Source organism: Thermobia domestica, chromosome 18 (assembly GCF_964235325.1).
Source record: "Thermobia domestica chromosome 18, izTheDome1.hap1.1, whole genome shotgun sequence".
Lineage (NCBI taxonomy): Eukaryota > Metazoa > Arthropoda > Insecta > Zygentoma > Lepismatidae > Thermobia > Thermobia domestica.
The window spans coordinates 156,813,291-156,885,379 of NC_137471.1; the positions used below are offsets into that span (position 1 = coordinate 156,813,291).

The following is a 72,089-nucleotide window of genomic DNA, read 5'->3' on the forward strand; positions in this document are numbered from 1 at the left end:
TTATATGTTTGTCTCCAATCGTTTTGACAATGAGATCTCGAAAACCACAAGTGCTAGAATCGTGCCATTTTTGCTGGTCGATTCCAAATTTTGTGTGGATTGGCCCAGTTCCAATTGAATATTTAAAAAACGTGGCCAATATTTATTTAATACATTTTTCAGGGTACAATGGAAGTGTTGACATTTTAAAAAATAACACATTCTATAAGTTATACATTCCAACACAATATGTTTGTGTACAGTGGTTGTATATTTCTCAGGCGTTTGTTTCATGATCAATTGATAATGAACCTAAACCGGTTTTTTGAAGAAAACCGAAACCGGGTTCTGAAGAAAACCGATACCGTTTTTTGAAAAATCCAAACCGGTTTCGGTGAAAACAGGTTTTTGAAAATTTTGAAAAACCGTTTTAGGTTTTTTGGAAACCGGAAACCAAGAAACCGGTTTCTGCGCCTACCACTAGTATATACTCTATGTGTGTGTCGTCTTTCTAAGCGTATGAGTAATTGTATGTTTATCTGTTTATTTATATATTTATTTATTTATGTGTATTTATATATATTTATAATATTATTTAATTATTTATGCCAATTATTTGTTAGTTTAGATTAGTTGTGCCAAGATCGTCCTTTTGATGTGTTTGTGTAATTTACAACAGATAGGAAGCCTCGGTATAGGGAACTACGAATTAGAATACTTGAAGTGGATTGGCTGCTGCCAGGAGCCAATCAGAAGCAAGATATCTCAGCTGTTGTGTGTATGTAAGACTGCACGTTTCTTATGTATCTCATAGTGTCTGATGAAGCCAAAATGTTAGTTGGCGAAACTGTAACACGTATGTAATATTTTTATGTGAATATATTGTTTTGCTCAGCAAATATTTTGTTTGTGTTTTAGTATATATAAAGCAAAGCTTCTACTTCTGGAAAATATTACATGTGTAAGGTTGTATTGTAACGCCGCTAGTGGCGCATCGAGCCGGAAGCTTCATATCGTGTGGAATGAGTTTATAGCCGGTATATTTGCAATTAAGTTTGGGAGTGAGATGCGTTTTACTGATAAGTAATGTGTCAAATTGTTCCTCGTGTAATAGTTGTTAAAATATGAGTTTATGAGGTATGTACAAGAGAATGTTCAGAAATAGAAATAAAAGTCATAGTCAAATAACTAGATACATGACCACTATGAAGTTAAATAGTTGTTTCGGGTGGAGATACATGAAAGTGCACGTACGAAACACTGTAAGTGTCATCAAAATCGAGGTGAAGAATGTTGCGAGCTGCGTGCTGAACGTGTTTTAATATTAATGGTTGTGCAAAAGACGGGCGTTTTGAAGAGTGTGGGTGACTAATGCTAATAGTTTATGCATATAAGGAAATTTATTAGTCTTTCGAAGTCTCACCTTTTCGATTTTGAACATAATGAGTCAATAGTGGTACTACAAGTTTCGGCCTGAATTCTTCTGGAGCAAGCCGAGACTTGCACTTGTAGCTATATGTCGGAGGCGGGAATTGATACTAAGTGTTGCAGATTGGAACTTGTTGCAGATTCGGACAGTTTCCATAGGAAAAGGAAAAGTGTGCACCTCTTTGTAGGATAACAGGTTCAAAGGTTGCAGCTGTTAGTAGGATGTACTTTGTTTTCTTGACAGCGTTTACCTGGGAGAGGAATTGGTCGTAATGAGCAGGATTGTTCAAATCGGCGTCTCTTCTTGAAAATGAAGATTTGTTTATACAAAAGGTCGTTGATAGTATCCTGTGATGTTCTGAGAATTCGAACTATGTACGTTGGTCCCTGATTGTTCCGAATACGGATGCATTTTTAAAGGTGTATCCCACTTCAGGAAGTTCAGCCTATATATCAAGTGTTATAGATAGACGGACCCCTCGTACTACTATTGACATGGTATGTGGCTGAGGTTGCTAGTGTCGGATGTTGTTGGGAGAAGTTAAAGTCAGTTTTCCTGAACATTTCGAAACTGGATTGTCACGAATTATTTTGCGAAGTTAGCCGACTGTGATTTAATGATGAATCCATTTTTTGTTTCTACCATTTTCGAAATATCTTTGCGTTGCCGATACTGGAAAAGTTAGATAAGTAAAACCTTCGAACTAAAGTACTTTGGATTGTAGTTTTGCTGTAGCAAGCTGTAGACAGGCTGCAGAGGAGGATAAGCTGGTTGGAGTCAGAGTCGGAGCTCCAGATGCTATGTGCATTTGTATGCTTCTTAATTGTGGTGAACTCGTTGATGATGCTTGGTGGTTGCCAATGGTCGGAGAACGAGAACCCTGGGAACTTGGTTCAGTGTATGCTGAGCATGAATGAAATTGTGGAATGAAGAAAGTGGGAGGAAACTGGAAAACTCCGAGGAAACCCAAGCACATGGTGTTTGTCCACCACAAAGTTAACTTCGCGGGAGCAGGGTTTGGACCCGAGACCCCATGCATCAGAGGTAAACGTTTTACAACTGAGCCACCCCGGCAATTTTATCTTCAAAGGATGTATGAAAGACTTTCCATCGTCAATTATCATATGCGGTAAAATAACCGAACTGAAACAGTATTCAAAACTATGTGATGAGAACAGGATAAGAGTGAAAATGATCATAATGATGATTAAAAATTATACTACTTGTGTACTCCAGCCAAATTACGCTCGTGAAAACTCTCAATTTCTTGCAACCTGTCTCTTGTTAATGAATTAGCATCACTGTGCGCCCACATGAGTGCAATAAATAGAGTCTAGACTTTGCAGCTACGCTTCACTACATGTGCGCCAGCTGAGAAAGTATGTGAATGCACTACGTTTTACCGGCAAATCATAGTGGCTAGCAACCTATGAGAAGGTTACGCCCTCTGTAACGTGAGTGATAGAAAAGAATTTATTTACAAAGTGTAAGTGGAGATCAGTGCTCTATCGAAATTTTACAATTATACGGTATAAAAACTAACAAAAAATCAAAAAGAAAAAGAGAAATGGGCGTATGGAACTTTGATCCTTAGCATTATAATGTAAGTAAACATATATAACACACAACTTAATATAGACAGATTGATTCAATATCAATGCAATACAATTAGAGAAAATAAAAAAATGTGTAAAGGGATAACGAGGACGGTGTTAACGCGGAAGTTAACACATGTGTATTGTTAATCAGACAAATGAATGTGTCTTTTGCGTAGGGTCATCTCTATGTGATGATGGGAACCGGAGAAGCCAAACTGAGCAGAAAGTGATTACTGGGCAGGATATGATGGATGAAAATGGAAGATACTAATAAATAACATAATCAGATATAACCTTCTGCCCCAATTCGTGACCTTTTTTTTTTTTTTTTTTGAGTTATTTGTAAAGAACTGCAACAACAGTTTTCTTAATTGGTATGTTAGCAACTTTGGGTGAGACACTTGTCGGTTTCCGGGGAACATGTGGATTTCGTATTTATATGCCTAAAAGACCTCCAAAATGTGGAATTAAAATTTTTATTCTTGTTGGTGAAACATTATACTACAGAACAAATATAGAAGTGTATGTGATGACACAACCAGAAGGCCCGTTCCAGATAAATAACAAACCTGATGAAGTAGTGAAGAGATTGAGTCAACAGATTCATGGTTCATCTTGCAAAGAGACCTTTTTACAATAATCGGTTTACAAGCTGCAATTTGGTTAAATAAATGGAATGAGACAGTAAGTTAACTATTATAGGGACAATTCGTAAAAACAAGAGAGTTGCCCCCGCGTTTGTGAATGCCAAACGGAGGAAAGAATACAATAGTGTATTTGGTTTTCATTAGAACTGCACCATTGGTTCGTATGCATCTAAGAAAAATCTGTATTTAGTGCTGATCTCAAGTATGCCCAATGACGTCAAATTAGATGAGAGTTCCAGAGATAACAGGATGCCAGGGATCGTCACATTTTACAACGATACTAAAGGTCGGGTGGACATAGTAGACCAGATACCTACTGAATATGACGAAGAAAGATATACTACACGATGACAAATAACGTGATTTTATCACTTCTAAAATGCAGAACCGACTAATAGTAATGTTATATATTTAGCGAACACAGCAAGCTTTTTCGGATTGACTCTAGAAGATGCTTCTGTACCTAATCATGTAGGAAAGCGAGGACGATGTTACATGTATAAATACATGTGGCCAGATATTTTGCCAAAAGTGCTGTAAGTGGATTTGCCTAAGTCACGCAAAAATGATGTGTGGAGACTGCTGCAGAATTGAAAAGGGGATATACCGCTATTAGGAGAAATCCTGGTTCTTTCTAGTTAGTAAATATTTTATTTTCAGTACCGGTATTTAAGCAATAAAATACTCACATAATTATCAAACTTAATTTTAACAAGAAAGGTATTGCCTCAATAAAAATGTATAGTTTCGCTTAAAGCGTATCCACTGTCTGGTGTTTGTATTTAATATTGTAAATATAATACAAATTTAAATCCTAGTTCACATCTTATCAGTCAAAAATGTTCCTGGGTCCAGGAGGAAAAATGTTACCATTCATAAGATTTTTTTTCACCTTAAAACTATAAGGTTAAGAATAATGAATCTCACGAGGGTAAAGTGTACTGGCAGAGCGTAAACATTAGGGACAAGGAGTATGCTGATAGCGATTTGGTGTGGGGTCTAAAGTGAGGTAGTATATATTGCATGAAAAAAGGTGCTGAGTTTGGAAGCGTTTGTTGATATAGGTGAGATTTACTTTTCGATATATTACTGTAATATGGACAAGTTATGCATTGGTATAGCTCCAAAGTAGGACTAGGTAATCGGACAATTAAAGGTATGTGGAAAACTTTAAGTTAGAAGGTCAACAGTTGTTTTTATATATTTTGAATAATGAAGCTATCCACACTGTAAATCTGTATGTTAAGTTTGGCAGTAACAAATCTTTGTATGTACTTAGGATCGTCTATGCATAAAATACAAAAAGACGGCATCTAACCGCAGAAAAGTGTAAGTTCGAGCTACTGCTTCGGGAAAAATATTTGTGCTATCTCTATGCTTTATCATTTCCATTGTGAAGCCAGTAGTAAGGCAACGGCTAGAGTCTGCGTTTGACAGTTGGAGATGCAGTGAAATATCGTTACGATTTATTGGTAGAGAACACTCAATTAAAATAATTTACAATGTTAAACTCAGATGGCAAGAAAAGAGTGAGAGTAACTTGGACAACGTGATCCCACGCTAGAGAAGTGTGCCAAATCAGATGTTTTATATTCTGCGTTTAATGTGGTGATGTACAGTAGAATGCTGCTCAAGAGTGCAGTGAACAGAAAACCTCCTTTAAACTATACTACAAAAATGTACAAAGTGTTACAAACAATTTTACAGACTGTGCCGTAAATATGGCTGTTTAGTGGTGAGCGAAACATGTCTGAAAATATCGATAAGGAAGAGTGGAATGTCGTTTCTCAACCAATTCTCTACATAGAAATAAGACCGCAAGACCATAAAGGCGGATTGTTTGTAGTATTAAAATTAATGGGGCAGCAGAGCACAGAATGATCTCGTACGTGAGTGCGAAACTATTTGAGCAGAGGTAAGTCTGTTCAAAAACAGTCTTCGTCGGGTGTTTCTGCAGACCATATAGGAACAGTGCTCAAAGTTTACTTGAAAGATGCCACGAATCATTTCCAGATGTTGTCAGAAGGTGACAAAGTTGCTCATTTTGGTGACTATAACTTGGCTTAGATATGGATCTACAATAAACATGGGATAACGTCAGACACAAATGAAATTCCTTTGTCGACTATTCTACTCGAGCACTCAATTTGGGATAGTACAGTTTTCATAGCACGCGTAAAAAAAACAGCGTAAATTTTATTATATCTATTCCTACAACAGAATGCAACATCTCATATAAACTCTCCGCATGTGTGAGATTTTTGTCCTTTGTGGATTATCATTTAGTTTGCAATATGTGAACCTTGAATAAATGCATTGCTAAGCTCTTTGCATCTCTTTAGTGTTGCCTTGTGCTCAACTGCGTTTCAAGGTTTTAGCGTTGACTCCATCGCCTTCCACACTTTTCACGTGTAAGGTTTTGATCCTGTGTGGCTCAGCACGTATGAACGTTGAATAAATTTTATTCCAGGATTTTTGCAAGGTGAGATTTTGCTACTGTTTGAATTCAAATGTGTGTAGCCAATTTCGAACGTAGATCAAATGCTTTAGCACTCTTGACATGTGTGATGTTTCACTTCTGTGTGGATTAACATGTCTCTAGCCAAATTTCATCGTTTATCAAATGACATACCACACTCAGGGCATATTAATGCATATTAACATGCGTAGCCAGAGTTGAACTTCGATTAAACTTCTAACCACACTCTTAGCATACGTGACCTCTTTTTCCTGTATGGATTAACATGTGTGTAAACAAACTTAAACGATGTTTAAATTCGCCATCATTCTCGTAGCATGTGTGATATTATGTTCCTCTGAGGATTGACATGTGTGCAGCCTAACTGGAACCTCGATTAAATGCCTTGCCACACTCTTGGCATGTTTAATCTTTTTCTCCTGTGTGAAATAAATAAATGTAGCCACACTTGAACATAGTCTAAATCCTACACCACACGCTTGGTACGTGTAAGTTTCTTCTGTGTGGACTAACATATGTGCACCTAAACTTGAACCTTGACTAAATGGATTATCTCACTCTTGGAAACAGTGAGGTTTTCCTCCTGTGTGGATTAACATATGTCTGGTCAAAGTTGAACGTTCAGTAAATGCCTTATCACACTCGTGGCATATGTGAGGCTTTTCTCCTGTGTGGATTAACATGTGTGTAGCCAAATCTGAACGTTGAGTATATGCCTTACTACACTCATAGCACAAGTGAGATTTTTCTCCTCTGTGGAATAACATGTGTGTAGCCAAATTTGAACGTTGAGTAAATGCCTTACCACACTCATGGCACAAGTGAGGTTTTTCTCGTTTGTGGATTAACATGTGTGTAGCCAAATTTGAACGTTGAGTAAATGCCTTACCACACTTTTGGCACGTGTGAGGTTTTTCTCCTGTGTGCATTAACGTATGTCTGGCCAAACTTGAATGACGAGTAAATGCCTTACCACACTCTCGGCACGTGTGAGGTTTTTCTCCTGTGTGGATCAACATGTGTCTACTCAAAATTGAACGACGAGTAAATGCCTTACCACACTTTTGGCAAGTGTGAGGTCTTTCTCCTGTGTGGATTAACATGTGTCTAGCCAAATCTGTACGTTTGGTAAATGCCTTACCGCAATCTTGGCACGTGTGAGGTTTTTCTCCTCTGTGGATTAACATGTGTATAGCAAAAGTCGAACGATGAGTAAATGCTTTACCACACTCTTGGCACGTGTGAGGTCTTTCCCCTGTGTGCATTAACATGTGTGTAGCCAAATGTGAACGATGAGAAAATGCTTTACCACACTCTTGGCACGTGTGAGGTTTTTCTCCTGTGTGGATTAACATGTGTCTAGGCAAATGTGAACGATGAGTAAATGCTTTACCACACTCTTGGCACGTGTGAGATTTTTCCCCTGTGTGGATTAAGATGTGTTTAGCCAAATTTGAACGATGATTAAATGCCTTACCACACTCTTGGCACGTGTGAGGTTTTTCTCCTCTGTGGATTAACATGTGTGTAGCAAAAGTCGAACGATGAGTAAATGCCTTACCACACTCTTGGCACGTGTGAGGTTTATCCCCTGTGTGAATTAACATGTGTGTAGCCAAATGTGAACGATGAGTAAATGCCTTACCACACTCTTGGCACGTGTGAGGTTTTTGTCCTGTGTGGATTAACATGTGTTTAGCCAAATTTGAACGATGATTAAATGCCTTACCACACTCTTGGCACGTGTGAGGTTTTTCTCCTGTGTGGATTAACATGTGTGTAGCCAAATGTGAACGTTGAGTAAATGCCTTACCGCACTCCTGACACGTGTGAGGCTTTTCTCCTGTGTGGATTAACATGTGTTTAGCCAAAGTCGAACGTTGAGTAAATGCCTTAACACACTCTTGGCATGTGTAGGATTTTCCTCCTGTGTGGATTAACATGTGTGTAGCCAAAGGTGAACGTTTATTAAATTCCTTACCACACTCTTGGCATGTGTAAGATTTTCCTCCTGTGTGGATTAACATGTGTGTAGCCAAAGGTGAACGTTTATTAAATTCCTTACCACACTCTTGGCACGTGTGTAGTTTTCCTCCTGTATGAATTACCATGTGCGTAGCCAAGCTTGAACATCCTCTAAATTCCTTTCCACATACTTCACAAATGTGACATTTTTCACCTGAATGCACAAACTCACCACTTGACATAGTTGAACTTTGATTAGAGCGTTTATCACTATTTTGGTACGTATGACGCTTTTCACTTTCCTGTGTCACCATATTCTTTGTCAAACGTGATCGATGATATCGTTTGGCAAACTGCGTCGAAGTATCAGATTCCTCATAAGAATGAGAAATGGCTTTATTTAATGTAGTAAACGTACTCCCTTCTCCGTGGATAGCAAAGATTTTATCGCGCCTGTAACAAATTTAACAAACAATGAAATGTAAATGGAGATAATGATTAAGTAGCAGGAAAGCATGTAATCATTCGCTATATTACATGATAAACTTACGCTATATTACATGTTTTATTAAATATGAAATGGAGTACCATTTCACTATTGTCTCAAAATAAGTTGCTGTAGTTTGTTTCACTATATCAAATTAAACTATCATTTATATCGTGGCGGACATAAGTCTATGACCGGGTATTGTCGGCTGTCTTGACACAAATGAGAATTAAATCTGTCTTATCTGTAGTTTCGTGTGGAGAAAAAACCAACTTGCGATCCAAACGTTTAAGAACAACTCAACGTATTAATAGAAACTTTACCGAAGATAATTCACTTATATCATCATAAGAGGAACACGAAAGGCATTTTGAAACGAATTTATTCAATATATTTCGGTTTTGTGTAATGTTGCCCATGAAAAGACGAATTTCTCATCTCGATTCTAAAACAAACCAAACAAAATCGGGATGAAACATTTTAATTCGAGACGGGACAAGGTTAACTCACACTATAGTCATGCTTTGGAGATGAGAATCGAGACGAGACCAAAACTATCGTAAACATTTCTCATCTTATCTCGATTCTAGAAATAGTGTATGCCACTCTTTAAGCAACAATTGCTCTGTAGACTGAATCTTATACATCATTTTGATAAGATTCCAGAGCTCACTGAATTATGGTCTGTGTATATAATTTTGTAGCAAAGGTTTTTTAATTACATCTGCAAACTTCACAAGTTAGTTTATTACAAGCTTCAGTTTTCAATTATATTCAGTTCTTTTTTCTTACAGTTTTCTTTCCTGAAAACGTACAGTAGAATATATTCTACACGAAATATTAGCGGAAATCTTTCGTTTAAATTTGAATAGCTGTAGAGGTGTCTCATGATGGTACGGAACCCCTTTCCCGAAACCCCTTCGACATCTTCTGTAGCTTAGACAGCACAACCATTACTTAAAAACAACTGTAATTACGGCTGTTGTGAGTTCAGAATCCCTACTTTCTACACCAAAATTACCTCGAAACTTTCCGTTATAACATTTAACTTTCCTTTATAACATTTAGCTAGTTGTAGGGAAACTTTCCGTTATAACATGTAGCTAGTTGTAGGAACGTATCGAGAGGGTATGCGCTGTTGGTCCTGACACTTCTCTCCAATCCCGACTATTTTGTATTTTGTGGCTTACGCTACGGGTTATTTTACAGGCTTTAATACAATGTGTCCTCATACGAAATTTGTTACCTATACTATTTATATTATTCTTGTTATTACTGAATATTTGAGACCTCAATATTACGTCACACTGCCGTAGCAAAGGTGGGATAAATGCAATAAACAAGTGACAAATCTTGGGAAAAATCCGAAAATCAATGTGAAGGTTACGATTATATTTACAAGAATCTAACTACTACCAAAAAACACGATTTCAACCACATGGCGACCGTTCTCCGGATTAAATTATAGCATTTTTCTACAACTGCTTTTACAATACATTAGTTATACTGATAACGTGTTGAATTTGGATCTGCTTAGCCTAGTGTCGAAAGTCAATTTCAATCAGAACCTCGGCGAACACAATTAATTAAAAATAAAGCAGAGTGATAGATAAAAACAAGAACTGAGTAATGTAGATTTTTCATGTAAGTTAAGTAAATATGTTTTGACCTTGAGAGCAACAGAGGTTAATGTAGTTCATAAAAAATTTTATTGTTGGTTTTTAATTCCATGTAGATGTGAGTGGATAGCAAACAGCTGATTGAGTATACACACATACATACATGTTTTACACTATGCACCTTCATGTGCTTTTATGAATAAGAGTAAATGTTTTAATACTAATACACAATAACACACTGAGCAAGGCTATGTGATAATATGTAAAAAGAAAACAGTATCACGTGACAGTTTCAACACAATAACTGTGCAAACAAACAGAGAACAAATAGAGAATGTTTCGGAAAGCAGGAATTTGGACGTACAGGAAAAGAGGAAGCAGAATAATTGAACTAGTCAGAAGAACAAAGAGAAAAGCAATATCGAACAAAGAACAAGGGGGAGTAATATATAGAGTAGGATGCGAGAAGTGTAACAAAATTTACATAAGAGAAACAAAAAAATGCAAAAAAAGGATTAAGCAGCACCAGGATGATGTAAGATTGAAAATGGACAACAATGCGATATACAAGCATCAGAAAGAAACAAACCACAGGATAGGGTGGGAAGGAGCAGAGGTCATAGAGGTAGGGAACAGGACTTTGGTGAGAAAATGGAAGGAAGCCAGAGAGATTATGAAAGCAGGACGTAAGGTGATGAACTGGAATGCAAGATTCTCGATAAATAAGGAGTGAGAGAAGATTCTGCTTAAAGAAGAAGGAATAAAAAGGAAGAAGAAAGAAAGAGAAACAAAATAACAAAGAAAATAGGGATAATTAGAGGACAGGACGCATCCAGCGGAAAAAGTAAACCTTTAATTGGACACGTGTGCAGGTACAAAGTGAAAGTGAAAGCCAGACAAGTGTTACTTTTTAAAGAAGGGGCGGAACCTAATTAAAATTGATCTCCGGACAGTATATATAAGTGATGACCAACTCCCAGCAACCAGAAGGAGTGGAAGTCTGATGAAGACACAGTTATTGTGTAGAAACTGTCACGTGATACTGTTTTTCAAATATTATCACATGGCCTTCCTGAGTGTGTTATTGTGTATTAGTACAAAATGGAATAAAAGCCTATTAGAAAAGTTATAGAAAATATTTTATATATGGTACTAGTTTATATCTGTGTTAATTTTATATTGAAGCACTTCGCAAAGTGAAACCTGAGTTCTAAAAACAAGAATTGGTTGTTAATGGTCGTAATATCAAAATTCTTAGTGTTTCATATTTTAAGTGCATGTTTCTTATTTTCGTATTAAACTCAGACATTTATATTTTTGTACTTTGAATTAGTTGCTCGTAACTCATATCAATATGAAGGCTATTGTTTTAGAACAATTTCAAGCAATGTTGACAGAGGAATTAGAGAAAAAATTAGAAACCATTGCTCAAAAATAGTAATGAATATTGGATGCCTAGGACAAAAAATACTTGAATCAGTAGGTGAACTTCAAAAGCCTGTAACAGAAAGGAATTGGGAGCGTAGGAAACAGCGAATTGAATGCCAAAGGAGACAGCTTACGTAATAATATCAAAGTAGCCAATAACTCCTTTACTGAAGTACTCTCTGAACTAGATAACGCGGCCAATCATGTTGATTCAGTAACTGCTGAGTTTAAAAATAGTGTAGCGGAATGAAAGAAAGGTCTCACTGTGTTCTATGAATACATGCGAACGGCACAGTTCGAGTGTAGGCAAACCAACAAAATAAAAAATTGCAAGGCGGAAAAAAAACTGTCTTGAATTCAAGCCGGCCCAAGATGTGAAAGATATGTGCCAAATAAACCAGAAAGTCGATTGCAGTCAGGAAAAGGAAATATGCAGTGTAGAGATAGCGAAAAAGAAGAATCGTTACGCGTACCTGTAAAAAAATGTTTCTAATGTAATTGTTTTGCCGGCAAGGGATACCGATGTTTCACACATGATAAGCGGTAGCGTTCAGGTTGCGCGTATCCGCCCTCTCGAAAAAGCCAGGGAAGGCTTGAGAGTTCAATTGATGATTTTGTGTGATAACGAACTTACAGTGTTGTCGGTTTTGTGTCACAGGCAAATGGTTTTGCGCGAATGAACAAATTCAAATTTGTCTTTGTAACAGTGTGTGTCTAACGTAAGTAGCATTTTAGTGCTGCAAATCCATTCCGACTTTATCAGCTTTGAGTATTGTAGAAGGAAACGACTTAAAATTCACAGTAGACCCGCCAAGCGAATTCTGTTTTACGTAGAGAAGGTCTCGTACATAATATATCGGTCGGAAATGTTTACCGTAAACAAGCGTAACACTTCAAATAAAGCACACGCAGTCGAAAGTATATTTCCGTTAAGGAACCGAAATGAAACACCAAAGTTAAGAAGAAAAAAAAAGGCCAATGATACCCAGTTGAGTTTTCGTAATACATTATTAACGTAAACTCGATTTCGAGGAGCATAATCAGTAGAATTAAAATGAGCAGACGTGATCATATCAGTACATCAGATGCAACATTTATTAATTTTCAGTTCCCGAAATGTTTGAATTTTCAAGCTATTCCCTATTGCGAAATTGTAAAAAGCGAAAGTTTAAGTGTAGTGCTACACAAAATGTAGACATGTTGATTGCTCATGATGAAAACAATGTGCGTCGACCTCCACGTACAACGCATTCTCAGCACGCACAACCACACATTAGACGTGCAGAAGGAAATAAGGTGAGAATAAAAAGAAAGTGCCTTGGTAAGCGTAATTCGGAACGCACTAAACTCGGTCAAAGACGAACTACATGCAAATTAAAGTCGAGCTGTAGGCGAGGTTATTTCGAGTCAAACATGCGGAAGAGGTATACATCGACTCCGAAGAGCAACTAAAAAGCTTAAGCGAAAACACGTACGAACATTGTATAGTAAACTACATGGCAAAATAAGGTAATAGTAAGCGCAAAGCTAAAAAGAAATTTATGGCAGGTATCGCAATGCAGCGTAAATCTAAACGTCGCAAAGGAAGGCGTGTCATTACGTGGAAGTTTAGTAAATACGCTGTAAAAAGGAGAAAAGTTCCGAAATTAAACAAACTAACTGGAAAAGTACACGTAACCGTGCTAAATTATAGCTTACAAGCGTAACCGGCAGAGATGGAAAATCAAAATCTTAGCACAAAAAAAGCGTGAACTTCACCCCAACTCGGGTTAAACCCCAGAAGAGATGAGAAATCAGAAATACCGAATTTCAACTTTTAAACTTTTAGATTATGAAAAAAGGATTATTGTTTATTTGTTTGATTATTTCCCCGAATTTCGAAGGTTACTTTTCAGAATCAAAGTGTGTGCCCACCGCCACTGACGCACCAGTCCAACAAACCATCAATATCGCTCTACAATCAGGTACGTTTACTTAGATGTCATGTTTTATGGTTTCCTTACAGTATTTGGAGATGAAAGATGAATGTGGAAAAGAGAGGAAAGACAGCATTGGAAATTTTAAACAGGTAATTGATTTAGAACGCGATTACCGACTTTGAAATTGTAATAATAAAGCACCACTTGTGAAAAGTATGGCTATCCCGTTTTGGATGCGGACTTTCAGTATCGAATTCTTATTAGGATGTTTAAGTTTTGTATTTTTTTTTCAGGTCTTTCCTGTATTGGGAACCATACTTCACAATAAAATGTTATTATCAAATTTTGCTTGAGTTTTCAATCATTCTTCTTTATGTTTATATTAACATTAACTGTCCCCATACAATCAAGCATTTAGAGACATGTTAGGCAATTAGATATAATTACGAACATAATAAGAGAAGTACTAGTAATAGCTAAAATTAATCATACAGTTAAAATTTTGGGTTATTAAGAAAATGTGCTCCTAAGATAGTGAACTTTTTCATCTGATGTTGTGATTGTATAATGAGAAATTATGCGAAATTTGTAATGTAAGATCAAGCCGCCGTCAAAATACTGTAAGTTAAACACAATTTAGTATAATATTTAAAGTACTTGACAATAACCTTGAATTTGATAAAATTGCTTGTTGATTTGTCCGTCGTTCGATATATATATGCAGTCTACTATGAAAAGTCAATTTGCATTCAATGTGACTAATGATAACTGAAGTTAATTAACTTCAGAGAAAGGGATATTATAAGTTAAGAAGAGTTGAAGGTTAAAATATAGTTAATTCTCTAGGGACATCCCTACTTTCGTTATAAAATTAAAGTGATGAAACCAGTCCGACGCCTGGTTGGGTCCCAGCTAATTCGGCAATTGACTAAAATTTCAAAAATTTGTTCTAATTTTTAATGTTTGGCATAATTAGAGAAAAGTATAATAGTAATAAAATTGATGTTCGGATTTTAGATTTTGATATAATATTTAGTTTTGATTTGGATTTATAGAAAATAATTAGAGTTTTGATTTGCATTTAGAGAAAGTAAATTATATGTTATTCTTTTTGATATTTGAAAATAAATCTTGTATTCTTGTGCCGGGAATCATAAACCGATCTCGAGAAAAAAAAAGGGAAGCCCGTTTACGATTTCACTCTTTACTACGATAAACACCGGATATTATGATGTATCGATAGTACGGAGTGCCAACGTCAGTTAGGCAGTATATGGTAAAATTAAGGTTTATGTTATGAGAATATATTAAGATTGTTACGTACGAGTAGGCCCTGAACAACAATAATGTTTAATGAACAAGTTAATATTACTCTTATCTTGTGTTTCACTATTGTGACAAATGCTCTCGGATGTGACTTTATTCTCGATAAAGATAAGTGCAATTGCTAGTAAGCCACACATAAGTATTAGCTAGCGCTCTTTAAAAAGTTACATTTGTAAACCTACCAATTTTGTAGGTACGAGCGGGCCTGAAGTAATACTAATGATTAAAAAATTGATGAATTGAAATGTGATGTTGTAGCATTTAATCTCCCCCCAGGGTGTATTTCTTGTCGTCCTTTTCATTATATTTATTTTCTTATAATGCCTCCTCAAGGCCTGAATGTTGACATCCCAATTGGGGTTCGGAAATTAACCCTGATTTGTCATGACTTGAATGCCGAAGGCATGCAACTAGGGTGTTATGTAAGGTCTTATGGTAGAAGCGATTCATTCGAATCGTCAGGGACCCTGCAAGCTTCAACTGTAAGAGATTGTCAGCACCGTTGGTTTTAGCATCCAATTCATTAATCTGTATCTTTTATGAATGAATTATAACCTGTGTTGTCAAATAATTACGCACAGAATGGCGCTCCGTAGGGCTTAACCGCCGTTTAACTAATTTATTTGTATTAAAATGTTCAAACGGTTATTAGTTACATTGTATAATATAACGAAACTGACTTAACATTGACGGAAATTCTTTTAAAATTTAACGGTCCTTACAGTGACTGTTTTCCACGCCACTACAACAACAAACCCTCCCTGTAATTAGAACTGATGCTGACCCCAACATTAGCACCAAAATAAAGTTACATGTTCTATCGTAGAAGGTAGTTGAAATTTCTTGTATACAGTTCATGGTTTTACCGACGGAGGACTGTGAAACTCTCTTCATATTTTGTGCAAAGTAATGCCCGATGTGCCACTGTAAGCGAAATGAAGTATCAAAATTTATTGTGGGAAATCATAACACGGAACTATGAAAATGTTTGGGAATGAAGGGATCCATATAATTAAGAAGTTACGTCTCTAATGTATTGTGTTACTTTGGAACACAAATATACAAGCAAAGACAGCATTTCAGCATGTTACCTATAAAATACTTAGGAACGTACAAGAACACATTCAACACGTAAGACATTTAAGTCATCCTAAATACAGAATTTTGCGCTATCCTAGTTTACCCACATTCTGCGTAATGCCCTAATCTACATAGCAATCTCATTTTTACCGGCCATCTAGCACATGCTGATTAGCGTGATTTTTACAATAATTCATATATTATGTACGTACACCAAGCTCCTAAAGTGATCCCATATTGAGAAATGCAGGTCCATACCCTAAAAAAGATTCCTGGGATTGCAAAAAGTCGACTTCCTTAAAAAAATGAGTGCAGCTATGAAATGGACTGTTGTATGGATTTCTACAAATAATGAACATCCATTGTTGGTTAAAATATTCTTTGTCTTGTATTTTACTTATGTTTTTCGGAGCCCGCCGGAAAAATCAAGCTAAATCAAAATAAAATCACAAACGTCCATAGTTTATGTTCAAATATAATACATTACAGGTTTACATTTGTAAAATTTTAGGATAATTACCATTCTCATTATTTATTTTACATAAGTCTCTATATAAATAAAACAATATCGTCGAGCACCCATATTTGAAATATGTGCAACAATTAGTGAGAAATGTGTAACCAATAATGAAGAAATAATTATTTTATCAAGATACGAACTACATAAGAAATGTATGGATCGTATCAATCTTGTTATTATTTTTTTGGTATACAGCTTGTCTATGTGTGCCATGTCATTTCCAAATTGTAGGCTACTAACTTACGTTCATGATATCTCCCATACCTAAATATTTCTCGTAAAGTATTGCTTTTAACCAACAAAATTTCCGAAACCATGTAACCGTATTATCAATCTGAGCCAATTAGTTAATGAAGAATTGAACATTACCTTTCTGGCCGAACTGAATTTAAACTTTTTGTTGTTAATTGTTGGGAATCATTAGAATACGACGCGCAAGTCTCCTGAACCACAATTTTTTTTAGCGTTTCTATATTACTTTCAAATTCAGGATCTTCTTCTAGTGCTAATTCTGGTTTCACCCTATCAACGTTTAGTTTCACATCCAAAGAGCACCTAGCTGTATCCTTGCCAATTGTTTCCTCTCCTTCCGTTGTAGATAATATTAACTCTTTGTTGTCATTCATTAGTTCGTATGTCCACCCTCTCCCTTCGAGCGGATCATCACTAGATAAGTCATAAGCAATTTCTTCTTTGCACATCAATTCCAACTTAACAGACGCCTTACCAGACATTGTGAATTGAAATATAATAAGAATTTAACACTATTCTTATACTCCCCTTATATTTTTTTGGTTAATGAAATGATTTACACGTTGCCAGTGTTAATAAAATGATTTACAAGTACGTTCACAAAAGCAAGTTTATATTTCCAATCTTCTTCTTCTTCCTCTTATTCTTCTTCATCAACCACAATTGCTCTCTCTGCAATTGATTGTTGGTTTGTAGTAAGCATTACAAAAGTTTTGCATAATATCATTATCACTGTATTGAACAAGAATATCGGCAATTTTGAAAGGTAATTAAACGTGTAAAATGTAAAGATTAGAACAGTTGAAAAATGATAAAAAAGTAACAAGATGTGTACAAAGTCATAAAACAGATAGAAAGTAGTAAGTATGATAAAGCGAAAATATGTGAAAAAAGAAGTGTCGCAATCGGGAAAAAGTCAAATTTCAGGCTCACGTTCAGGTTCAAGGTATTTTCCTTCCTTCTCTTCGGAAGTTCTTTGTTTTCTTTTTATTTCTTTCTCACTTAGTTCCCTTTCATTTACATTAAAGCGTAGCCTCCAAGTTAATTTAACCAAATGTCCTTCCTTTTTCATTTCATCGACCCATTTCCATTTTTCCCTGATTTTTAGGGTTTCTTCACATTTTAACAATAAGTTTCATCTTCTTTAAAACATAATTGACATTTTTCTTTCACTTCTTTAATTTTTTTCAATCTTACCCCTGTTTCAAAGCTCCCTGACCTGGCTTTGAAAATAAAAATGCTTCGCAAATCATTGTTCATATAATTTATTTTCTCATAACGCCTTTTATATGTGTATATTTCTTTCAAACTTCTCTTCTTGACTACTTCTTCATACCACTTTTCCTGCGCTTTCTCTTTAATTGTTTCTTCTGTGATTTTTTGGAAAGAATCAGAATGGTACAATAGGAAAAGATCAGAATAAGGAGAGAATTTCGAACAGATAAAGGGGGCTGAAGACCAAGTTCAACAGAACAAGAGGTAGAGAAAATGGAGGAGTGTAAAATGACTGGGAAAAAGTGTAAAAAAGAAGGGAATGTATGAACGTGTAAAGGAAAGAAAAAGTGTGTAAGTTTAGTAAATATGTATAGAAAACCCCACACAACTCTCACACACTCGTCATCAAAGGACACACAAAGCACGATGCACTCGCCATAACGGCCACTCTACTCGATATTTCATGGATACTCTCCCGGCAATTATAGACGGTAGTTGCAATCAAATATACGATCAGGTTTTAATATGATACAGAATACTTGCTTATTGAAAGAATTAGTTCTTCTTCTTCTTCTTCTTCACAAAGAAAAAGCCCGACCTGACAAAGACCATTGGAAATTTATAATGTGTTTTAAGCCACTGTTGTATACATTTTGAAGGCATGAGCTACCGCTGACTTTATATATTATTATTATTATTATTTATTATTATTACTATAATAATAATAATAATAATAATAATGATATGCATTACAATGAACGAAAAGTGGTTGGTGTGTTTTCTTTGTATTTTTGTTTTGATATCATTTTTGTTTTCCACCGTAAATTAAATTGCACTAGTAATTTTTTTCGTTTATTCTATTTGTAAAATGTTAACTTTTACCAATGTCAACTCATTCAAGAGTAGTGATAGGCAGAGGGAATATTTAGGGTGGAAAGGAAAATAAAAAACGGGAATATTCCCGGGTTGTTCTCTTGCATATCAATTTCCGAGAAGGAATTTATTTCCATTTCTTTATTTTATTTTCCAAATTATAAGAAGAGTATGAGAAATTACTTTATTTTCATTTATTATGATATACTTCTAGGTTTTAAACAATTTGCAGGTTACAAAAATTAAAATTCGTTGACTGTATTTTATATAACTAGTCATATGATTTTTTCTAACAAGGGAGATGTTTCGGTTAGAACGCGATAATCGGTATAAAACTTGGTATACATATATAGGACTAAGTACTGAACACTGTATGAGAAGTCATTCCCGTGTAAAACTCGTTTTCCGCCGACAACGCCATCTATCCTTCGAAACACTAGCAGTTAAATTCCTCGTTATAGGTGCTGAGTGATGATCAGTCTGGCGGGCCAGTGTGTCGTAGTAAGCTCGAGTTATTTTTAGGTCAGTGTGGGAAAAATGGGGCGGGCTGCTTGCATCAACCTCCTTCATGTAAGTGAATTTTTAAAAGACAAACTAAGGCGCAGATTTAAGAATCAAATATCAGTTGGAGCAGAAGATGAGTGATTTGCAACTAGCAGTTAAATTCCTCGTTATAGGTGCTGAGTGATGATCAGTCTGGCGGGCCAGTGTGTCGTAGTAAGCTCGAGTTATTGTTAGGTCAGTGTGGGAAAAATGGGGCGGGCTGCTGGCATTAACCTCCTTCATGTAAGTGAATTGTTAAAAGACAAGCTAAGGCGCAGATTTAAGAATCAAATATCATTTGGAGCAGAAAATGAGTGATTTGCAACACTTTGATGCAATTTAGTTATCAATGAGTACGAAAATGAATTAGAAATGATCATACTCGTCAGAGATGATAAAGAAAACTGGGCCATATGCAGAGTTCTTCTGGCTTGTGATTAGTACCATACTAAAGCGTTCGACTTACATATGCTTCCTCCAAATGTCCACGGTTGTTATGCATTTCTTCAATTACCAGATTTACTAAAGATGGTGGGATGCAAATTCTCCAACTATTAGGGAAATGGAAGTTCTTATACAACAATATACCGTTTTCTAGTTTGTAGAATTTCTCTACATTTCTATTTTGCATCTTACTGTAGGGATCGTTTGGTTTCTCTAAAATTTTAATAATTTTACTGTACTGAGGATGCTCTTTTTTTTCGGTTAACTCTACTGATGTGAGGTTTCTGAAAAATGATGGGAGAACTTCTAAGTTGTTTGTGTTCAAAATTTCACTAGGATGGGCTAAAACTATCCTGGACAATGCATCACTGGCAACATTTTCACTCCCTGAAATGTGCTTTATTTCTAAATTAAACCCATGTAGTTCGAGACTCCACCGAGCCAAACGAGAGTTCCAATGGCGAATTTTATTCAAAAACACTAGTGAGTTATGATCTGTGTAAACTTTCACGTGATGGCCGTATAATAATGTCCCAATTTACGTATGGCTGTAACGATTGCATACGCCTCTAACTCCGTGATAGTAAAATTTCGCTGTGCACTATTCAGAGTTTTACTGTAAAAACCAATTATGTGTTTTTCACCATTAACTTCTTGGAATAATATACTTCCCACTGCTACCAAGGAACTATCTGTCACTAAAAAAAAATCGTGATCTAACAGCGGATGATTTAACAGCACCTCTTCTGATAATGATTCTTTCCACTTAACAAAACTTTGCTCACATTCGTCAGTCCAAATCCACCTTTTATTCTTTTACAGAGGTTCAAACAATGGATTGGCTTGATGAGCGAAATGATATACGAATTTAGAACACCACTCGAACAAACCTAGCACTCGCTTAAGTTCCTTTACATTTTTGGGACGAGGCAATGTTCGAATTGTTTCTACATACGACGGATCCTTTTTCACGCCTTCAGGTGTGACTACGAAACCAAGAAATTGAAAGCTCGTATTGCAAAATGAGGATTTCTTTAAATTTACAGTCATATTAGCTTCTTCTAATTTCGTAAACAATAAATTCAAAATTTCTAACTGTTCATCAAAAGAAAAAGTTGGTACAGAAATGTCATCAATATACGTAACTAATTTATCAAACAATGCATGACCTAACACAACCAAAAGACAAGCCATTAATCCTACGCCTCCGTTTGCGTATCCAAAAGGGATAGATGTAAATCTATACATTTTACCATTCCACGAGAATGCTGTGTAATCTCTAATATTTTCAGAAATTGGAACTTGTGTATAACTTCCTACTAAATCAATATTTGATACGTACTTTGCACCCTGAAACTTTAACCACAAATCATCAATTTTGTTTACCTTTAATTGTTTTATTTTTACGTGTTTGTTCAAAACTGTCAGATCCACTACTACTCGCATTTTACTAGTATTTTTCTTCGGCACGCAGAAGATTGGGTGTGAATGGATTGATACACAAGATTCTATTACACCACATTGTAACCACTAATCAATTTGCGAATCAATATGTTCTTTGAATTTATATGGTAATGTATACTGCTTTTTAACTAAAGGTTGGTCAGTGTCTACCTCAATTTCATACTCAAATTTGGTACAACGTCCGGGAATATTTTTAAAGATTTTCCTATGTTTCAACAACAATTTGAACAATTTCTCTTTCTCAAAATCAGACAATTGAGCTTCCCTAACCTTTTCCCGTATTTCTGCAATCGAAACAAATTCACTTTCTATTTTACTATCAAATGTATTACAGACTGCAGCTCTATTTAACGATTTGTAATGCGATTTTTCGATCTCACAATCAATTTCTGACATTTGTTGTGAATAGTAATCAAACAAAAATTTATCTTCATTAGCAACTTCTAAATTTAACACTTTCATTTCCTTTTCATTACTACAAGAATTACGAATTTTATTATAAGCTTGATCGGAAAGAACAACATGATTAACCCGTTCTTTTTTTCTAATTTTTGCTTTTCACTTACCAAATTATTTACTATGGGACATTCTACATTCACTTTTCCAATCTCAAATAAAATTTCCGATTCATCATCACTGTCGCTAGTAACATTCATTTTAGTTTCAATACCAAACTGAGACACAAAATTTACCTTTTTCTGTACATCATCTTTAGTCAGAATTTTCGTAACCTTAGTATTGTCAACTTGACAACGTAGCATAGGTACGTTAACGATTTCTCCTTCCTTTTCAACCGTAATAGAGTTATCACCAAAATCTATCTTTGCCTTGGATTGAGTAAGGAAATTTCTACCCAACAAGCACTCAGTATTTAAGTCAGAGACAACTAACACACGTACGTCAAAACTAACTTTCCCTATTTCAATATACATTATTGTTTCACCTTGCACCTGTTTCTTTTTCTTACCTGAAAAATCCACCAACAAAATATGTGGAGCTGGTCGCAAGTGAGGATGGGAAATAATAGACGCTACTCGTTTCCATGTCTCTAAAGACAAAAGGCTAACTGATGCTCCAGAGTCACACAAGGTTACTATTGGTTGATTTAAAATCTGTACCTGTATCTCAGCTGACCTAGATTGACTATTAAATTTTTGTTCTTCATCACTGCTTTCAGATGAATCGGTGTCCCAGCTTACAACATTAACTACGTTCTTTCCAATTACAACAAGCTCGCATTGCGAATCATTTTTGAGTGCATTTTGACTTTCAGTACCAAAATTACCATTTACATTACCAACTCTGCCAACCGCACTCGCGTTGGAGAGCACTTTTAGTTTAAATTTTGATCTTTATTTTGTGGAAACATAACCCTTGGACTATAATACGGAAATTGTGGTGCAGATTGAGTATATGTGGGCATTGGCTGTATTCGGTTCATACGTTCATCATGGTTACTATTTACAAAGTTCACTCTTTCGTTTTGATTTGAATTTTCATACTCGTGATCATCTTCGAAATTAGTACGATTATTACCTTGGCCCTCGCTGCGATCATTATTTCTAGCATACCTATTCTTACCTTTGTTCCAATGGAACTTTCTCTTATTCGGACTTCCCTTCCTTTTGGGTCCGTCAAACTTACCTTTACCTGAATTTTTGCGGTTTTCATTGCCATAATTTCACCTTTTATTAAAATTTTCATAATTCCCAGGCACTTCATCTACCTGATTGACACGTACAGTTCTACCATGAAAGTTGTTCCTATCATTAATATTTCGGTTATCATAATACAGTGCTTCAAGATTTTGTATAGCGGTTAAAAATGAACTGAAATCTAAATTTGGAAACAATGCTAATTGTCCTCGGTAAGAGATAGGGATCAACTTTTTAATCGTGTTCACAATGAAAGTATCCGGTATATCAGGTGACAAACCACGTATCTTATTGAATCTTTTGTGAACAAAGTCGGTGACAGTACCATCAGTTTTTGGGTTAAACGCTTGCGATTGCAACACCCTACGTTTACTTGCAATGACTTGCTCAGAAGCAAATTGAGCTTTAAATTCTTTAGTGAAATCTTTAAATGAACGAAATGTACCTAATTTTGAGTTGTACCACTCGCGAGTGTTACCGGTAAAAACAAACCCTAATATATCTAAATATTGGGATTCAGGTACATCTACAGCGTGCGCTGCAATCTTAAACTGCTCTAAAAAAGAAGTTGGTGACTCATCATCTTCTAAACCTGAAAACTTTGGGAACATTTCGATGTCACCATGACGCAAAATTCGTCGTTTAGCCCTTTTTACGACATCCCTGTCTGATTTTCTTACTTTAATTCGCTTCTTTAATTTTGTTGTCTTACTTGCTGTCGAAGAACTACAATCCGTTTGGTTGGCATTACTAAATTCTTCCTTACTACTGTATTTTAACTTATGGCTACTCCTATCGTCACCGGATATACTTGATCTACGCAAACTACGTTCACTCCCCTCTCTGCTAGCATGTTCAGTTAATGAGGTTAACTTCGTTTGGGTTTCATCTACCTTTATTTCTAAACCTGACAACCTATCGCTTATTAAAGCAATGTTCTGATTCATATTGATTACATCAATACCGGGAGGGATAGTGTTCTGTGACAGAGTATCAACCCTACTGTGCAATATTGCAACATTTCTTTCTAACTTATGAGTTGTAACATTTAATCCCACTATCATTTTTTCTTTGTTTTCTAAATTACCTTCAATTTTATTTACCGATTCCTCAATTGCTTCAATTTTCTCGAATGCTCGGTCCACCTTTTCTTCACATTTACCCAAATCAACCGTAATGTTCTCGACTCCTTGATAATTCTGTACTGTTTTCCCCCATATTTTCTCACATTTATCATTTACCTTTTCACATTTCTCGTCAATTTCTTTGGATATTTGTTCATATCTACCTACACATGTTTTTCTGATTATTTCTAATTGCACCTCAAGTTTATCGTCGATCTGCTTTTTGTTACCTCTGATATTTCTAACATCTTATTTTCTAAAGACTCACGCACTTTATTGGTTTGGTCGCTGACTTCAGCTATCTTATTTTCTAAAGATTCACTTCAAGTATTTTATTTTCTAGAGACTCATTACTTTTTTCTATTTTGTTTTCTAAAGATGCAGTACTTTTTGCTATTTTATTTTCTAAAGATTCGCGTAAATTTTGCATTTCTTTATTAGAAGCAGCACTTTTAGTTTCTATTGACTCATGCAACATTTGCATTTCAGCTTTAATTGCATCTAACAATGACTTAACGTTACTTGCATCCAGTAGCGTAGCGTTTACTTTCGCAACGGGTAGACAGCACAGGCACACCCACGGAGGGGGGGGGGGAGAGTCAACCAGGTTCCGACATCCCCAAAACTTCTTGAGTCAATATAATTTATTCACTTTCTTAATAAAACTATACTTGTTTAGTAGAGAAATGATTGATGTAGCATGAAAATTTGATCTTACATATCATCTGTACTATTTCTCTTATAAAAACATTGTAGTTCCATATTTTTTTCTGAAAATATAGATGAAAGTACTTTACAATCACTTGTCTTGTAGAGTGCAAAATAGTATCCGTTCAATGCTACATAAACATAGTGGCTTGGATTCCCCCAAACCAGTTAGGAATTGTCTGCTGGGGTAGACCTTTTGGTCAATCTCGAACCTGTAGAACGCTTTCTTGACAAATGTGGAGTTAGGCTATAGGTGGCATTTTATTTTTTGTAAAAAAAAAAAAAAAAAAAAAGGCTCCCATGCTCCCATAGCTTTGCCCATGCTCTCCGCCTTCCCAACAAAAAAATTGGGTGCCTGCCTGGTAGATATTATTTCTTCTTGAGTTCGGAACCAACATTAAGTTGTAAGGCCATGTCTCATACAACTTCGGTGTTGAAAAGGAATATAAAACTCCTGACCAAATTTTGCTACAAACTGATTTTTGAGAGGTTGCACTACTGTATATAACATATGGAGACTTAATTTTCATCAACAAAACCCCTAACAATTAAATCAAACAAGCATACCGATATTATTTCATTCTGAAGAATCTCAGTGTATATATATTGCATACGTTAAATTGGATTAATAATTTACTTCCTATGTATATAATCTTACTTGCTTAGAATTTGTAAAGTGTGATCTCTGATTCAAAAAGTAAGCTCAGAAATTGGCTATTATTTAAACTTAATACTAATTTTCATACGACAGCTTAACATGCCATTTAATAACAACTGGTGCACTGGTGCAATAAATCTATATCTAATCATTTAGTTTGCACATAATACATAATTAACACACATATCCAAATTCACATAAAGTTAGCTAACGATTTTAAAAGCAACAACAGAACAGCAGACTATAAAATATCTTGCGCTCGCTTTTGCCTTTCGCAGTGTTGACACACTCTGCTATTGCGATTAAACAAAAGCCGAAGCTAGATCATGGAAGATTTATATGAATTACAGGTATGGTATTCTTAAAACTTTCAGCAATTGTTCCGGTAGTTATTAATTTAGTTTTTTCTCTTCTATTTCTTGAAATTTTCTTTGAAATATGATTGAATATCTAAAAAGAAGAGGAAAAAGTTCGTTGGATTTACAATAGTACAATTGCGCTGAGTGTGGTATCACTGCAGCTGAAACATGTCTCATTGCCAGGTTCTTTCAGCGAGCGAGAACCCCACACAGCCACATGCGCGCGCAACTTTCAAGTAGGAGCTCCACTGACTTCTTCAGCCGAGTTGAGACAGATTTCTTGATGTCTCTCTGTGGCCTGTTTGACGGAGACAGAACTTTAATTCCCCAATTTTGAAAAATACAATTATTAACAAATTAGATTCTACCACTATTGCTATTAACCATGCTATCACAGACCATATTATTTCTATATATTTCTACAACATGAAATGTATATTAATCTTATAATTAACAAATTCTAAAATTATGTTCTTTTAATTTGAATGGGTAGACAGTGTCTCAGTGTCTCATAGCACTCTACGCCACTGCTTGCATCCATTTTTCACAATTATGTAAAAATTCTAAATACGAGTCAGAAACTTACCTTGTACCTTTACGTTTCTATACACGAATCACTACTTTTTGCATGTACGGTGCAGGAGTTCTGTCTCTGTTTCGGAGCGCCATTTTTATAACCGGTAGGGTTTGTATTCCTGTTCGGGATAAGTAGTTCTTATGACCCCACTGGGTTTGACTCTTGTTCGGTACGCCTTACTTATGGTGGATTCTAGTAGTTGGTGGGAAAAGGACATTCGCTCCACAGCTGACAATACCAAAGTGAAGAATGCGCAAACCTCCAAGTTGGATCTCGAACCAATATAACTTTCAATTGAGGTTGCGACTTCGGGTGCCCACCGTCCTCGCCACGCCTGCTGACATCAACAGTATAGACACAAGTGGTCAGATATAATATCCACCATTCCAGTAGTGATTCGAGTAGTAAATACAGTAAAGATAATTGCAAACAAAACATGTACAATATGTAACTTTTATTCAATTAACACAGGTAATGTATAATACTTACGTGTATAACATTACATTTTATTGAGAAATTTACTCAACATGTACTAACACACTATAAGCCCATATTTATACTCATTTAGAATTTATACGAAGAAGTAATAATGAATGATTGATTTCTTTCTTTCTTTGAAGAAAATAACGCACTGTAGATGTCGGCTAGAATTTACATTACACGATGCATTAACATTCAACACATGCTATTTATTCGCACTACACTTTACTGCACTGTAAATTGATGGATTTGGGGGGGGTCATGTAGTAATTCCCAGTAACGAAATTTCTTATTGATTATCGTTGTCCGTCCAATGGTCATGATTTAGGCTCCGTTCTGGTTATTGCTCCTCAACTGTGAACGTAATCAACTTTACCTGCATGGATTCCTTGCTCATAAATCGTGGGTTTTCATTGTTTTCGATATCAGGCGATGTTTTAGCATACGTTCATTGGTTTCGTGAAAATTTACTTCGTTTTCACATAACTAAATTCAGGACATTTTCAACGATGGTTAAGGAAATCTTAGATTTTTCGATGGACGCAACATATGCAGGACAGTCTATGCAGCCATCATCACCAAGCACACCCTCGCGCCTTTCAGACTAAGCGTCAGTAAGTCTGCGCCAGTCACGACAGAAGATTATATTAAAAATATCCATAAGAAGTATTCTTTACAAGGAATATATATATTTCGTAAGGCGTTAAATGAGTTCACCATTAACATGTAACAATTAAAATATTAAAAATAATAAAAATATTCTTCGATTAAGTTTGATTCGATCGTACTATATTTTATAACGTCACGACCACATCACATCCCTTTTGTTCGGTGAACAGGAAGTACAAGTCACCACTCACAAGACTGCCAACTCATAGAAAAAGATAAAACTATAACACAGTTTGCGTCGGCGTACAGTGCATGGAGCCTTATTCCAATTCAGCCAAGAAGAACTGGGAAAACTAAAATGGAATGGTAGTGAGGGGGGCCACTCGCTCACACAGTAGGGAAAAAAGAAGAATTTTAGATATTGTTAAAGAGGAGGAAGAGAAACTGGTTAGGATATTGGCTGAGGAACAACTGTATTATGAGGGACGTGCTGGCGGGTATTGTAGATGGAATGGGAGCGAAGGAGACTGTAGTTGAAAGAAGGTATTAAAACAGAAAATTGTTACGTCAAGACGGAGACTAGCTGAGGCCTACCGAACGTCGAACTTTCTCTGTTACAGCAAGTAACCTGCCAATAATGGCAGAATGGCTATGATGATGATGATGATGTGTTTAGCAATACTGACCAAAAAGAGAGAAAATTAAAAAAAATAATAATTATAATCAAACCTCTTAATGAAAACTGAAAATCACTCAACTGTCTATGTCTGGTATAAACTCAATTTATATGAATACTTTCGACCTGTATTAGAAATACAAAATAATGGCATCATACTCCAAGTCATACTCCAATATTGATTACTAGCATCAATTACCCACTTCGTTGGGTTAAACTAATATATATATTTCGTTAGTCAGTTACTTTTTACTATTAGTATATCGCTCTCTGAGAATCAATCATTTTCGATTATTTTTATATTTCTCTACTCTCCTTCTCCCGAAGCTACGGGGCTGAATTTGGATTTAAACAGCATCGGAAGTGTCACTCCTTATCTCATCGACCCCCTAAACTATAGATTCCACTCTAATATCGGCCATTTTCGATCATTTTAGATATCTCTCCCCTCCCCCTCCCCTAAGCTACACTATCAAAGTGATATAGCAGAAACCAATCTGAGCTCCGAACCTCATCTATGTTGAAAATTTGATCGAGATCGGTTGGGTGGTTCAAGAGTTATTAAGTTTCATTTTTTTCACTTCCCCTCCACTCCTCCTCCTCTAAGTTCTACCGTGAAAGTAATATGACAAAAAACACCCTAAGTCCGAAAGTTAAATTAAAAAAAAAACACCCTAAGTCCGAACCTCACTTATGTTGAAAATTTGATTGAGATCGATCTGCTTGCTCAAGAGTGATGAAGTTACAAAGACAGTCACATCCCAAACAGCACAATGCACGTACAGTACCTGTATAGTACATGTACAATTGCACGGATGCAACATGTGCATCATCTGTATAAATGCACGCCTGTACATGTGATGCACATATACGTCACAAGTCCTATTCAACATCTTCACGTCCACAGGACATGTGCAATGCACACGTACACGTCCTGCACAAGTGATTTACACCTACTGCGCAGGTGATTTATAAGTACCACATATTCGATTTACACGTAGCACACAGGTGATTTACATGTAGGATAGCGGTGATTTACATGTAGCACACAGGTGATTTACACGCAGTAACCAGGTGATTTACATGTAGAACAGAGGTGATTTACACGTAGCACATAGGTGATTTACACGCAGTACCCAGATGATTTACATGTACGACAGAGGTGATTTACACGTAGCACACAGGTGATTGACACGCAGTACCCAGGTGATTTACATGTAGGACAAAGATGATTTACACGCAGTAAAAAGGGGATTTACATGTAGGACAGATGATTTACACGCAGTATCCAGATTACTTACATGTAGGACACATGTGATTTCCTCGTAGTGCAGAGGTGATGTAAAAGCATATTCGAGATGCAACGGAGAAAAGAGTTTATATATATATGGTGCCTTACGCAGTAACACCATCTATAACACCAAAGACATCACCTTCAAAGTATTTCACAAGTAACTAATAATTGTCAGTGAGAGTTTTACTTTTGGAGTCTATTATTTGCAACGAGCAAAGCTTTAAGTAGTATCTTTGACATGTTTGCCAAGTAACAAATAACGCAACATATTCTGCTGTAATCGGTCACGAAAATAATTTTATATACCTATGAACTGTCTGACAGTAGTTACAACGGTACAGTGCTGCCACCTGTTCATCTTGTATCTTAGCTCAGAGGACGTTATGAAGTTTATAAAGTCATTCAGCTGTCACTCGTCGAAAAGTCTCTATAACACCGCTTGAAGGAAAATGACACCTACCAAAAGTGGAGGTTACTTTATATTGTTGATGAGAGTGAGAGTAAAAGAATGAAAGTAAAAGTATACACTTGCACGGTATTATGGACGTCTCAAACACACGTGCGCTAGCCGTGCAAATGCACATGTGCACACAACGGCTTAAGCACCGGTAATTTAAATGTGCTTCATCTACGCAAATGCACATATGTACATACACGGCTCAAGCATGGGTTATGTACGTGCGCTGCATCCATTCAAATGCACATGCGTACATAACGGCTTGAACACGGGTTATATAAATGTGTGCTTCACCCATGCATATGCACATGTGCACATAACGGTTTAAGCACGGGTTACGTACGTGCGCTGCATCCATGCAAATGCACATGTGTTCATGACGGCTTAAGCACGGATTATATAAATGTGTGCTTCATCCATGCAAATGCACATGTGCACATAACGGCTTAAGCACGGGTTACGTACGTGCGCTGTATCCATTCAAATGCACATGCGTACATAACGGCTTGAACACGGGTTATATAAATGTGTGCTTCATCCATGCCTATGCACATGTGCACATAACGGCTTAAGCACGGGTTACGTACGTGCGCTGCATCCATGCAAATGCACATGTGTTCATAACGGCTTAAGCACGGGTTATATAAATGTGTGCTTCATCCATGCAAATGCACATGTGAACATAACGGCTTAAGCACGGGTTTTGTACGTGTGCTTCATCCACGCAAATGCACATGTGCACGTAACGGCTTAGGCACAGGTTATATAAATGTGAGCTTTATCGATGCAAATGCACATGTGCACATGCACGACTTAGTCACTGATATGTACGTGTGCATAACCCACGCAAATGCACATGTGCACATACACGAGTTATGCATGTGTGCTTCATCCACGCAAATTCACGTGTACGGCTTATGCACGGGTTATGTATGTATTTATCATCCACACAAATGCACATGTGCACATGTACGGCTTATGCATGGATAGGGCACATGTGTCGTACACGTACGTGTTGTCTGGGATGTTTTTATTTTTTACATGTATCCCCCTCCTGCCCCTCCCCTACGTTGCACCATCAAAGTAAAATTATAAAAATCTCTCCAGGCCTTAACTTCATCTATGTTGAACATTTGATCAAGATCGATCAGGTGTTTCAAAAGTAATTAAGTTTTCTTATATATTATATATTATGCCGAACCTTATACATGTTAAAAATTTGATTGAGATCGCTTCAAAAATTGTTTAGTCACAAACTTATCACTTTCATTTCTATTTATATTGATTTTTGTATATCTTCCTCCCTCCTCCTCCCCTACGTTGCTCCGTCAAAGTGAAATGATGAAAACACTCCCAGGCTCAAACTTCATCTATTTTGAAAATTTGATCGAGATCGGTCAGGTGGTTCAAGAGATTAGTAGTCACAAAAATAGTCACTTTCAATTTTATAATATAGATTTATTATTGTAGTATAATATTATATTGCTCAATCCTCGATAGTAGGGGATAAATGTATGTTCTAGCGCAATTTCACCCCCACCCCTCAATAACATAGCACACCCCTGCTTCCAAATATCTTCTAATCTACCCCCTAATAATTTTTAACACTTTTTATCCCCCAAATAACTTCTATCACATCTCAAATAACTTCTATCACATCTCAAATAACTTCTATCTTACTCATAATAACTTCTAATGCATTCTATCACTAAATCTAGTTACAAAAAATCACTAAATCTAGTTACAAAAAATCACTAAATCTAGTTACAAAATCACTAAATTTGGTTACAAAAACAAAAAAATCACTAAATCTAGTTATAAAAATCACTAAATTTAGTGAAATAAAATTACAAAACACTTTTATAATTTTACCATAAAAGTTAACTAAATTCTACATAATTACATAATACTTAAAAATTTGTATATTGATTGTTACAAGTTCGGATATTGATAATGGAATCTTCTGCTAACCTCGTTCTCTATAGGAAACAATGACTTCTTAAACTCTGTCCACTGATCATAATTCAAACTGAATAGACAGCCGTTAATATCAAAAACAACTTGAACTTCGGTTTGCACATTTTTCACAATTACATTAAAGTTATTAGTAAGTATAAATTTCTTTTGAGGATCCATTCTATTCACTCCATTTTTTACTTCTGACAACATATTTTTGATCATTTTTTGGATTCACAAAACCGATCATCATTTGAAATTTACATACAGAACTCAACAGTTGGATAATTATTTTTTAAACCAGTATATTTGATTTTTATTCCATCTTTAACGATCTCATCAATCATTTTATCTGTTAAGTGTTTTGTAAATCTAGGTGGAAGAAATACCTTAAACTCTTCACATTCAACTAAAATGCTCTTTCCAAACTTAGTTTTAATCTTTTCCATTTTCACAATCTTATATTCTGTATTTAATTCTAATTCTCTTAATCCAATAACCTGTTTTTGTTCAAGACTTCTAAGTTTATTTAAAAGTTCAATATGACTCGCCATCGTATTTATTATATTAAAACTTTTTAAAAATCAGTTTCTAATATTCTCGAATTTCGTTAAGTATGTCATTGATTCTGTTAACAATATCTCTTACATTTTCATCTGTTAATTCACCATTCATGAGCTTAATTACATTAAGCTCATCTTTAAATAGCCCAATTCGATTCACCATATTTTTATAATATTCTTTCTTTGAAGCTATATTAAACCGTGTTGATAGACCAGTGATAACAGCAGAAGCCGAAGCAAATGCAGTTGTAATAATTGAATACACTGTAACAGGAATAAATACATTGATGAACCCTGTAGAAGCTGATAATAGAATTGATAACGTAATAAGAGTAGTATAAACACACTTTATTCTCTTAAACTTCCTTTTGTTTTTCATTAATAACTTCTCAAGATTTAATATAGTATATTCAATTAACACAATTAAATTCTCACGTGGAATGTTATCCGGAATAGTCATATTATTAAATAAGTTTTTATGATATTATCATAAAAACACTTACAAACTAAACAAATCTAATAAACATTTAATTGATTTATATCTTCTCAATTATTTTTTCTTTCTCAACATCATACTCTAAATTTTTCTTACCAATCATAACAACATAGCAAATTGTTTTATCTGGTACATCGCTTTCAAAATTAACAGTCAGTTTCAAATTAGTTCTATCACTTACAGTTACTGATTTATGCTTGCTTGTGTTAATTACGAACATTGGCCTATTTTTTAAAAACTCCTTCGGGTAATAAAACATCTCAGTATTTCCAATTGTAGCTCGCTTATATACCGTATACATTTCATAAACTTTCAAATACTTATGTTTTGCAAAATCTAAGTTTAAAGATTCTAATGGGAAAGATTCATTTCTAGAATTACGAAAATGGATATTGTGAACTTTACAATGATCAAAATAGCTTGAATCTCTTTCTTGATTATCATTTCTATCAGTCTGGAAAAAGGCAATCACAAAATTAGGCATATCAAATTCACTTGAGTTAAATTGTGTGGTTAAATCGAATTCTAAATACTTTCCACTAACTGATTTCTGCAAACATTGATACGTGTTGAATGAAATAGGAATCTTACCTTCTTTTAACATATTAGATCTTAACAAGGTGGCATAGTTAGGTTCATAATTAACAATAGGCATTCTTAACTCCATATTTGTAATCTTAATTTTACCTGGATGTGGTTGATCATTCTCATATGTTCCATCCTGCTTTTTTGTTTTCCAAATAGCAAATGCGTTATCATCAGAACCACTTCTTTTAAATGTATATTTCAAACCTCCTTTCCACATAATATCTTTAAAATCTGAACAAAATCCTGGCAAAAGTCTTAGCAAAAACACTATTTCTTCATCTGTTCTTGCCCACGTAATTCCTTCCCATCCACATTCATCATAGTGATTTGCCTCTGGTTTTGAAATTGTACATGTGTTTACAGCTGTTGAAGTTAAACCAGGATAATCTATAATATCTAATATCTATCTATGCTTACTAACTTGAATTTGAGAAAACAAATGTGGGAAGAAATTATTAATAAGTCTAATATTTTGACCAGTAGTATATTCTCCATCAGCGTCTCTACCTCTAATTTCAAAAGTTACATAAATATCAGCATAATAAGGATGTATCAAGCCATCACCCACGTCAATATCAAATTCAATAGACCTGTTTGGCTTATGTAAATTCTCGATTGTTTTTTGATTAGGTTTAAAGGATTGTAATTCATATGATTCTATCTTATCCATATTTATTATAAAAAAATATTTGTAATCGTTTTATGAATTAAGCCCATAAAATAAACCCATAAAAACTTAAATATAACTTGTCCAAATATCCTCATTCCTATTCACCCGACTAATAATTTCTGAAAAACTATACCCATCTGTAAAAATTTTTAACACTGTAATGCATAAATGTCCACAAATTACCTCGTTAAAATGTTGTATACGGTTGCTATTGTATTCTATATTATGACCAAGAAATTTTACGAGTGTTTTTGGCGGATTACCTCCAAATGAATCAAACACATACTTTCTATTTCCTTTTTTCCAATAACAAATCCAATGCGTTCCTATATTTTTAGACGTATCAAAATTAACAATACCACACTCATTCTTCCTTGGTTGTTTAGGCAATTCATCACTCATAAATACACCTCTAAAGTTTCTTATCTTAAGTTTTTTAACAAGTTGTATTAGATCTAAATTACTTAAAGGTTTAATTTCTTCTTTTTCTTTACTGTTTTGGAGTTTACGTTTTTTGAAATCTTACCACCTTGTTTTTCTTCCATTGCTAAGTTATGTTGCTTTTGTTCCTCTAATTCCATTTTATTCTTTTTTACATCATCTACTGTCTTAGCAATAGCAGCCGCACCTCCAGCAACAGAACCTAGAGCACCTATTAAAGCTAAAATCGTTAGAATAGTAAATATAAAACCACCATAATGAACTTTATTATCATTTGCCTTCATTTCTTTGTTTATTTTCTTAAGTTGTGGTATAGAAAGAGATAGAGACATACATTGTCCTTTACTTAGTATTGCTTCCTTTTGTTTGAGTTGTTTGTTAGTTAAAATGTGATCTATATTTAATTGTTTAAGTTCCTGATTAGGAATCGTAAATGTAAAACCTTTTAACTGCATATTTATTATATAATTAAAAGCTTATTATGAAAAATTTCCATAAAAAGTACATATAAACCTAAATCTAAAAATACTTATAAACCTAAACCAAATCTTACTTTTGTTACTTATAAACCTAAGCCAAATCTTACTTTTGTATTCATCACTAAAGCAGTTCCAAGAGCAGGTAGTTTTTCAGTTATTAAATTAGCATCTTTAGCAAAAACTCTTTCCCAAGCTTTATTTTCTAATTCCTTATCTGCAATATGTCTTGATTCTGTATCTTTATTATCCCTATAGTATATATCATGTTCTTTACAAGCCTCATCTAATTTGTTAATACCTTCATCACCTCTTTCTAATCTTTCCTGTAACTTAGTCCCAGGCCCGCAAAATCTAAATCCTGGAATATGCAACTCAAATGGAAGTTTATTAATCAAATCATTTACTAATCCTTTTCCATACTTTTCACTATTCCAAAATTTTGGTGGCAGCGTATTCAATATCTTTATCAAATAACCTATACCTTTTGGATCATTAGGTATAAATTGTATGAGTTTTTGAATTAATCATATCCATAATACCTACTTTTTCATTATAAAAGTTATCATTTCCAGATTTTTCTTCCCCATCAATAACAATCAAGCGATCAATCAATTTTCTCACATCATCCATCCATATATATTCTTTTGATAATTCGTTATATACCTTTATTCCTTCTCCAGATTTTGGTGTCTTTTTGAAGGTGTTGTTGGTTTTATATATTCATCCCAAATAGGTTTGATAATTTCTTTATATTTTTTACCTTTACTAGATTTTTGTTTTCTTGTACTTGGATCATTATTATGAAATGCAACACTAGAATCAATTACTATTTGTTTATATTTTTCTAGATCATCATCATTATAATTTGTTGGATTATGTTTTGTCAATAATTCCCATAAACCTTCTGTTCCTGTATAATGTCGATTATTAATAACTAAATCATCACCATGAATTTTAACTTCCGCATTTCCTATCATATGTATAATTTTCCCATCTTCATCATATGGTTGTATTCCAAAACTTTTATCATCTCTAGTTGCATAATATCTTGAAGCAATCTGACCAAAATGAGTTGTTGCTAAAGATTCTATTCCTTCTACTTTATATTTAATTTGATTTTTCATGTGTTTTATTTCTTCTTTTATAGGCGTATCACTTTCATTTATAGGACTATCATACATACGTGGTGTTTCTAATAAGCTTGAATCCACTTTCGCACTTTTATACACAACTGGAACTAACTCTTGAATTAGATTTTTATTTTCTTCTGCTACTTTTGATATATCTTGCCCTAAATCTTTAATTGCATCAATAACAGGCTGATCTTGTTCTTTAAATTTTTCATACTTACTTCGATTACTTTGTTTAATTTCCTTAAATCTTTTAATAAGTTCTTCTTTTAACTTAATATACTTCTTAGCTTTATTAACATCCATTTATTATATAAAGAAAAAATAAAAACATAACACAACATAACATAACATAACATAACATAACATAACATAACATAGTATATACGTTCACCTGCATTCATATACGTTTAGTTTACACTTTTAGAAATTCTTTAATTTTATTTCTATATTTACCATTATTCACCTTCCTAGTCATATCTATTGTTAAGAAACCATGTTCTTCACTCCAACACTTGCTACATAATAATTGTAATTTTTCAAACGACACATCAGATGCAACAAATTCATCATATATATGTTTTAAATTTACATTGTTCTGTCTAAATATACAAAGAAAGTTTAAGTTGTCCCTAATTAATTGTTTTGGCACTTTAGAATATGTTTGTCCAAGATAGAAACAGTTCAAACCCTTATGGCGATCTCGAGTAAAATATTCTCTAACGTGGTTTTGTTCTTCTAATATGAAATCATCAAATACTACCACAGAATAGTCCTCACATTCATCTAATGGAATAATCTATTCATTGTTTCCTTTTATTATTGCTATTGTGTCTTTAATATTACGTTCTATATCTCGAAAAAGTTGTATTAAGTGTTGGTATTTAGGTTGATTTAAACTTTTAGAATAGATATAAACATTTGCATATTTTAACCATTTAGGTGCTAAAAAAAATTATCAATCATTAACGTCGTTTTACCACAACCACTAGGCCCAACTATTTAACATCTTATATCATCAGGTAACAACTCTCCATTAATCTCTCTCTTCGCTGTTTCTTCTGTTAACCTTACTTTAATATCCCAATTATCCATATTAGTTATTTATTATATAATAAATGAAGGTATTTAATTTAAATGGTTATTCATCTGTATGAAACATGTCATTGCATTATCCATTTGAAAACGATTTAGAAGTAGCTGCTGCAGGATTTTACACAACATACTTAACTCCAAACATTACAGAAAAAAATAATAAATTAACGTTTTGCACTGAAGAACCTGAAGTTACAAGACAAGCCATAGTTCAACCTGGTCAATATAGTTTAAAAGAATTAGAAGAATATATTAAACCAAACCTTCCATTCTACACTGATGAATTCAAAGATACTTTTGAAATTACGGAAGACAGGAAGAGAAATAGAGTTAAAATATTTAGTGAGGTTTGTGATATAACCTTAGATACCATTAATACTGTATTAGGTTTTAGTGAGAAAAAGGTAACTAATAATATAGAACATGTTGGAGATAAGCCACCAAAGTTTCATCCGTTTGATACTATAAATATTCACCGTGATTTAGCAGAAGGTATGATTTAAAACACAATGATACAACACACAACAAAACAGACTTAATTGCAACATTTAGAACAAATGCAGAGTTTAGAGAACCAATTATATATGAACCTAATGAAAAGATATTTTTCCCAATACATCACAATAAATTTAATAATTTCAAAGTTTCAATTAAAGATGAGAATGGTGATTTGATTGATTTTGGTGGAGTTCGTATAACTGTTTTACTTGCTGTTAAATAATTTGAATTGTTATATAATAAATATGGACATCTTTGGTAATACTAAAAGGAGGACTACAAACCTCAATCATGTAAGTGAAGTTTTTATATCAAATAATATGGCATGGGTTGATTTCAAAAACAAAAGACTTGTTAATGTAGGTGATGCAATTGACCAACATGATGTAGTAACTTTACAACAGCTAGATTTAATAAATAGTAATGTTAATAGTCAATTGGAAGGTGATAGAAACAAATTTGAAGATGTATTAAAAACATTACAAGACACATATATAAAGAAAGATGATTTTCAAAAGATTAGGATGGATACTACTAAATTGATTATGCAGAAAGAAACTATACCTCTAATATGTCGATTGAGAGTTAAAAATGTTAAGGAACCAATCTTTAGAATATTTAATCTCTAATGGTTACAAATTTCTCTATAATGGGAAAATAATGCACATGGAATTAAGTTTGGATAAATACTTTCTAGAGATATATTTAGGTGATACTTTGATTGAAACTTTACCTGTAAACATTAAAAAGGGTGATATAATTATGTTTCAAGCAAATAAGAATTCAGCTATGGAAGAAAAGCAACCATTGCAAGTTATTATGTATATAGAAAGAGAGCTTTCATAAAACCATTTGCTATATTCAATCTATATAACAACATTCTAATTCAATATATATAACAACATTTTAATTCAATCTATATAACAACATTCTAATTCAATCTATATAACAACATTTTAATTCAATCTATATAACAACATTCTAAATTGAATTCTACAGATGAATTATAAATTGTTATATAGATTGAATTATTGTTTGAATTATAGACTAAGTTATAGAATGTTATATTGATTAAATTATATAGATGAACAGTGTTTGAATTGTAGAAGTTATTATATAGATTGATTATAGATTGAATTATAGATTGAAGTTCATGATCAATTATAGTATTAATCAACAAATACCAACAACAGCATTAATTATAGTATTAATCAACAACAGCATTAATTATAGTATTAATCATCAAATACCGACACCCGTTAATTATAGTATTAATCATCAAATATCGACACCCGTTAATTATAGTATTAATCATCAAATATCGACAACAGCATCAAACAAACATATGCTTGAATTATAGTTTGAATTAGGCCGATCTTTAGAATTATGTTGTTAGTTGATATAGTGTTTGAATTATAGATTGAGGTTAATAATTTCCCATATAATAAATAGTATGATGTATTGTGTTAAGTGTAAGAAATCAACAGATACAAAAATAGATAACATTAGAATAGAACAAACAAAGAATGGGAGATATGTTAAGAAAGGTATATGTGTTGTATGTGGTACTAATAAATCTCAAGTCATTAAAAACCCCGATTGACTATATGAAGGTGAAGGTATTAGAGAAGACATTATAGAAGAAATTCATAAACCATCTAGAAAAAATTATCCTAGGTTAAGTGTTATTGTTAAAGGTATAGATGATTTATGGCAAGCAGATCTTGTGGAAATGGATAGTGGTGTGTTAAAAGGTGTTTCAAAATTAAATAAAGGTTATAAGTATTTGCTAACGATTATAGATGTGTTTTCAAAATATGCATTTGCTGTTCCTGTTAAAGATAAGAGTGGGAAGAATGTTACAGAAGTATTTGAATCAGTGTTAAAAGTAAGAAAACCTAATAATTTACAAACTGATCAAGGTAAAGAGTTTTATAATAAAGAATTTGAAGATTTGATGGGAAAAAACAATATCAATCATTACTCAACATATAGTGGTAAAAAAGCTTCTGTTGTTGAAAGATTTAACAAAACACTTAAACAAAATATGTGGAAAAAATTTTCTGTTCAAGGTAATTATAAGTGGTTAAAAATATTGCAAGGTATAGTTGATGAATCTAATAACAAAGTACATAGAACAATTGGTGTGAAACCTGTAGAAGTGAATAAGAAAAATGAGCATGTAATATTGAAAAAAGTGTATAAGAAAGAATATAAGTCTGTTAAGTTAAAGTATAAGATTGGTGATTATGTTCGTATAAGTAAAATTAAAGGTTTGTTTGAAAAAGGTTATACACCAAATTGGTCAGCAGAAGTGTTTGTTATTAATGAGGTTATACCATCTAATCCACCAACATATAAAATTAAAGATTTAAACAATGAAGAAGTTAGAGGAAGATTTTATGAACCAGAATTATTGAAAACTAAATATAAGGATGAGTATTTGGTTGAAAAAATATTGAGAAAGAAAGGTAATAAACTGTTTGTTAAATGGTTAGGGTTTGATAATTCACATAATAGTTGGATAAATAAGAGTAATGTAATATTATAAATGTTATATTTTATGATTATTTCATAAAAGGTATAAATTGTTTATTAAATTGTCAGGGTTTAATAATTGCATAATAATTAAATAAATAAAAGTAATATAATATTATAAATGTTATTTCATAAAAGGTAATAAAGTGTTTATTAAATGGTTAGGGTTTAATAATTGCATAATAATTAAATAAATAAATAAAAGTAATATAATATTATAAATGTTATTTCATAAAAGGTAATAAAGTGTTTGTTAAATGGTTATGGTTTAATAATTTGCATAATAATTAAATAAATAAAAGTAATATAATATTATAAATGTTATCTTTTATGATTATTTCATAAAAGGTAAATAGGATAAGAAGGTGAATGATAATTATGATGATGAGTGAGTTTATGAAAATGATTTAATTTTTATCATATTAATAATGACTTTTAAGGGGTAATCCCATAAAAGCCCTATACTAACACAACACACTAATATATGTAGACAATGGCAGGAGTGTACAAGTATTAGCAGTTGTGTTAGGAAAAATAAGCATGCTAATGTTGGTATATATAACATGAAAAAATATTATGAAAATGAACTAAAAAATTTGGTAAATATATAAATAAACGATAAAGTATTTTTTCATATAAGATGAGTATAAATAATGTTAATTTTACTGGAGAGGAGATGAGGGAGATGTCGATTACAAAACTAAAACTAATATGTAAAGTCAAGAAAATCCGTAACTATAGTTCTTTAAATAAGAGTGAATTAATCAAAAAATCGAACAATATCAAAATGAACCAGATGAATTGAAAGTTATATACACAATGAAAGTTGATGAATTAAAAAACCATTGTAAAAGGAAAGGAATAAAAGGTTATTCTAAATTAAGAAAGGCTGAACTTATTGACCGTATTAAAAATATGAAGATGAACAAAACAGATCACAAATTAGAAACATATTTCCATTTAAACAAGATGTTTTTGAAGAATCGAAACCTCAACGAATACCAATTAAAGTAGAAACAAAGGAAACAGCAATGCAGAAACGATTACAAACTATCACAATTGAAAACGTAGGAGGATATAATGATCCAGTGAAGTTTTTAAATATAAGTGGGAAAGTAGTTATTAACAAAATCAAGGAAGAATTAAAGCACCACCCATTAAAAGTCAACCTTGTATTCATTTGTGATTATATTAAAGATAAAGAAGTACAAGAACGCAATTTTAAAACTATGAATGAAAGAATATTACAATCAACTGACTTAGATGAATATATAACCCATGCTAAACAAAAACTATGTAGAGAGATGGAGGAATTTCAAGGTAGGGGATCAGGATGGACATTACATCAAATTAAACATTTAAAAATCAGACTAAATAAATATGTACCATTACGAGCTTCTTCCTACATTGACCTTCCTAAACCAATTAAAGACAAGAAAGCAGTAATTAATGTTCAAAATAAAGGTAATAAATGTTTTTTATATTCTATTGCAAGTTATTTAAAACCAGCAGAAAAAGATCCTCAACGACCTTCACACTATACAGAAATTGTGGATGAATTACAAAATAAATATTTTAATGGTATTGTATTTCCTGTACAATTAAAAGATATAGTAAAGTTTGAAAAGAGAAGTAGCATATCCATTAACGTGTAAAGTTATGATGATGAATATAATATATACCCACTTCAAATTACAAAAAATAAGCAGGACAAACACGTTAATTTATTATATGTAAAAGATGAAAATAATAGTCATTTTTGTTGGATAAAAGATTTATCGAGATTAATAAGAAGTCAAGTAACAAAACATACTGAAAAATTATACTTCTGTGATAGGTGTTTAACAAGACGTTTTAGAAATGAGATACAATTACAAGAACATGAGCTATATTGTAAGGAGCATGAATCTGTTAGAATAGAACTTCGAAAACCATATGATAATCAAATACAGTTCCAAAATTATAATAGATCATTTAGAGTACCATTTGTGATATATGCCGATTTTGAATGTTTGTTATGTAAAATAGAAGTAGACCATAATTGTTCTAAAACTGTGAAGTATCAGAAGCATTTACCAATGAGTTTCTGTTATTACATCAAATACTCAAATGGTGTGTATAAACGTCCTGTTAGTTATATTGGTTTAGATGCTGCAAAGGTGTTTGTGGAGAAGTTAAAACAAGAAGCAATAGAAATAAAGAAAATATATAACAAAAAAGTTGAAATGAATAACCTAACTAAAGATGAGAACGAGATATATAATAATTCCAATAGTTGTCATATATGTGAGAGAAACTTGAATGATTTACCACCAGCAATTGAAAAACAAATAAATATGTTAAATAAGAAAATACAATTCGCTAAAGATAATGATAGCATGATTGAAAAGTTAGAAGAATGGAAACATGAATTAGGAAAATGTTTAAAGAATATAAATAAAAATAAAGCAAAAGTAAGAGATCATGATCATTTAACTGGAAAGTTTAGAGGTGCAGCTCACAGTTATTGTAACTTAAGCTATCGAAATCCTAATTTTTTTCCAGTATTTATTCACAACTTAAGTGGTTATGATACTCACCTGTTTGTTAAAGAACTTGCTTATGATAAGAATGAAATAAAACTAATTGCAAATAATGAGGAAAATATATAACATACTCAAAATATGTGAAGGTTGATAAAAAGAATGGAATTAATTTACGATTTCTAGATTCATTTAGGTTTATGTCAAAGAGTTTAGCAGAACTAGAAAATAACCTTACAAAAGAACAATATAGAGAAACGTCAAAGTATTTCCCTAATGATTTATTAGATTTAGTAATTAAAAAAGGTGTGTACCCATATGATTATATTGACTCAATTGAAAGATTAGAAGAAACAAAACTACCTTCAAAAGAAATGTTCTTTAATAAACTTACTAAAACCCACATCAGTGATGAAGATTATGAGCATGCGAAAAATGTTTGGAAGTTATTCAATATTAAAAATCTAGGTGAATATACAGAATTTTATAACAAGACAGATGTATTAATATTAGCTGATGTATTTGAAAGTTTTAGAGATGTGTGTTTAAAAGCATATGGTTTAGATCCTGCTTGGTATTTCACTGCTCCTGGTTTATCGTGGGATTCAATGTTAAAGATGACTAAGATCAAACTAGAAATGTTAACTGACTATGACAAAATATTAATGATAGAAAAAGTTATAAGAGGTGGAATTTCACAATGTAGTAAGAGATATGTAAAAGCAAATAATAAATATATGAAAAATTATAACAAAGACGAACCTTCAAAGTATTTAGATTATCTAGATGCAAATAATTTATATGGATGGGCTATGAGTCAGTACATGCCTTACAAAGACTTTAAATGGGTTCAACCTTACATAAACATAATGAATATTCCAGATGATTCAGAAACTGGCTACATATTAGAAGTTGATTTAGAATACCCAGAATACTTACATGATAAACATACAGATCTACCATTAGCTCCAGAAAATATGTGTCCAGCAGGATCGAAACATTCAAAATTATTAACAACGCTTTACAATAAAGAAAGATATGTTATTAACTACAGAAACTTAAAAATATATATGTCACTTGGGATAATATTAAAGAAAATTCATAGAGTATAGAGTTCAAGCAATCAAACTGGTTAAAGGAATATATTGATCTAAATACAAATATGAGAACAAAAGCTAAGAATGATTTCGAGAAAGATTTTTACAAGTTAATGAACAATAGTGTATTTGGTAAAACAATGGAAAACATTAGAAAGAGGCCATCTATTACAAGATTTTTACAAGTTAATGAACAATAGTGTATTTGGTAAAACAATGGAAAACATTAGAAAGAGGCCATCTATTACCTTAGAATGTGATCCAATGAGGGTGGAAAAGTTAATAGCGAAACCGAACTTTGATTACAGAACAATATTTACTGAAGATTTGTGTGCGATACATATGAAAAAAGAAAAATTGACCTTCAACAAACCTATATATGTTGGTATGAGTGTGCTAGATTTGTCAAAACTACTAATGTATGACTTCCATTACAACATTATGAAACCTAAATATGATATTGATATAGGCTTATGTTATATGGATACTGATAGTTTTATATATGAAATTGAGACAGATGACTTCTACAAAGACTTAAAAGAAATGGTGGATTTATTTGATACAAGTGAATATGGAAAGGATAATCAATATGGAATACCATTAGTAAACAAAAAAGTATTAGGAAAGATGAAGGATGAAAACAATGGTAAAATAATGACAGAATTTATTGGGTTAGGATCAAAGATGTATGCCTTTAAAGTTGAAAATAAAGAGAAGAAAAAGCAAAAGGAATAACAAAATGTGTAGTAGCAAAAGAGTTACAATTTGATGATTATAAGCAAACCCTATTCAATGATGTGAAAACATATAAAAATATAAATCTAATTCGAAGTTGTAAGCATGATGTGTATACCATAGCTGTAAATAAGTTAGCATTAGATTCGAATGATGATAAAAGATATATACTAGAGGGTGGTGTAAGTACATTAGCTTGGGGGCATTATAAGATATAGTTAAAATGTATTTATGTGTAGTTTAGTTTTAAGTCATATTTAATTAACTTTTATGTATAGTTTAGTTTTAGGTAAAATTTAATTAACTTTTATGTGTGGTGTAATTTATTTTTAGGTCATATTTAATTAACTTTTATGTATAGTTTAGTTTTAGGTCATATTTAATTAACTTTTATGTGAGGTGTAGTTTATTTTTAGGTCATATTTAATTAACTTTTATGTATAGTTTAGTTTTAGGTCATATTTAATTAACTTTTATGTATAGTTTAGTTTTAGGTAAAATTTAGTTAACTTTTATGCGTGGTGTAGTTGATAGGTGTTAGTGAGTAATAATGTATAGTTTAGTTTTAGGTAAAATTTATATTTTTAAGTCATAAAAGTTGTTTTTGTAATTTTATCCTTAGACATAGGCAACCAGTAAATACATGAAAATAATAGTTTGGTAGTCTAGTATTTATGTCCTGTTTACATTTCCTTAATACATTCTTACATAGTGAAGATTTTTTATTTTTTATAATTTTATCCTTAGACATAGACAACCAGTAACGCGTAAGAAAAAAATTATAAAAAATACAAACCATTTACTGTTTGAATTTTGAAAATCGGTTAATATTTGACGATGTTATAGCAAGTTCAAAATTTCGGGAATTTTTTACGGGTTTATTTTTGAGTTTTCGGGAAAATGTTATTCTTTAAAGAAGTCTTAAAATTTTATTGTAATTATGGTAGTATTTTTATTTTTTCGATTTGTTGAAATTTTGTGGAGATATTGAAAAAGGGAAAGTATCCTTTGGGTTATGCAACCATATATGCATTTTATAAAATTGGTTATGTTATTAGTATTCATTTACCGTTTGAATTTTTTAAATCGGTTAATTAGGGACCGAGGTATTAAATAATAACGTTATTCGGGGGCGGGACTGCAAGTGTTGCCAACTCACTTTTAACAATTATCATATTTATTAGTAATGGGGTGAATTCATCCCTATATGTTTTAAAGCGATATCTTGAAAAATTAAAATCCTGGAACGTTCCAAAAAAAATATATTGAGTTGGCAACCCTTATATGACGTTGTATAATAGCTGTTAGACGACGTCATCGGTATACAGCTCCCTCTGTTGAAAACAAAAAGAGTGCTAGCTAAAAAGTTCTGTTGGTGTTAGGATAAGGAAAGAGAATCGGATTAGATGGTTCTGTGCTGGTACTGGAATCGTTCAAAATGAATCAGTGACAGATCACCTGTTCCGAAGCTGTATGTATTCTTTCTCATTGAGTTTTTAAAGCTAATTATTAACGGATTTTCATGATTCAAGTGTCAAATGAAAGCTTATAAACTGGACATTAAGATGCAATAAATATATTTTGTGTAGGATTCCATTTTAATATTTTAGATATAAGTTTTTATGATTTTTGAAGTCAAAACCGGTTATAACCAGATTTTTGTAACCAGATTTAGTGATTTTTGAAGTCAAAACCGGTTATAACCAGATTTTGTAACTAGATTTAGTGATTTTGTAACTAGATTTAGTGATTTCTTGTAACCAGATTTAGTGATTTTTTGTAACTAGATTTAGTAATTGAATGCATTAGAATGAGTAAGATAGAAGTTATTTGAGATGTGATAGAAGTTATTTGGGGGATAAAAAGTGTTAAAAATTATTAGGGGGTAGATTAGAAGATATTTGGTAGCAGGGGTGTGCTATGTTAAGGGGTGGGGGTGAAATTGCGCTAGAACATACATTTATCCCCTACTCTTGATGTGCCGTATGCATAAGGAGGCTAAAATATATATTAATAAACAATTATTCAACGTACAAGCATCCGTCCAAACTTGCCAACGTACAAGCATCCAATCAAATTGCGGGCACATGCACTAAGCTTTGTCAGTGTCATGAAAATGTTATTTCGATATTAATTTTATGAGCACACATTAAAAATTTCCAACGGATGCTTGAGTCTCGGAGCCAAGGCCATACTCACGAGTCGATACCTATTGTGTACGGTATTACCGATGTTCAATGCTACATTTCTCTTTAGTTTTGGAAGAAGAACACCACTAATATGCTTTGAAATGAAATGAAGTATCTAGTTTAACGTTGCACAATTATGCATCAAGGATAAGGGAGACGGTAATGATGAGAAACGACTGAAATGGTGGAATGAAGAAAGTAGGAGGAAACAGAAAAACACCGAGAAAATCCACGCACACAGTGTTTGTCCACTAAAAAATCTCACATTACGCAAGATGACACCTATGTGCATTGGAAACGAGGAATATCTACAGAAAACGCAAACAATCAATTCAGAAGTCGACATACTGTAGCTATATGCTACAGGGTCAGATCGACTCACACGGATTGCATAAACTACTGGGGCACATTCACTCCAGCAGCATTTTTACTGAAGCCAAGAAATCCATCTCCTTCTTTTTTACATTCTATATATAAAAAAATCAAGTAGTCGGTACTTGTGCAAGACTCTTGCACAAGAGTCTTGGCCTTGGTCTTGGTCTTGCAGGTATGGTCTTGGTCTTGGTCTTGCACCCCTTGGTCTTGGTCTTGGTTTTGCTTCGGGATACCTGGTCTTGGTCTTGGTCTTGCATGCAAGACTCTTGCAAAAACTGCAAGACCAAGACTCTTGCGCTCATCACTACCCATAAGGCGCAAGAAAAAAATTAGGAGGGCGGGCGCCAGCCAACCTTACTTACTTCTACATAATAATATAAAATTATATTGTCGAAATACACACACGAGTTAGCTAGTAATATTTCATATTATTATTATTATCAACAGCGTCTTTTCATTACGTGTGCATGTTTGAAATGAAGCCAAAGAGAAGATCCATCATTCGTAGAAAAAAATAAGAATAGTCAGTTACTTTAACTGTGAACGACGGAGAAAAATACGAAAAGAGTATCTACCTGTAGCGAAAACAAACAATACTTTCTTTCAAATGGGTAAAAATTCAAGCTGAGATAGATTCGAACTCGCATGGAGGGCGCAAAAAGTCAGTGCTTTGTCCAGTTTTTTTTTTAACTGACTCACCGAAAGTGTTTCAGTAAGTTACTTATTGCTAATTTTACTTGCTTCACTCGTTTAACTTTCTTTTTCTAATAACTTACAACGACAGGGACACGAACACAGAAACATCGAGGACAGTTAAAAAAGCAGAGATGCTCTCCCGCCGGAAATCGAACCCGGGAAACCATACACCATACATTCAGCGCACGTGCTAGCCACTAGACAAGCGGGGAGGACACCGCTTACTTCCTGTGTCGTTAGGGATTACGACCACTGTATTGCCAGCTATCACTTCTGTTGGTTGTATACTATGATCACATGTTTCTTCTTTGCTGGAAGAGTTAAACTTACATTCTATGTAATACATGAGGTATTTAGGCCTACATGCTCTTCATATAATGTAATAAAAGGGTCATGCTGGGAATAAGGAAAAGAACATTCCTTGGACAAAACGGAAACTATTGGAATCAGAAATATTTATCTACGAGGCATGCGCAGTAGTATATTTCAGAATAGTTACTGTTTAGTTAAGTAAACGAAGAAAGGGATATAAAAATGCAAATATGTCGCGTCAACGAGATTGACCAAAGTTGGCAGAGGCGGAAGGAAATGTGTAATAATACAACAACTTGGTTAAATTGATAATTGGTTCTTTATTCTGTAGTAGATCGTATCACAACTTTACGGGAGAGCAGAGAAAGACTTACTAACGCTGTCATATAGAAAGCTTTAGTAACACGATCATACAGACACAAATGGACGTAACTGTAAGTACTACAACTTGGATTTAACAAAAGCCGTTTAGATATTCGGTGGTTTGCAGGGTTGTATAAGACAAAAAAGATAAGACACAATACAATTCTTCATACCTCAGTTTCCAGTAACTAGATAAATGTAATTTCTGGTTAGATACTGAAACTGCTGTCGGATTTTAATACATGACGTATTGCAGGATACAAAATGCTTTGCATTACTTCTTTGTTTGTAGACAGCTACTAGCTTAGTGTTCTGAAATGTTGTGTATAAACTAGAGATAGCCAATTCCGGAATTATTACTTTCCGGACTCCTAAAGGTAATAGCGGACAAATTTCGGAATTCGGAAAATTCTGATTTTGGAATAATTCCGGAATTCGGAAAAATCCGGAATTTAGAAATTTCTGATTTCGTTAGCATTCCGGAATTCGGAACAATCCGGATTTTTTCGAAATCCTGAGTTTTTCTCAATTCCGGAATTTTCTAAATTCCGGATTCTTCCCGAGTTCCGGAATTCTTTTGAATTAGGGAGTTTAACTGAATTCCATAATTTTCCGAAATCCGGAAAGTGAAAGTTGCGCTTCCGAAAAATGATTTTAGTTTTGTTAATATGAATCGTGGCGGAAATAAGTCTTTGACTAGGTAATGGCGACTGCTTTGAAAGAAATGGGGTGTATCAATTCAATTCAATCTGTCATATTTGTAGTGTCGTGTGGAGAAAAACAAACTTGTGAACCAACGGTTTAAGAAAAACTCAAGTTATTAATGTAAATTTTTCCGACATCATAAAAGAAATACGAAAGACATTTTGAATCGAAGAAATACAACATACAAGTTTGCAAGCGGAGGCAAAGAAAACTAACATAACCAGACTAAAGACTAATCGTTTACCGCGTAGCGATCAAGGTCAAGCTGTTTTCGAGGGCGAGTTTCGAGTTGAGTCGAGTTTGATAATGGCTCGCTCGCTCGTTCAGCTCGTTTTAACTCGTTTTGAAATAATGGTCTGATTAGACTGGAAAGCGAAAGCCATGTGAAATGTAAGCAGTAATGTGGAATACTTTTAGTGTTGCTCACGACAGGGGTGCGTCTCGTCTCGTAATTTTAGTGCATCTCGTGGGGCAATTTTAGTGTATCTCGTCTCGTCTAGATAACGAGAAGACAAGAGTTTTTATTATTATTATTACGAGACAGCCTCAAATGTTGTAGTCACCAATATAAGTATATACGGTAGTTCTTAAAATCAAGGATGAGACCTTCACTGTCGAATTCTTGAGCCCAAGCAGAAGACCAAGTCGGGTAATGATATCAACCGGCTCGGCTCGTATCAACTGAGCGAACAGCTCGAGTTGGCTCGGTTGGGATGAGCCGATGACCCGAGCCGGTTCAGTTGGAACGAGCCATCGACTCTGCTCAATTGAGCCAATGGCTCGAGCTTTCTCGGTTGGGATGGGTTCTCTACTCGGCTCATGTGAACCGGTTCAAGCCAGCTAAGTTGAAACTAGTCCATCGGCACGTTTCGATTCAGCTCAACTAAGCCGATGGCTCAAATCGGCTCGGTTGGGTGAGCTGTTGGCTCGGCTCACTTCTCGGTTCTGTTCGAAGCTAATTAGCTGTAAGCCGAGCCGCTCGAGCCGTTGAGAAGCCTAAACCCAGTCCCAGCTATTTTGAACATGTTTGGCTGAAGCCTATAACTTTTAACAATTTTGGGCTCGAGCCCGAATACTTGCCCCTTCGGAACTCAAACCCAGAGCGTGACCGCTGTCCTTCCCTCCTGAAGACTTCTCCACGACCGAGATCGACAGTCAATTAGTGTTTATTATTTAGATACAAACCGTATATCTTTTAAAGATTATACACGGTGTTGATATAATAATAATAATAATAATAATAATAATAATAATAATAATAATAATAATAATAATAATAATAATAATAATAATAATAATAATAATAAAAGTTTTAAACTTGCCGTTGAAATTTGGCAAATCTTACTTAAAAGTAGAGATTTCGGGGAAAGGGTTCCGTACCTTCAAGACACACCTCTGCAACTACCAACATTTTAAACTGCAACGTTCCATTGAAGTTTCATGTAGAAAGTATTCTACTGTATGTTTTAAAGAAATAACTGTAATAAATATAACTGAATATCACGCAACAGTACGGCATATAATAAACTAATTTTAAGGATATGCAGAGGTAAATATAAAAGCTTTGCTACAAAATACCTACACAGAGCATAATTCAATGAGCTCTGAAATATAATGTGACGAAATAGCCTATGAGATTTAGTCTACAGAGCAATTGTTACTTCAAAAATGGACATACACTATTTCGAGAATCGAGACAAGACGGGAAATGTTTACCATACTTTTCGTCTCGTCTCGATTCTCATCTCCAAAGTGAGACGATAATTTTGAGTTAGCCTTGACCCGTCTCGAATGTAAAATGTTAATTCTCATGTTATTTTATTTGTTTTAGAAACGAGATGAGAAACTCCTCTTCTCGTGAGCAACATTAAACCAAACCAAAATATTCTTTCCAAATGTCACGTTTCTGCTTGTAATGGTATGACCTGAGCGATAATTAGCTCCTAGCTTTTAATCTTTTACGAGATAATAATAATTATTATTAGTTTATTATTATTACTATTATTATTGCTGAAGATTTGATAGTTCAAGTATTGAAACATCCGAGTATTCAAATATCTGAATATAATAAAACATATGTTATCGCCAATCAATCGCCATCAAAAATCCTAAAGTAAAAAAAATTCAATGTGCATTCCCAAAAGCACCATGACCACTGAACCGCGATCACTACGCGGTAAAAGATTCGTTTTTAGTCTGGTTACGTTAGGTTTCTTTGTCTCCGCTTGCAAACTTGTATGTTATATTTCTTCGATTCAAAATGTCTTTCGTATTTCTTTTATGAAGACGGAAAAGTTTACATTCATAACTTAAGTTGTTTAAATCGCTGGTTCACAAGTTTGCTTTTTCTCCACACGAAACTACAAATGTGACAGATTGAATACTCATACACCCCATTTCCTTCAAATCAGTCGCCATTACCTGGTCAAAGACTTATTCTCGCCACGATTCATATTGACCAAAATAAATTCATTTTTCGGAAGCGGGACTTCCACTTTTCGAATTTCGGAAAATTATGGAATTCAGTTAAACTCCGGAATTCAGAAGAATTCCGGAACTCGGAAACAATCCGGAATTTAGAAAATTCCGGAATTGAGAAAACTCCGAATTTCGAAAAAAATCGGATTTTTCTGAATTACAGAATGTTAACAAAATCAGAAATTTCTAAGTGCCGGATTTTTCCAAATTCCGGAATTATTCGAAAATCGGAATATTCCGAATTCCGGAATTTGACCGGTTTGACCTTCGGGAGTCCGGAAAGTAATAATTCCGGAATTGGCTTTCCCTAGTTTATACACAATCTTTCAGAACACTAAGCTAGTAGCTGTCTACAAACAAACAAGTAATGCAAAGCATTTTTTATCCTGCAATACGTCATGTATTTAAATCCGACCGCAGTTTCAGAATCTATCCAGAAATTGCACGTATCTAGCTACTGGAAGCTGAGGTATGAAGAATTGTATTGTCTTATCCTTTTGTGTCTTATACAACCCTGCAAACCACTGAATATCTAAACGGCTTTCGTTAAATCCAAGTTGTAGTACTCACAGTTACATCCATGTGTGTCTATATGATCGTGTTACTAAAGCTTTCTATATGACAGCGTTAGTAAGTCTTTCTCTGCTCTCCCGTAAAGTTGTGATACGATCTACTACAGAATAAAGAACCAATTATCAATTTAACCAAGTTGTTGTATTACTACACATCTGCTTCCGCCTCTGTCAATTCCGATTTCGTTGGTCGATTTCGTTGACGCGACATATTTGCATTTTTATACCCCTTTCTTCGTTTTCTGAACAAAACAGTAACTATTGAGAAATATACTACTGTGCATGCCTCGTAGATAAATATTTCTGATACCAATAGTTTCCGTTTTGTCCAAGGAATGTTCTTTTTCTTATTCTCAGCCTGACCCTTTTATTACATTATATGAAGAGCATGTAGGTCTAAATTAGGGATGGTACCTAGTCTCGGTCTCGTCTCGGTCTCGCCTCGATAATTCGAGACGAAACCCAGGCCGAGACGGACTTTTATATACCGAGAGGAGACCGAGATCGAGACGGACTTTACATACCGAGACGAGACCGAGACCGAGACAGACCTCTATGAATCGAGAAAAGACCGGGACGAGACCTTGGTCAGTCTCGAATGTCTCGGTCTATTCTCGAATTATGACAGCTACTTTGCCTTTACTCAAAATTTGTTTCGCTGCTGTGTGAGATAATATGTGAACGGTTGACTAATGTACAGTGGCGTATTTAGGGGGTAGGTGTCGGGCTGAAGCCCCTCCCGAAATGAATTTGTGATCACTTTTTCGCATTGCACGTACAACTCAAATCTTTCTTACTCGTTCCTCATACTTCTCCCGAAACAAAATCTACTGCTGTTGTATATAATCTCTCTCTCTCTCTCTCTCTATATATATATATATATATATATATATATATATATATATATATACAGGAGCGGATCCAGGATATGATCAAGGGAGGGGTTAAACCATACTTTGCCTTTTTATCCAGTGTAAAGCAGGGTTGAAGTTCATTTTATTCCGTGTATACCTGAGCGTTAAGGGAGCATATGATTGTTAGTGTGACCGTGTGATTTTGTTGTGTTGTAATATATGATAAATTTGAGTTTTTCCTCCGCTCTAGAAGTGACCACTTCAGGGTAGTTGTGCACTGTGTTTTGCAATGGGTGATCTTACTGGGTATATATTGTCAAAAGAGACAGCGCACCCAAAAAATGAGAAATTGTTCGTCTACAGTCATATGTAAGAATAAAATTATATTGCAGAGTGTGTGAAGAATCTGCAACTTCACAAATTAGGAACAGTTCATCATCAGGTATTCTAATAGCGCCGATGTTGTCATCAAAACATAAGGCAGCCCATGTAGGATCGCTTTTCTCCGGAGTTTTGCTTTTTGCATTAGCACGTGATTTTGCATTAGCTATAGGTGCTACGCTTCAAACTTCTAACCAATCCTCTGGATAAGAAAACTACTCAACGTCTCATTTCAATATCGGTACCTGAACAAGAAACTTCAGTTGCATTTGTATATAAGTCTGCTAATATCTTATCGTCTGTCGGGAATCAATTTCTTCATTGTTTATTGATTTACCAAAAATATTCCTCCTCTACCATCAATAGTGACGTGTATTGTTAGTGATTTGTTTGTCTACCACGTGCAATGATCAAAACACACTAACAATAGACAAAACTTTACATACAATCAGTGGCAAAGCCAGGATTTCTATTCGGGGGGGGGGGGTCAGTGTCCTACTCCGGAAAACTTTTTTGTTAATGTGGAGACTGAAAGAGCAAATTTAGGTTTTATTCTAGCAACTTTTTAAAATTTTGGTTCTTGGAAGTTCATATCCCGGGAAACTCCCCCTAGATACGCAACTGCATACAATGGAAAAATTAATACAGTTTGATAGACAAAAGCAACTATTATGCTTCTGACAATGGGCTTATATAAGTGAATAAATAAGTGAATAAATAAGTGAATAAGTGAATAAAATAAGCAAAATTGCAAATAATTAAATCAATCAAACTAAATAATAACACATAAAGTTGCAATATGTTATATCTGACTTCATTGGGACAGTTAGAAGATTATCAGAACGTTCACTCCGCTACGAGCCACAATCTCAATCTATTCTGAATCTATCCTCATATTTCTTCATTAAGGCTCGAGTTTAATGGACCCACTCGGCACCCAATGCTATAAATTTTAAAAACTATCACTTAACTCACGGAAATGAAAAAAAAATACTTAAATAACATAATACAAGAACACAACCAGGGAAATGTCATAGAATTTCAATACTTACTAAGCCTTAGTAATTATTACAGAAAGTATGCGTACGAGTGCAATGGACCCACCTGGTAGTCCTAGGCAGTGGCGGCGGTTGGACGTTAAAAGTGGGTAGGCAAGACATGATCTGAATACAGTATTTGTATGTCAATGTTACTTTTCCTGGTTGCTTGTAACACTTTGTTAGACTAAAGGCTGGATAACTATTAGGAGGCTGTTATATAGACTAAAGGCTGTATAACTGTATAACTATCTTTTTCAGTTAAAATACCGTATATCTTGTTTCATATTTTGTTACGTAAATTGACAAGAGCAACACAAGATACTAACTCTTTGTACTCTTATACAACGAAGGTGTACGAAGAGATCTGATTAACTGCTCATGAAATCAAAAAATCATAAAATCATGCATCTTGAACTTCTGTCTGGAAAATTGTGTGATCAGATTAGGGACCTATTTAATAACAAATTTGCAAAACAAATAAATAGAAAGGATAATATTAATAAAATAATCATAGTAATGGATAATAAGGCTTGTTCTGCAAAAGTTATATTGAAACTGGAAATTAATGAACAACTTATATTTTTAATTCCACGCATGTTATTATATGTGTTATTACTCTTAGAAAGACAGTGAATACTACAAGCATATGCTACGACATTCAAAGAAATATTTTTGCAGCTTCCCAAAACATGTTCGTTGCCATTAGATACAGTTTTCATTTTCTTGGAATACATGAAAACTCAACAATACTTAGTCACTCCACATTCCAGTTATACAAAATAATCCTAAAACCTAGAATTATGTTGAATTTACTAAATTTAATTGTATAACAAAACTGTATATGTACACCCCTAAACTCGTATATTACACTGCAAAATTATATATTCCTTACTGAGCTCCTTCGTGGCTAAGCGGTTAACGTACGCACCTTTGACGTGGGAGACCTGGGTTCAATTCCCGGAGGGAGCTCACGTGGTTCGGACTCTACGTTAATAATTAAGTTAACGTCTCATATAGCTTCGCTGCTGAACAGGATGTTAAACTGAAAAAAATGAAATCAAAATATTCCTTACTATAAGAAAGAAGAAAAGAACTGTCAATTTTTCAAGAAAAGAACTGTTTTAGGAACTGTCAATTTTTGTGCAATTAAAGAATAACTTGTGAAGGACTTCTTTTCTTGCGAAATGATATCTCAATTAGATCCATAGCGGCTTACTAACATATCGAGCCCTTGTAAGATGAAATGAAAGTACGCTCGAATTGTCTCGCTCCAACAGCTTAATTTTTGGGCCATTTTTAGTGGCATTCTTAAAACGCAATTTCTGTAGCTTTTTAACTTCACGGAAAGATAACCAATACGTACTCACGGAACGACAAATATTTTATGGCACCATTTGTATTCTATGAACCAATAATACATACAAAACTTTATATTTCCAAATGAAACTATATACATTAATGGGTCATTTCAAAAAGTCATATGAAGGAGAACCAATCAAGCGGAAAACCAATGAAAAACACATTTATTTTTACACATATTTATTCAATTTAATTTAAAATTTAAATATTCCAATTTTTAATCATGCTCAAGTAAAAACATAAAAAAACAGGCTTCCTATTATTCTGTTTCTTGTTGACTTCACCGATATTCAATATCACAAATTATTAACCTCGCATGCCAATTATCCAGCTTTTTACTTTGCTTTAGTTATCAGAAGCCAACAAAACAGGAAACCACACTCAGCAGTCCGCATACGTTAAAATGGAAAACGACCGAAAAATCATACCTCACATAATTAACTCTGGCTCTCAAATTTTGCTCTTCAGTCAAAATATAAAATCAGTTTCGGTATCAAGGAGAATCAATCAAGCGGAAACGCGATGAAAAACACATTTATTTTTACACATATTTATTCAATTTAATCTAAAATTTAAATATTCCAATTTTTAATCATGCTCTAATGAAAACATAACTACAGGCTTTCTGTTAATCCATTTCTTATTGACTTCACATATAGTCAATATCAGACATTATTAACCTTGCATGCTAAGTATCCAGCTTTCCACATTGCTTTTGTTATCAGAAGCCAACAAAACAGGAAACCATACTCAGCAGTCCGCATCCGTTAAAATAAAAAACGACCGAAAAACCATACCTCACATCATTAGCTCTGGCTCTCAAATTTTGCTCTTCAGTCAAAATATAATATCATTTTCGGTATGAAGGAGAATCAATCAAGCGGAAAAGAAATGAAAAACACATTTATTTTTACACATGTTTATTCAATTTAATTTAAAATTTAAATATTCCAATTTTTAATCATGCTCTAGTAAAAACATAAACAACAGGCTTCCTATTATTCTATTTCTTGTTGACTTCACATATAGTTAATACCGGACATTTTTAACCTCGCATGCTAAGTATCCAGCTTTCCACATTGCTTTTGTTATCAGAAGCCAACAAAACAGGAAACCATACTCAGCAGTCGGCATAGGTTAAAATGGAAAACGACCGAAAAATCATACCTCACATCATTAGCTCTGGCTCTCAAATTTTGCTCTTCAGTCAAAATATAACATCATTTTCGGTATCAAGGGGAATCAATCAAGCGGAAAAGCAATGAAAAACACATTTATTTTTACACATATTTATTCAATTTAATTTAAAATTTAAATATTCCAATTTTTAATCATGCTCTAATGAAAACATAACTACAGGCTTTCTATTAATCCATTTCTTGTTGACTTCACATTTAGTCAATATCAGACATTATTAACCTCGCATGCCAAGTATTCAGCTTTTCACATTGCTTTTGTTATTAGAAGCCAACAAAACAGGAATCCACACTCAGCAGTCCGCATACGTTAAAATGAAAAACGACCGCAAAATCATACCTCACATAATTAGCTCTAGCTCTCAAATTTTGCTCTTCAGTCAAATAACAATATCATTTTCGGTATCAACGAGAACCAATCAAGCGGAAAAACAAAGAAAAACACATTTATTATTACACATATTTATTCAATTTGATTTAAAATTTAAATATCCCAATTTTGAATTATGCCTTAGTAAAAACATAAACAACAGGCTTCCTATTATTCTATTTGTTGTTGACTTCACCGATATTCAATATTAGATATTATTAACCTCTCATGCCAATTATCCAGCTTTTTACTTTGCTTTAGTTATCAGAAGCCAACAAAACAGGACACCACACTCAGTAATCCACATACGTTAAAATAGAAAACAACTGGAAAATCACACCTCACATAAATAACTCTGGCTCTCAAATTTTGCTCTTCAGTCAAAACATAATATCATTTTCGGTATCAAGGAGAATCAATCAAGCGCAAAAGCAATGAAAAACACATTTAATTTTACACATATTTATTCAATTTAATTTAAAATTTAAATATTCCAATTTTTAATCATGCTCTAAATAAAACATAAACTACAGGCTTTCTATCATTCCATTTCTTCTTGACTTCACATATAGTCAATATCAGATATTATCAACCTCGCATGCAAATTATCCAGCTTTTCATATTGCTTTAGTTATCAGAAGGAAACTGTAACGAACCTTGTGCCGAGGATTGCTTGACACCCACCTTAATTCTATTTAATACAAATAAGCAGTGATTAAGTTTAGCCAAACTATCATTTGACACGGTTCTGATATCTGGCATAATAATAAAAAAAGAATCCCCCAAGTAATGCAGGCTTCAAATCTCCCAAACGAAATGCAAGGTTATCAAGATTACAAATATTAAATATTATTTTAAATAAAAGAAAATATTCAATTGGCTTTTTATTACAAATAATCAAATATCAAGGAAATGAATACAAATTAACAACAACAATTTTAATTCTGTGAATGAGCTTCTTAATATGAAGAGTGAAAAAGTAATCTAATTGCAACTGAATAATAGGTGAAAGTTACTTGAAAAATAGTTAAATATACTTTGATAAAATGAATAATTCCAAACAAGAACAATTCTAACGCTATTAACAATTTCAAAAGTTAATAAAATTTACTCGGAATAGAAAGTGTCGAAACTTAGTCAAAAGCGACCGCGACTCGATCAAACAATTTTAATAAAAATATATATATAACGCGAAAACTATTAAACTCTCAAAGGAATAAACAAGAAAAATTTAATTCGACGTCGAAATCGATCTCTCAAATAGAAATATCAAAAGATTAATGGGACGCTAAATGCAATATTCCTTTAGATATCAAATTACGAATTATCTTCATACCAAGTTAAAAATCTAATAATTAATAGTCTAATAGCTACTTCTACTGTTAGCAGGAAAAAATATTAGTCAAATTGTTAATTAATTAATCAAACCAAGGTTATCTGGGGTTTAGGTTCTAAAAACTACAGCTAGGTTTGTACTTACCAATTTTCAAACTGCTCTAATCGGTCACTGGGATTGTCTGTCTTCAATCACCTCTACTCGATTCTACTGTTCCCAATTATGCAGTTAATAGAAGAAAACTTGGTAGGAAATCTGAAGATTTTAGAAAACGCCAAACCGAATTTAATAACTTCGTATTATTCCGACCCGTTAATTCAAACGAAGAAAAATTCAACTTCAAACTTTCTATTCCTCCGTCCTCCGTTAACATTCGACCAAATACAACAGTCAGGTACTTCCAGAAGGACAATCCAGATGGACATTCCAGATGGACATTCAGCGCAGCAACTAACCTGGCTCACGGCTTTCGCTCACGAGCGAGGCAGCTGTCTACGCGCAAACGATCAGACATTACGTCACGAGATTTAACCTTGAGTTTGTTGCAAACAAACTCGCTTCTACAACCTTCGCTCTTATTCTCATTACCTACAATTTTACTCTTTTTCTTTTTTTTTAAAAAAAAACGAAAACACAATAGATTCTCTTAATCGAGGAAATACAAAAATAGGAGTAATTTATACAATCAGATATAATACATTTTTCTTTCTTTCTTTCATATTCTTGTCATTGTCCATATTTTAGTTTCACTTCCAGAGACCAGCATATACAGAGTGTTCCAAAAATACAGGCAGCTCCAACTCAATGTAGCTGAGCATGCTACATTTCTCCCACTCCAAAGAAAAAAAATCTGAGAAGGATTTTTTTGTATGGCTACCAGGAATCATCCACCATAATGTCTCAGCTGAAAAACTCACAAAAAAATTTCATAACAAAAATAGGCATTAATATAATGAAACACTCTCCTTTAATTACATTTGAAACAATTCACAAATCACAATTTAAATTTCACTCCAAATAAAAACCATTCTCAAAGTTACTAGAAATTTCAAATTATTTTTTAATTATTTAATATCGCAAATTTTAAAAGTTTTCTTTCCAAAATATTTAACTTTAAATGTCTCAGTAAATTAAAAAAAACATTAAGATCATGATCTTTTTAACAATTTTAAAATTTTTAATTAACACATTAAAAATTTATATACAATTTCATACAAAATATATCAAATTACAACAAATTAAAATATAATCTGATCAAAGACATCTTACTCCCTTTACATTTAATCTTACCATTACTGTAATTCCTTTTTTCCAGAAAGCGACGAGAAAATCATCTGATTGAATTTTCAGAGATTGTAATTAAACATTTCTTCTAGGGAAAAACTTCTTAACATCCGACACATGAACTCGCTTATATGAGTCTCGAGAATCATCAGAATCAGATATCAATAATGTATTAGGGGTCAAAAACCTCCGAATAATAAAGGGTCCATCCCACTTAAAACTCAATGATTTTGCTACTTTATCAGCAAGAGAGGATTTAATATGAGACTTTACCAATACTTGGTCATTGACAGAAACTACAACTGGACCTCTAATTTTGGATAATAAAGATTTCCTCTTTAACCATGCCTTTTCCATATTCTCAAGAGCATTGTGCCATACGTCAGCATTCTTATGCTTGAACAATTCTTGATCGCAAATCTTCCATTTTAATTCTAATGGGGTGTTCAAGGGACGTCCAAAATATAATTCGTATGGAATCGATTTGAGACCAGAATGCTCGCATATATTTAGCGTATATTGTAACACAGGTACAAAATTAGACCACTGTTGTTGTTTTTCAGCACAATAAGCTCTTAATGACGCCTTCAAAATTTTTATGAATCTTTCCGCCAAGTTAGCCTCAGCATGGTATGGACTAATCCTAATATGTTCTATTCCTAGCCCAAAAAGAAAGGATCTAAAATGGGCAGATATAAAGACTGATGCATTATCAGTAGACAAGGATTCCGGAATTCCCAGCCTACTAAAAACATCCATTAACCTGTTACAAATAACAGTAGAATTCAATGTTCTTAATTTTTCAAGAAAAACAAATCTCGAAGCATTATCCACCCCAATTAATATGAATTTAAAGGAATTAGAGGTCGGCAAAGGTCCTATTATATCGACCATTACATTCTGTCCAACTCTTGTTGAAAATTTTGATATTAATGGACCCATTTTCTTTTTGTTGTTTTCTTTGACTAATTGACAGGTTTTACAAGTTCTGACATAGTCCTTAACGTCATTTACTACCGAGTCCCACGTGTAGCGTCGCATTATTTTCTTTAAAGTACGAAAAGTCCCGGTATGACCACCTGTCAATTCGTGATCGTGAAAGAACTCGATCACTAATTTCTGCAAATTCTTCGGAATTACTATTTTAAAAGGAAGGTTTAAGGCTTTACTCTTTTTCATTAATATGCCATTATTTAAAACATAATTTCGAATGTTCTCACCATATTCCAACCTTTCTATAATATTTCTCAACTCAGGATCTTCTTTTTGTAACTCCGATAAGGGCTCTTTCACCATAGGCAATTGCCAAGAATTTGCCATTTTAAAATTCCTTTTCATTATAGACATACCCACAGGTCCGTCCACTTGCACAAATTCAAATGGATCATACATCCGTGTCAGGAAATCTGCAACTACGTTATTTTGGGACCTAACATGTTGGATAGTAAATGAGAATTGACACAAAGTCTCGACTAAAGGACCATATTTTAACAATCTCTTAGAATTACCCAAAATCCAGGATAACGCCTTATTGTCGGTAAAGACCACAAACTCATTAATCAAATAGTGGCGAAACCTATAAATTGCTTTAACGAGACTGATGAACTCGATCTCATAAATGCTCCTGTGTCGGTCAGCTTCCGTCAACTTTTTACTAAAGTACGATACAGGAATAAGATTATTATTCTCATCCATTTGACTTAAACAAGCTCCAATCGCTTTTCCTCCCCCGTCAACATGGATGAAAAACTTCTTGGACAGATCAGGAGTCCTTAACATAACATTATCTAATAATTCCTGCTTTAATTTATTCAAAGTTTTCTGATGCTCGATGGTCCATTCGAATTTCCTTTTTGTTGATTTTAACTCGCTTAATGGACCCATCAACTCCTGAAGACCACTACAAAATCGAGCATAATAAGAAAACAATCCACAAATTTTTTGTACTCCGCGCCTATTTCTAGGTGGAGGGATTTTCTTAATAGCTTCAACCCTTGATGGATCAATTTCGATAGTATCCCCATCAGTTACAAATCCTAAGTATTTTATCTTTTTATAAAAGAAAGCACTCTTATCTGGGGAAACAGTAATTCCATATTTTCTCAATCTTTCGAGGACCATTTTCAAAACTTTTTTATGTGATTCTACATCAGATGTACATATTAAAATATCATCAAAATAAGTTTTTACGCCTAGATCCTTCAAATCACCAAGAATTTTATCAATTACCCTCGCTAAAATACAACTTCCAGTCTTTATACCGACTGGTACCCTCGTATATTGAAAGCTACCACGTGGGGTAACAATAGTGGTTATTTCGCGTGATCCGTTTTCCAGTTGCAACTGGAAATATGCTTTGGTAAGGTCTAGGCTCGTAAAGAATTTCTTACCCGCTAAACTCGTTAAACACTCTTCTAAATTAGGCGCAGGATACACGTCATCCTTAATCAAGGAATTCGCCTTACAGAAGTTACCTACAATGCGATGTGAACCATTCTTATTTCGTACTAAGAAGCAACTACTTCCATAATCTGAATGATCTACTTCAGTCAAAATACCCTGAGACACAAGGTCATCGATACAATCATAAAAAATTTTTTCTTTGTTTTTAGGAATCGGAAATGGATGCTCCTTAAATGGTTTTTGTTCTTTTAAATAAAGTTTAGCTTCAAAGCCTTGACAACATCCTATTTTTTCCGTAATAACATCAGAAAATTCAGTACGAAGACCATCAATGAATTCTAAAATATCTTTATCTTTATATTGAAAATCCGAACCCGAATCTCTCAATATATCATTAGAAGTGTCTTTTGAAAACGACTCCGTTTGCAAATTATCCTCAGGATCTATTAATTGTTTTTTATTTTTTTTACTAATTCATAGAATTTATTAGATTGCTCTAAATCCATATCTGAAGCTGCCGAATCACTATCACAGAAGTTCATATGAACCGCTGCAACACAGTCTTCCTTTCCTCCCACACATCGTTCCACTGATTTCTGTCTAAGTTCAGAAGAGGTAGCATTATTATTCAAAACTCGTCGACTCTTCATTTTCCTCTTCTTTCTCTTCTTTTTCTTCTTCACATCAATCTCCATTTTATCACCATTTCCATTATTGGGTGCAGATCCAAACTTCTTATCCAACTCTCCTTGATGCAAAGATGTGGAAGGAAACGATCTCAGATTCGCATCTCCAACAGATTTTTTCCCCAAAAACTGAAGAGAATCGGGTCTACGTTGGCTATTTCTCAAATCATGTGAAGAACCATTATTCTGAACTGATCCAGTTAAATTCACATAATTGGAATCTACAGAGTGTCCAATTAAAGTCTCTTTTTGTTCGGGTTGTTTCAATCCAAAAACACGATGAATTTCTTCAAGTTGTGCTAAAGTAGGTGTTTCCAATAGTTGCCGCTCAATGGTTGATAATTCTATATCACATTGGACCCCCAACATCCAATGAATCTTCTGCCATGATGAACTGTCTGACTCCTTTCCAAATTCCCATATGATCTTGATTGGCCAACCGAGTACCCCGATCTAAGTCCGTTTCTTAGTGACGAATCATCTCGAAAAAACAACGAAGTCGATTTCTTAGGTTAAGTTCTTTCCAACCTACACTTCCACCTTGATGGTCAACACGATCAACTGACTTAAATCCTGAAGTCGAATTCTGAATGGATAATGTATCGTCTCTAAAATACAGGATAACTGATTTGCGATTATTACGCAAATTCAATCTTCCACGAACAAAGTCCACACTCGAAGAGGTACTTTTCAAAAATGGAGTTCCCAGAAGGCAATCGCACGGCAAATCATTCACTACTAGAAAACTAACTCGCTCGAACCAACCGGAAAAATTTAGAGTGAGCTTAATCTCCTTACTTGATTCATAAAATGATCCCAAAGGTGCACGAATTACAATCGGAGTGGTTTCCTCAAGATAATGCACGACCCCACAACGTTCAACTACCGATAACGTAAGTAAATTATAAGACGACCCGCTATCTAAACAAGCACGAATTAACTCATTATTAACGCGAACATTTACAAAGGTAGCTACGGTTCCGTCTAATTGCGAAGGTACAATATTCTGTTTTTCCGAACCCGCATTAGAATTCATTGATCGTCGCAAATTTTTTGAATTACTTTTACCAAAATCACATGATTCAATTTTTTGTCTATTTACATTCAATTCTTTAGAATGGTACTCTCTATCATTTTTCTTTACAAAGCAATTGAAGTACCCGATGACTTATTTCCGATTCTTTTATTATATTCAACCTGATCTCGAAAGATTTTAGAAAACTCTAAAGAAATTCTTCTAAGTTCTTCTAAATTCCTAGGAATAGAAAGACCAAACATTTTAAATCTCACCGCGGGATTCATGCCATCAAGCATGATACGAATCAATTGTTCTTCATCACCATAACAATCCAAGATCAAAGCAGTATAATAAATATCATTAATATACTGATCAACAGATTCAGTTAACCTTTGCTTCCTAAATAACCTTTCTGATATTAACGCATGCTTAACTGAATTAGTGATAAATTTCTCAAAAATTAACTTCTTGAATCGCGGCCAAGAAATATTCAAATAAATAGCTCGCTGAATTTCATCCAGAAATCTCCTTCACTTTTAGATAACAAGGTACTATAAATAGCATTCAAAGGAAAACTAGTACTTTCAATGATTTGCTCTAAGTTGACCAACAAATCAAAAATAATGTAACTATTTTTTCCATCAATCTTCCTAAAATTCTTAAATTTCTGATCCAACAATTCAACAATTTTTTGAAAAATAAATTGATCGCAATAATTGCCAGAAAACAACATAGGAGGCGGTTTAGGATTTAATTCCCCTAAATGCTCTTTTCTTTTTGAACTACCCTCACACATCTGTTGATTACTTTTATTTATTAATATAGGATTTCCTCTACTATACAGATTAACTGGAGTAGAATTTTTTATTGCTGAAACTCTCCTGTAATACTGTCCTAAACGTTGATATTTATCACATCCCTTACTCTGGCCCACAGGTTGAGAACTCTCAGATGGTAAGTTAAATCCTACCTGCCTATTAGCTATATTGCTAACACTCGAACAAACTTTTCCCAAAAGATTTAAATTACTAGCACTTCCTAACGGGGCATTATCAAAATACTCATTTGAGGGGGCTTGTCCTACTTCTGGCTCATTCAAAAACAAATTTCCTCCAGAATGAAAACTATTTCTTTCAAAGGATCTATGGACAGTTGAAGGAGGTTGTGCTAAACAACTAAAGTTTCTACTAAAAGGATTCTCTAAACTGGAACTATTTGACCTACAAAACAAATTACGCTGACTTCTATCTCCTTCTACATTTTCACTCGGGCTATTCAGCATTTCTCTATTTTCTCTTGAATTAAAAAATAACAATGAATCTCTAAGCGGTGGCGTTAAACTCATTGTCGATCTATCAAAAATACTATCGTCAAATCCAGTTTGATCAATTGTATTCCAATCGAAACTCGAATCTACCTCGGACATGTTTATGCTAACGTACTCCTCCGACATTTTCATTCCATATAAATTACAAAATACAAAAAACAGCAAAATTATTAAACATATACTATTAACAAAGCAAACTACCACTAAATCTAAGCAAGATACGAGATACTACAGAAACTATCCCCAGGGTTCTAAATATACACAATTCAATCGTATTTTGTTTCCTCGCTCTCTGGAATTTTTCACGCTTTAGCATATATAGCATTAATATACCAAAACAGTAGTAGTCGTTACCCTAATTTTAAATAACAATTCAAAAAATGAAAAAATTAAATGCCTTACAAATTTCAGGGAGAGATGCCTCATCAAACCAGAGGTGAGTTGCTGCGCTGAACTTGTAACGAACCTTGTGCCGAGGATTGCTTGACACCCACCTTAATTCTATTTAATACAAATAAGCAGTGATTAAGTTTAGCCAAACTATCATTTGACACGGTTCTGATATCTGGCATAATAAAAAAAAAAGAATCCCCCAAGTAATGCAGGCTTCAAATCTCCCAAACGAAATGCAAGGTTATCAAGATTACAAATATTAAATATTATTTTAAATAAAAGAAAATATTCAATTGGCTTTTTATTACAAATAATCAAATATCAAGGAAATGAATACAAATTAACAACAACAATTTTAATTCTGTGAATGAGCTTCTTAATATGAAGAGTGAAAAAGTAATCTAATTGCAACTGAATAATAGGTGAAAGTTACTTGAAAAATAGTTAAATATACTTTGATAAAATGAATAATTCCAAACAAGAACAATTCTAACGCTATTAACAATTTCAAAAGTTAATAAAATTTACTCGGAATAGAAAGTGTCGAAACTTAGTCAAAAGCGACCGCGACTCGATCAAACAATTTTAATAAAAATATATATATAACGCGAAAACTATTAAACTCTCAAAGCAATAAACAAGAAAAATTTAATTCGACGTCGAAATCAATCTCTCAAATAGAAATATCAAAAGATTAATGGGACGCTAAATGCAATATTCCTTTAGATATCAAATTACGAATTATCTTCATACCAAGTTAAAAATCTAATAATTAATAGTCTAATAGCTACTTCTACTGTTAGCAGGAAAAAATATTAGTCAAATTGTTAATTAATTAATCAAACCAAGGTTATCTGGGGTTTAGGTTCTAAAAACTACAGCTAGGTTTGTACTTACCAATTTTCAAACTGCTCTAATCGGTCACTGGGATTGTCTGTCTTCAATCACCTCTACTCGATTCTACTGTTCCCAATTATGCAGTTAATAGAAGAAAACTTGGTAGGAAATCTGAAGATTTTAGAAAACGCCAAACCGAATTTAATAACTTCGTATTATTCCGACCCGTTAATTCAAACGAAGAAAAATTCAACTTCAAACTTTCTATTCCTCCGTCCTCCGTTAACATTCGACCAAATACAACAGTCAGGTACTTCCAGAAGGACAATCCAGATGGACATTCCAGATGGACATTCAGCGCAGCAACTAACCTGGCTCACGGCTTTCGCTCACGAGCGAGGCAGCTGTCTACGCGCAAACGATCAGACATTACGTCACGAGATTTAACCTTGAGTTTGTTGCAAACAAACTCGCTTCTACAACCTTCGCTCTTATTCTCATTACCTACAATTTTACTATTTTTCTTTTTTTTAAAAAAAAAACGAAAACACAATAGATTCTCTTAATCGAGGAAATACAAAAATAGAAGTAATTTATACAATCAGATACAATACATTTTTCTTTCTTTCTTTCATATTCTTGTCATTGTCCATATTTTAGTTTCACTTCCAGAGACCAGCATATACAGAGTGTTCCAAAAATACAGGCAGCTCCAACTCAATGTAGCTGAGCATGCTACAAAACAAAACAGGAAACCACTCTCAGCATACGTTAAAATGAAAAAGGAACGGAAAATCATACCTCACATAATTAGCTCTGGCTCTCAAATTTTGCTCTTTAGTCTAACAACAATATCATTTTCGGTATCAAGGAGAATCAATCAAGGGGAAAAGCAAAGAAAAACACATTTATTATTACACATAATTATTGAATTTAATTTAAAATTTAAATATTCCAATTTTTAATCATGCTCTAATAAAAACATGAATACAGGCTTTCTATTATTCCATTTCTTGTTGACTTCACATATAGTAAATATCAGATATTATTAACCGCGCATACCAAGTATCCAGCTTTTCACATTGCTTTAGTTATCAGAATGCAGCAAAACAGGAAACCTTACTCAACAGTCTGCATACGTTAAAATGAAAAACGACCGGAAAATCATACCTCACATAATTAACTCTGGCTCTCAAATTTTGCTCTTCAGTCAAAATATATCATTTTAGGTATCAAGGGGAATCAATCAAACGGAAAAGCAATGAAAAACACATTTATTATTAATCATATTTATTTAATTTATTTTAAAATTTAAATATTCTAATTTTTGATCAAGCTCTAATTAAAACATAAACTATAGGCTTTCTATCATTTATTTCTTGTTGACTTCGCATATAGTCAATATCAGACATTATTAACCTCGCATGCCAAGTATCCAGCTTTTTACTTTGCTCTAGTTATCAGAATGCAACAAAACATGATACCACTCTCAGCAGTTCAGATATGTTAAAATGAAAAACGACCGCAAAATCATACACCACATAATTAGCTCTGGCTTTCAAATTTTCCTCTCCAGGCCGAACATAAAATCAGTTTCGGTACCAAGGAGAATGAGTCAAGCGGAAAAGCAAAGAAAAACACATTTATTATTACACATATTTATTCAATTTAATTTAAAATTTAAATAATCCTATATTTAATCATGCTCTTACAAAAAAATAAACTACAGGCTTTCTATTATTCCATTTCTTGTTGATTTCACATATAGTCAATATCAGACATTATTAACCTCGCATGCCAAGTATTCAGCTTTTTACTTTGATTTAGTTATCAGAAGCCAGAAAAACACGAAACCACACCCAACCGTCCGCATACGTTAAAATGAAAAACGAACGGAAAATCATACCTTACATAATTAACTCTGGCTCTCAAATTTCGCTCTTTAGTCCAAATATAAAATCAGTTACGGTATCAAGGAGAATTAATCAAGTGGAAAAGCAGAGAATAACACATTTATTATTACACATATTTATTCAATTTAATTTAAAATTTAAATATTTCAATTTTTACTCATGGTATAATTAAAAAATAAACTACAGGCTTTCTATTATTCAATTTCTTTTTGACTTCACATATAGTCAATATCAGACATTATTAACCTCGCATGCTAAGTGTGCAGCTTTTCACATTGCTTTTGTTATCAGAAGCCATCAAAACAGGAAACCACACTCAGCAGTCCGCACACTCAGCAGTCCGCCTTTGCCCCCCCCCTAATCGCCGCCCGTGGTCCTAGGGTTAAAAGTGTATTTTTGTATGGATATTTAGATAGAGGAAATACTAGTTCTTGCCGAGTTTCTTTAACTACTTACGATATGTTCCATAATTTTTAAACTAGGGTTTAAAATGTGATTGATTGCGTTCAGGGCGGCTTATAACACTTGACACATGTTCATTAGAACGTTTTATTTTCATTTGATATAAAGAATTACCCAGCAAATTTGGGATTTGAATTTTTTGACACCCTGTATTTACGATAGGAAATGAAGTTATGCAATGTGCATAAATAATTGCTGTTTTCCATGCAGTAGTATTTGCATTAAGGTGCGTGTAATTATTATTATTTACAACTATATAAATTTTAAAATAACGCTGGCACATGAATTCACATCTATATATGAAAATCTCATAGGTGATATGGTAATGCTCTTAATCATGCTCTAATTAAAACATAAACTACAGGCTTTCTATCATTCCATTTCTTCTTGACTTCACATATAGTCAATATCAGATATTATCAACCACGCATGCAAATTATCTAGCTTTTCATATTGCTTTAGTTATCAGAAGGAAACAACACAGGAAACCACTCTCAGCATACGTTAAAATGAAAAAGGAACGGAAAATCATACCTCACATAATTAGCTCTGGCTCTCAAATTTTGCTCTTCAGTCTAATAACAATATCATTTACGGTATCAAGGAGAATCAATCAAGCGGAAAAGCAAACAAAAACACATTTATTATTACACATAATTATTCAATTTAATTTAAAATTTAAATATTTCAATTTTTAATCATGCTCTAATTAAAACATAAACTACAGGCTTTGTATCATTCCATTTCTTCTTGACTTCACATATAGTCAATATCAGATATTATCAACCACGCATGCAAATTATCCAGCTTTTCATATTGCTTTAGTTATCAGAAGGAAACAAAAATGGAAACCACTCTCAGCATACGTTAAAATGAAAAAGGAAAGGAAAATCATTCCACACATAATTAGCTCTGGCTCTCAAATTTTGCTCTTCAGTCTAACAACAATATCATTTTCGGTATCAAGGAGAATCAATCAAGCGGAAAAGCAAACAAAAACACATTTATTATTACACATAATTATTCAATTTAATTTAAAATTTAAATATTTCAATTTTTAATCATGCTCTAATTAAAACATAAACTACAGGCTTTGTATCATTCCATTTCTTCTTGACTTCACATTAAGTCAATATCAGATATTATCAACCACGCATGCAAATTATCCAGCTTTTCATATTGCTTTAGTTATCAGAAGGAAACAAAAATGGAAACCACTCTCAGCATACGTTAAAATGAAAAAGGAAAGGAAAATCATTCCACACATAATTAGCTCTGGCTCTCAAATTTTGATCTTAAGTCTAACAACAATATCATTTTCGGTATCAAGGAGAATCAATCAAGCGGAAAAGCAAAGAAAAACACATTTATTATTACACATAATTAATCAATTTAATTTAAAATTTAAATATTCCAATTTTTAATCATGCTCTAATGAAAACATGACTACAGGCTTTCTATTATTCCATTTCTTGTTGACTTCACATATAGTCAATATCAGATATTATTAAACGCGCATGCCAAGTATCCAGCTTTTCACATTGCTTTTGTTATCAGAATGCAGCAAAACAGGAAACCACACTCAACAGTCTGCATACGTTAAAATGAAAATCGACCGGAAAATCATACCTCACATAATTAACTCTGGCTCTCAAATTTTGCTCTTCAGTCAAAATATATCATTTTAGGTATCAAGGGGAATCAATCAAACGGAAAAGCAATGAAAATCACATTTATTATTAAACATATTTATTTAATTTATTTTAAAATTTAAATATTCTAATTTTTGATCAAGCTCTAATTAAAACATAAACTACAGGCTTTCTATCATTCCATTTCTTGACGACTTCACATATAGTCAATATCAAACACTATTAACCTCGCATGCCAAGTATCCAGCTTTTTACTTTGCTCTAGTTATCAGAATGCAACAAAATAGGATACCACTCTCAGCAGTTCAGATATGTTAAAATGAAAAACGACCGCAAAATCATACACCACATAATTAGCTCTGGCTTTCAAATTTTTCTCTCCAGACCAAACATAAAATCAGTTTCGGTATCAAGGAGAATGAGTCAAGCGGAAAAGCAAAGAAAAACACATTTATTATTACACATATTTATTCAATTTAATTTAAAATTTAAATATTAATATTTTTAATCATGCTCTTACAAAAAAACAAACTACAGGCTTTCTATTATTCCATTTCTTGTTGACTTCACATATAGTCAATATCAGACATTATTAACCTCGCATGCCAAGTATTCAGCTTTTTACTTTGCTTTAGTTATCAGAAGCCATAAAAACACGAAACTACACCCAACCGTCCGCATACGTTAAAATGAAAAACGACCGGAAAATCATACCTCACATAATTAACACTGGCTCTCAAATTTCGCTCTTTAGTCCAAATATAAAATCAGTTACGGTATCAAGGAGAATTAATCAAGTGGAAAAGCAAAGAATAACACATTTATTATTACACATATTTATTCAATTTAATTTAAAATTTAAATATTCCAATTTTTAATCATGCTCTAATGAAAACATAACTACAGGCTTTCTATTAATCCATTTTTTATTGACTTCACATATAGTCAATACCAGACATTATTAACCTCGCATGCTAAGTATCCAGCTTTCCACATTGTTTTTGTTATCAGATGCCAACAAAACAGGAAACCATACTCAGCAGTCCGCATACGTTAAAATGGAAAACGACCGAAAAATCATACCTCACATCATTTGCTCTGGCTCTCAAATTTTGCTCTTCATCAAAATATAACATCATTTTCGGTATCAAGGAGAATCAATCAAGCGGAAAAACAATGAAAAACACATTTATTTTTTACACATATTTATTCAATT

The 72,089-nt window shown here is 33.5% G+C and overlaps 1 protein-coding gene across 1 annotated transcript; it reads right to left on the bottom strand.

Annotated features, from left to right (window-relative positions):
• Positions 1-3,665: 3,665 nt before the first annotated feature.
• Positions 3,666-17,679, bottom strand: LOC145674773 (uncharacterized). Its single transcript, XM_081744966.1, has 2 exons — positions 16,846-17,679; positions 3,666-8,550 (listed from the first exon to the last, which is right to left on the bottom strand). Exons 1-2 carry the CDS (start codon positions 17,208-17,210, stop codon positions 6,687-6,689), a joined length of 2,229 nt encoding a protein of 742 aa, XP_081601092.1. The 5' UTR covers positions 17,211-17,679; the 3' UTR covers positions 3,666-6,686.
• Between the last annotated feature and the right edge of the window lie 54,410 nt (positions 17,680-72,089).

Coding starts and splice junctions, on each gene's coding strand:
- LOC145674773 (XM_081744966.1), bottom strand. CDS start 17,210: ATGTCTGGTAAGGCGTCTGTTAAGTTGGAATTGATGTGCAAAGAAGAA. Junction 8,551..16,845: donor AATTCAGTTCGGCCAGAAAG/GTAATGTTCAAT, acceptor AATTTGTTACAG/GCGCGATAAAATCTTTGCTA.